The 71,292-nt window shown below is 45.2% G+C and overlaps 3 protein-coding genes across 4 annotated transcripts; all 3 read left to right on the top strand.

Annotated features, from left to right (window-relative positions):
• The first annotated feature begins 14,422 nt into the window (after positions 1-14,422).
• On the top strand, positions 14,423-52,056 carry LOC101844705 (transient receptor potential cation channel subfamily M member 1). Of its 2 annotated transcripts, XM_040730885.1 has the most exons (16): positions 14,423-14,548; positions 16,212-16,425; positions 17,436-17,560; positions 19,023-19,194; positions 22,782-22,956; positions 23,360-23,483; positions 24,232-24,304; positions 25,077-25,177; positions 29,878-30,048; positions 31,239-31,373; positions 32,833-32,883; positions 41,809-42,101; positions 44,388-44,616; positions 49,141-49,263; positions 49,664-49,795; positions 51,730-52,056. In XM_040730885.1, the coding sequence occupies exons 1-16, from the start codon at positions 14,546-14,548 to the stop codon at positions 51,919-51,921; spliced, it is 2,313 nt and encodes a 770-aa protein (XP_040586819.1). In that variant the 5' UTR covers positions 14,423-14,545; the 3' UTR covers positions 51,922-52,056. The 2 variants fall into 2 exon arrangements, with proteins under 2 accessions (XP_040586819.1, XP_040586824.1); XM_040730890.1 differs by lacking the exons at positions 44,388-44,616; positions 49,141-49,263; positions 49,664-49,795; positions 51,730-52,056 and adding exons at positions 36,260-36,528; positions 37,150-37,179 and having other exon boundaries at positions 41,809-41,907.
• A 2,342-nt stretch (positions 52,057-54,398) lies between these two features.
• Positions 54,399-61,943, top strand: LOC121134177 (transient receptor potential cation channel subfamily M member 1-like). The gene is made up of 5 exons (XM_040731974.1): positions 54,399-54,644; positions 56,984-57,176; positions 58,630-58,650; positions 59,851-59,995; positions 61,266-61,943. Exons 1-5 carry the CDS (start codon positions 54,399-54,401, stop codon positions 61,522-61,524), a joined length of 864 nt encoding a protein of 287 aa, XP_040587908.1. The 3' UTR covers positions 61,525-61,943.
• An 88-nt stretch (positions 61,944-62,031) lies between these two features.
• Positions 62,032-62,752, top strand: LOC121133810 (transient receptor potential cation channel subfamily M member 1-like). The gene has a single exon (XM_040730908.1). The coding sequence runs from the start codon at positions 62,056-62,058 to the stop codon at positions 62,326-62,328; it is 273 nt and encodes a 90-aa protein (XP_040586842.1). The 5' UTR covers positions 62,032-62,055; the 3' UTR covers positions 62,329-62,752.
• The last annotated feature ends 8,540 nt before the right edge of the window (positions 62,753-71,292 follow it).

Below are 71,292 nucleotides of genomic sequence, written 5' to 3'. Positions count from 1 at the left end.
CAAAATATAGAATGGCCCCAACAGAGTCTTTATTTCCCTCTGAAACTTTTCAAGGCAGACTTCCATCTTCTGCCTTTCTCTCAACATTCTTACCTTCCAAGCTCCCACAGAACAGCCCACTGAGCTCTACACATTCCACAGATTTTCTAGTCCAAAGTTCAAATACCATCACAAGCCTCCCCAAAACACATAGCCAGGTCTGTCATAGGAATTCCCCATGACCTGGCACAAATCCCTGCCTTAGTTAGGGCTCCTATTGCTCAGATAAACACCATGACCAAAAGCAATGTGGAGAGAAGAGGGGTTATTTCAGCTTACATGTCCCAATCAATTCCATCATGAAGGAAAGGCAGGGCAGGAAGCTGGAGGCAGGAACTGATGCAGAGGCCATGGAGATGTGCTCTTTCCTGGCTTGCTCCCCATAGTCTGCTCAGCCTGCTTTCTCACATAACCCAGGATGATTTCCCAGGGTCAGCACTGTCCGCAGTGAGCTGAGCCATCCCACATCAATCGTTAATCAAGGTAGCACCCCACAGACTTGTCTACAAGGCAAAATCATGGAGGCATCTTATCGATGAACAATCCTTCTTAAGTGTATGTCTAGGCTGTGTCAAGTTGAAAAAGAAACAAACAGCACATTGTCACCATCCTGATGCTGCACCATGTCCTCTATGACCTCTCTCCAACACACGAACTTGCAGTTCCTGGAAAGGCCTGCCTTGGAAGGACCCCAATAAGCACAGTGTGTGCTGGATGGTGCGCGCTGGTCTAGCCTCCACCATAGGGTTTGTGAAAATGCAAGCTCCCAGTCCCTGGTTCTCTGAGAAGACCACAAATCAGCATTAGTGATGTGCTTAATTTTCAGTTGTTGCAAAATATGTAAAATGTAAGTTACTCTCAACTTTCTTTACTTTTCTTTTCTTTTTTAGTTGTCATACAAAACAGTGTGCTTCTTTGGGCATCATACACACATCTTATTGCATCTTACTCAAACCCATAGACATTTTATTAAAAACTTTACTCATTCTATGTAATATTGGGTTTCATAAAGGCAGTTTCTTTCAAGTATATAATGAACTTCGGCATATTCACCTCATACCATCCCTTTTCTCCTACATCCCCATTTGGTTCCCACTATCTCCTTCCTTGTATGTCTACATGCTTGCTAGGGGATGCGCAAATATCCAATGTGCCATCTGTCTTTCTAAGTCTGGCTAATTTCCCTATGACTGCATCGACATTATTGTACAACCAACCCCATTTATTTTCATCTTGCCAAGCTGAAACCCTGTCCCTATTAAATAGCCCATATTTTCCCTCCCTACCCCTTTGGCAGCCACTACTGCAATCTCGTTCTCTATGAGTCTGACAGCTCCAGGAACCTCATGCCTGCGGAGTCATACAGAATTTGTCCTGCGACTGGCTTATTTCACTTAGCAGAATGCCATCAGTGGCAGCCTGTGTCTGAATTTCTTTTTAAATGATGAGTACTGCTCCACTGCATGCCTGAGCCACATTGTAGGCATTCATCTATCCACAGATGGACACTGGATTGCTTCTACCTCTTGGCTTCTTTTCACGACTTCTTTCTCACTCTTTGAGATATAAACAAATAGAATTGCTGGATCCTGCACTAATGCTGTGCTGAATTTTGAAGAATATTTACACTGGTTTTTGTAATGACTATCCTAGTCTCCACTTCACCTGCAAGGAGTGCCATGTAAGTTACTTTACCTTGTCCCCAATGGTTAATCCATGGAGTCCCACCCATCACAGGGTAGGAATCGCATCTGTTGTGGTTCATGTAGTCTCCAGTGATTAGGGATGTGAGTGGCTTTCCTCCTTCAACTTGATTTCCTTGGGAATTGTGTTACACTGGTGGGAAGCTGAATATGGCATGGTCACCAGTAACATGACTAGAAGATGTTGGTGCCGGGTGTTGGTGGTGCACGCCTTTAATCCCAGCACTCGGGAGGCAGAGGCAGGTGGATCTCTTTGAGTTCGAGGCCAGCCTATTCTACAGAGCAAGTTCCAGAACAGCCTCCAAAACAATACAGAGAAACTCTGTCTCGAAAAACCAAAAAAAAAAAAAAAAGAAGAAGAAGAAGAATGAAGATGTTGGTGATGCTGCAGACATGCCAAGGGTGCGACAAGAAGCCCAGACTGTTTTTAAAAAATTAAAAATGCAATATAAACAATGCAGAAATTAGTGAAAAATTATACACTCCCTACCAACAAGTGAATGAATTCCCTTCACCTTTTCCCTGGCTGCATTCAATATTTCCTTTAAAAAATAATGATGTACAGCTGGGAAGAATGCTCAGAGGTTAAGAGCATGGGCTGTTCTTCAGAGGTCCTGAGTTCAATTCTGAGCACCCACATGGTGGCTCACAACCATCTGTAATGAGATCTGGTGCCCTTTTCTGGAGTGCAGGCGAACATGCAGGCAGAACATTGTGTACATAATAAAATAAATCTTAAAAAAATAATGGTGTCTCGCAGCACTACTCACAGTGGTGGAAAGCTGGGGACAGCTCTCTCATTGGTGTTTGCCATGCACTGTTTCTGATTCTTGAGAAGTAATTCAGGCCAGGTGGTGGTGGCACACATTTTAATCCTAGCACTTAGGAGGCAGAGGCAGACGGATCTCTATGAGTTTAAGGCCAGCCTGGTATACAGGGTAAGTTCCAGAACAGGCTCCAAAGTCACACATAAAAACCCTGTCTCGAAAAACAAAAGAAAGAAGGAAAGAAAAAAGAAAGGAAGGACGGAAAAAAGGAAGGAAGAAGAAAAGGAATCCAGTACTTTCGTGGGCTGGGATGGGGATAAACCTGGAAAACATCACACTCAGTGTAAGGAGCCCCGCATGGAAGATCATGTGATTCTACTCATCCAAGATCCCATACATGACCAGAAGATAGATCAGTTGTTGCCAGGAGCCAGAGTGGGGTGGGATAGTAAGTACATGATTGTTTCTAATGTTTTTATTAATTTACTCTGTGTGTGTGTGTGTGTGTGTGTGTGTGTGTGTGTGTGTGTGTGTGTGGTCACAATGTAGGTGTCTTGCACTGTTTGTAGGAGTCCATGCTACAATGGGGATTCTGGTGATTGAACTTAGATCTTCAGGCTTAGCAGCAAGAGCCTTACCTGCTGAGCCATTTTGTCAGCCCACATGACTATTTTACGGAGTCATGAAGATGTTCTGATGTAGACAATGCTGATGGTCATACAATCCCTGAAACAGACTAAAAGCTCTGAGCTGCAAGCTTTAAGGAAAATTAATTAATTATTCACTTTTTTTTTACAATTTCACACATGCATACAATCTATTTTGATCATATTCATCTCATTACCTTGTTGCATTCCTTCCGTCTCCAATTAACTCCCCCTCCCCCCACTAATCCCCCTTCCAGTCTCTATGTGTGTAGCATACAGTGTTTAATTGGGGTCACTTGTCTAGGCATGAGTGGGAGGGGATTCACCAGAGGCAGGCAACTACTGAGGAAGATAACTGGCCCTTCCCTGCCTTGAAGATCACCTTCTTTCCCTGCGACTCCCATTTTCGACTCTCCCTAGGGTGTCCCCAGGGCAATGTCCCTGGCAAGGACATCGGGAGCCTTGGCACTGGGAGGAATGGACTGGGGCAACTCCTGACATTTCATATAGGCTAGTCCTGAATCTCTGAGGGGTTTTGAAAACCAGCCACCAGAAATAAGGTCTTGCCATCATAGGCACCACGACACTTGAGTCTGACCCTAGAGCCCAGCCTAGGGTCCCCAGACGAGGGGGCAGCTTCACCTCCACTTTCTGGAAGAAGCTTGGCAATGTTCAGGGATGGAGAGGCTGTGTCTGACTTGAGACACAAGAGCCAGAAAGGCCTACTGGCTGTAGGCCAGGGCCTCCCCTGAAGCAGAGGGTGGAGCAGGAAGGGATGATTGTGGGTTTTAATCCCTTGAGCACATAAGAGCTCTTTGGCTGGGGAGCCTTTCTGACTTCCTGCAGTGGAGACCTTCCCTGGCAAGCTGGTGCTCCCCCAGGTGCTCCCCCCAGGGCATCCAGGCAAGGGTGGGACCCCACAGTCACCTACAGTGTGCAGGGACATCAGCCAGTCTCCCCGCTTCCTGAAGGCTATAAGAAGTTAGAAGTCTAGACTCTCTTAAGGGCTAATGCCAACTAGCTGTACTTTGTATGCAAGAGTCCAGCCAAGCTCCTGTGTGGGACTAGCAGCCGTGGGTGAGAGTCGTCTGCTCTAAATATACACATGAAACGAGTGGTTTCTCCTGACTAAACTGGTCCACAGCCATTTCACTGTGGAGTTTGCTGTTAATTTTGGCCCAAGAAATGGCCATTGCGTAAACAGACCCATGTAGCAGAGAACCAGTGTTTACGCTTGGAAGCCACTTCTCCCCTTTCTGCCAGAGCAGAGGCACACCCTGCCTTTGCAGCCCGCCCATGTCACCCTTGCCCCTGCCCTAGCCTTCTCAAGAGTGTGTCCTAGCAGCCCTAGGCTTCCTCCCCATCCCCTCTGTGCTAGGCCACCCTCCTTCTCCTTCAAGTATAGACAAGGTCAAGCTGTTAATGTGACCCCATATCACTTGGAACCCCTACCTCTCAGCTCCTCTCACGGGCAAATTTCTGCAGGATCTGACACGACACTGTCTATACCATCTTACTCAAACCTTTTATCACAAAGCTGCATTAAAATCGAGAGAATTCAGACTCTGGTCTTACAAAGGACACCGTGGCCATATTTACAGATCATTCTATCAAAAAATGAATATACGGGTAGTCAACAGGTGCCCATCGCTCATCAGTCCGCTCTCCCTCATACCCCTCTCACTGCTGGCCCATGACGCACATCCTAGTATTTATTAGGGGGAAAGATTTTGAATGAAGCAGAGCTGACATCAGCTATAGTAGACTAGGGCCACAAACAATGGCAGGTTCTCAAGACTCAGAAAAGCCCACCTTTTCACAGACTAGAGGGTAAAAGGAAAGCTGACTCCTCACGGGAGGGCGGGGTCACAGATGCCCTGCATGTGCACAGAAGGGAAGAGTCACACTGAGACTGCTCCATCTCTCTGCTGCCTGGGTGGAACAAACACAGACCTAAACGCTGGGTCACATGTTTCTTCATCCACTTTGTGTCACCATGTGCGTGAGTGGGAAAGCCAGAGCAGGACACCCCGTGCCTTCCCCATGGTCTCCACTATGTTGCTTTGAACAAGGGTCTCTCACTGAACTGGAAGTTGGCGGTTTCAGCCAGGCTGGCCAGCCAGGGAGCTCCCAGGATCCACCTGCCTCCACGCACCTCCCTACAGTACTGGAGGTGCAGCCAGGAGTCATGCCTGTCTTTTTTCGAGTGTGCTGGGATCCTAACTCAGGTTACCCCACGCACACTGAGGCCTCCGCATCTTCCCTCCTTGCCTTTCCTACTCCAGGTGCCTGAAAGCAACAGGAGGGACAGAATCTGGCCATGGTTTTGGTCTCTTATTTATTATTTTATATGTATGGCTGTTTTGCCTGGGTGTGTGTCTGTGCACCATGTAAGTGTCTGATGCCCAAATAGGTCAGAAGAGGGTGGCTTATCTCTTGGAACTAGAGTTACAGGTGGCCAGGAGCTGCCATGTGGGTTCTGGGAGTAGAAGCCCTCGGTCCTCTGGAAGACTAGCTGGTACTCTTAACCACTGAGCAACCAATCCAGACCCTTGCCTTGTTTCCAGAGAGAGTCTTGCTAGTAGTTCAAACTCCTGACAATTTTGCATCAGCCTTTGGAGTGCTGTGTGAGTCACCACACCTGCCTTCTTAAACTGTGAATGGTGACCTCAGTGGAGCAGGGTGACAGGGTAGAGGTCCAGAAACACTGGCTGCAGCAAAAGGTGTCTGAACTGGGATGACCAGAAATCAACTCAGTCAAACACACAATGAATCCAATAGGTCTCTGGCGGTGCTCATGGGTGTGGTAGGATTTGGCCTCACAGCGCCTGGGTCCTAAGCACACTGCCTGGATGTGAGCTCTGCACTGGGCAGGTGTCAGGCCAGGCAAGCGCAGCCATCACCACCTGCAACGCGTAGGCTCAGACCATGGTTTCCGGGCTCTAAGTCCCATTGCTTTTGCTAACTGCTATGCTCTTACAGAAGCATGATTTAATTACAGAAAGCAAAGATGTGTACTATTTTTCTAGCCACCTCTCAGCACATAAGTACCCAAATTAGCATAGCTTGGGATGTGTTAGAACTTCTGATTTTAAAGATTGTTGTTTGATTTGTGGACTTGGGCTTTTTTCTAAAATGCCATTGAACGAGTTTTGGCTTGGGGTTGGGATAACATTTCCAACAGTTTCTGAGATGGTCCTGAACATGTTCTGCACTATGTTTATGTGAAGCAGCATCCTCAACACTGACAATTACAAAACTAAAACATCAATCAATTCTGAAAGGTCTGAAAAAAGATCCAAACCACACAGTATCAAAAATTCAGCCAAGACTGACTTCTTTATGGAAGAGTGAAGAAGCACATCAGAGACTGTGCAGGGTTGCTTTCTTCTTCAGCAAGCAGTAAAGCCACATATTGTAATATCGAAGAGTTGTTATAAAATAATATTAATCAAAGTTATTTTAAATGCATTTATGATTTATTATCAATAAATGTTACATGTATGTGCTTTATATACTAACTTCTGGAGACTGTATAAATTTCTCACATGAAATGGAGCTGGAGAGATGGTGCAGAGGTTAAGAGCACTGACTGCTCTTCCAGAGGACACAGATTCAATTCCCAGCACCCACATGGCAGCTAACAACTCTCTATAACTCCAAGATCTTGACACCCTCACACAGACATCCATGCAGGCAAAACACCAATGCAAATAAAATAAAAATAAATAGTTTAAAGTTTAAAAGTTTTTCTCACATGAAGAGTTTTGAGTGGAAAAAGATTTAAGAAGTCCTGGTTTATGGAGCAGGGCTGAGGACAGGAGACGTGTGTGTGTGTGTGTGTGTGTGTGTGTGTGTGTGTGTGTGTGTGTATGTGTGTGTGTGTGTGTGTGTGTGTTATATGATACATAGTGGGACTTCTGGGGGCTGTGAAGGCAGGGCCTGGGCAAGGCATAATCCTGTCTCTTCAAGCTCTGCTTGGTCCTCAAGTCTGCCCTCTCTTTCCATTGGCTGGACATCTTTGGAGGGTGTGGGCTGGTGACAAGCAGGATGTCTGTCCCCCAGGCTGTCTGAGTGTCCTGAGCAGACTCTGGGTCTAGATCTTCCTGGAGCTGGTGGTGTGTGCCACAGTCTTAGATGTTCACCAAATGGCTCCACTATTCAACTTACCCTTTCCAATGTAAGTATGACCTGTGTTTTCAGATGTATAAATTCACTGTTACTCTTCACACATTTGATTGGTGGTGCAAAGCTGGTTTTCTGGTTCCATCTGCTTCCAAGCATTAGATACGTCTACTGGAAGACATACCTCTCCCAACTTACTTACCTAATGTGTGCATCTACACAGGTGTGGATTCATGGGTATGCATTCAAGCCAAAGGTTACATTCTTTATTGTGATCACTTATTTTCACACTCAGATAAAAAGTCCTCCAGTGTGGTTTCTGACACGTCTGTAGGTTAGAAGCCAACACTTTCTTACTTTCTGGCTCCTGGAGTTACAGGCTCCTACCCTGACTTTGTTTCTAAAGGAACCCTGGTTTTGTGAAGGCTGGAATTTAGAAACTATTATCTCAACACTGGGTGTATCTATGACTGTGTGAATGTTGTTGCTGTTAGGCCCTTTCAAGGGATGGACATGACAATGTAGGTATACACAGACCAAATTGTGTGTGTGATCGGCACGTGACATCACTGGTTCCTGCCTCCTGGGGTCATTGTTATAGAACTCCTCTGAGTGGAATGAACTGAGTGACTGAATTCTAATGAGCACAATATGGGGAGGTAATGTAGACCTCAGACACGAGGTTATAGAGGCCTTGTGCTCATTCCCTCTGATGAGGTCGGCTGCCATGATGTGGGTTAATGGAGAGGCTCACATGGCAAGAGACCGACGAGGGTCAAATCTCTGAGTCAGGAAGTGGATCCCCCACCCAGGCCCATCTCCTGAGGTGAAGAAAAAGGATCCCCCAGGCCCATCTCCATACCCAACTTACATACGCCCACTTCCTAGATCCCACCAGCTAGGGCATAGCTATTTATTATTTGAAGCTCTAAGTCCTGAGGCAGTTTGTACTGTTAAGCAACATATAATATATACATCACATCATATGGATGTATACATGTATGTCCCGTGTCCCCAAGTGTGTATGAAAAGATGACCCATCCATTCTCATGTAACCCTACATAGCACAGACTATTACTCCACAATGATAATCTCAGTTGGGTCCAATTCATTCAACTCTTCCCCATTTCCCATATTTGTACTGCTTCCTCCAATAGTGAGAAGCCAGCTCCAATTATCCAAACTTGTTCATAACTGTTGACTCATTCATTCACAGATCACATAGAGAACTTCATCAGAACTGCTCTCTTAGCATTCCTTTGAAAAAGTAATCTAATTGTAGGAGCTTAGGATTTGTTTGGGTGACATATATCCTAGATTCTCTGGCATACAGTCTAAGCGCTGTGACCTTGCTTTCATAATCAAAGGTGAGCGTGCTGTGTGAGCTTCTCTGGGAATCGAGAAGTAACACTCAAAGGGGGAAAAGCGTGCTTCCTTCCGCAGTGGATGTTGGCTTTGCTGTTGAGCTGGGCTCTAACATTCTGCTCCTTAAGTCTGGACTGGATGAAGCTTCTACTCGTGGCCCTGTGTTTCATCCTTTGAGCAGATGTTTTCCTGTCAAGGCCAATAGCAGTGTTCGAGACCCAGTGATTCTCAACCTACCTAACGCTGTGATCCTTTAACGCAGTTCCTCATGTTGTGCTGACCACCAACCATGAAATTGTTTTTGTTGCTACTTCATAACTGTAATTTTGCTACTGTTATGAGTTATAATGTAAATATTTTTTTGAGAAAGAAGTTTGTCAAGAGGGCTGTGATACACAAGTTGAGAACCATCATCAGGCAGGCACTAAATTATTTGTGCATGGACCTTTAGCTCAGTTATTGAGTGTTTGCCTAGCATATGCAAGGTTTGTGGACTGATTGATCCCCAGTGTGTGCATACACATGCACTTAAACACACACACACACACACACACACACACACACACGGAGGCAATTCCTTTTGTGTTGTGAAAAAATAGTTTACCCAAAAACCTTTGGGGAGGGGAGGCTTATTTGGCTTACACTGTCAGGTCAGTCTATCATTGAGGGAAGCTGGAACAGAAATAAAGTAGTCATGAACAGGCCCCCATGGAGGAATGCTGCTTACTGGCTTGCTCACTGCTTCGTAATCAGTTAGTTTCCTCATATAGCCTAGAACCTAGGGATAGTATTTCCCATAGTAGACTAGGCCCTCTTACATCAATTAGAAATCAAGACAATGCCCCCACAGGCATGCCCACAAGCCAGTCTGATCTGAGCAACTTTCACCTGAGGTTCCCTCATCCCAGGTGATTCTAGGTTGTGTCAAGTTGACAATAAAAGCTAATGAATACACACACCACCATCGCATGGTCATTTGAAGGGTGAGGCAGATGGCGTTGGCTTTTTAAGGCCCTTGGAGAAGATTTTTATTTACACTCATTGCCATTATTTAAAAAGACACTGAGGGATCAATAGGCTTGGGTGTGCTCAGAAATACTTCTTTGAGAGGAACACAGTAGTCCTGTTGACGTCTCTGGGCTGGGAAGGGCTCTGGTGAAGTAATAGGCCGGTATCAGGTCCTTGGCCTGAACTGACTTGAGAGGTATTCTGTGATACTGTGTTGTCACTGCACCTGTCCTGGGAGGCAACTTTAAAGAGACAGGGGGTCACTAGGTCAACATCAATGCTAGGCATGGGGAGGAGAACATCAAGGCACCACTGAGGCCTGTCCCTCTAGACACCAGGGTCTCACCATAGTCTCAGATAACACTATTGTGCTCCCAAATAGAGACTGTGGGGAAGCAGCCATGGGCACGAGGCTCTGTCTGCCATTTCTCCAAGATGTTACTTAAGTTTCTCATGCTGAGCAAGTATCTGGTAAGCCACCTATTACCATCCCAGAGATGTCACCCAAACAGCATAACACACACACCATGCACATTCCACATAACACAGCACACACATACTACATATCTAACACATAACACACACAGACATATAAACCACAAACTGCCCATATATTCCCACCACCACACACAAACACACACAATACATATATAACTATGCACATAGGCACTGATCATGTATCAGCAGGCACACACACTTATACACAATGTTCAAGTCGTGCACACACATACACATCCTACAGATACAACACACACACACACACACACACACACACACACACACACACACTGTTAGCTCTCCTCCAACCTGCCCAGACCTGTCCAGACAGGGAGCTTCCAGCACCTACCCTAGAAGGATCTTCTGACTCTCCACCTGTGGTGTCCTCCTGAGGCAGGTCAAACACTTCCCTGCTCTGAGCCTCAGCCTCCATATGAGTGTGTTCCTGGTGTCTGAGGGCAATATAATTTGAACAAAGGTGGCTGGGCCTCGGCCTTCTCCAAAAAAGAGGCCACCACAGGAAGTTCTCTTAATCCTTTTGGCCTGGATGCAGCCTGATGCTGCCACACCTCTTCTTGTGTTTTCTCAGCCGTTGCCTGTTATTCTTAGAAGGTAAAGGACACTTGTTTCTGCTTCCTTTCCTTGGAAAGTCTCCACAGCACCCAGCACAGAACATTGCACAAAGAATATATTCAACCTGTGGATGCCAGTGAACTAAGTCCAGCAAGGGGGAAACAGAAACACCTGTTTACAGACCACCTCTCTTACAAAACACCAGATCCCTAAACACACGCAACCTCTCCATACCATAGGCAAGGCCAAGCCATAGCTCAGCCTTGGGTGAAACATTAGGTTTGAATCCCCTAGCAAGAAATACACATGCACACATACCCAGACATACACACACACACACACAGAAACATACACACAGACAAACACACACAGGGAATAGGAAACTTCCTATTAAAGGCATGTTAAATTTCTAATTACACTGATTGATTGATTGATTGATTGATTGATTGATTGTGTACTGGTGTGTAATGGTGCCTGGTCAGAGCAGAGGACAACTTGCAGCAGTCTGTTCTCTCCTTACATGTGGGCTCCAGGGATTAACCACAGGTTGTTAGGCATGATGGATCCATCTTGCAAGCCATCTGATTTGTTTTTCATGAACCCTTGGTGATAGCTTATGGAATCTAATTTTCATTCCTTTCTCTTCCAGGGCCAAAAAGCTTGGATAGAGAAAACGTTTTGCAAAAGGGAATGCATCTTTGTAATTCCCAGTACAAAAGACCCAAACAGGTATGTTGGATGCTATTGGGGAGGCATTATCTGAGTCAGGGCTTGTCCAGCATGCCTCAGCAACCCTTCTTCTAATGTCTGTGGAGAAGGGAGAGGAGGCGAGGACACACCAGGATCTGTCCTCATAGGAGCCATTAATAAAGAGTCACAGGGCTGTTGACAGACAAATGCCGTGGCAGAGATTTTTTCTTTGCAGCTCTTCCCTGGGCTTTCTCCCAGCCAGATCTTTGAAAGTCTCAGGATATCTTCTGGGGTGTCTACAGTCCAACTTCTTAATTTATTTATATGAAAGGAACTTCTATCACTGGGAAAGATCGGAAACAACTGTATCTACAGAACTTGGGACCAACTCAACTTTCCAAGACAGACCATAGGCCAAGCTGCGACATAAGCCTCAATATTCTCAAACAAGTCAAAGCATAGTCCTGAACCATGATTAAATAAAATGAGAAGTCGATAGCAGATGAAAAAAATTTGGTACCTCATCAAGTAAGATGCTCCTTGATAACCAGTAGATCAAAGTTGAAATCAGATGGGGAATATAATACTCCTTGGTTAAAGATATAACACAGCAAAGCTGAGGTGATGCACTAACATAGGCTGAGAAGGAGATTTGTGCCCATGGGCGCCTGGATTAGGAAAGAAGAAAACTTCTAAATAGACAACCTGGCCATCTACCAGAAGACACGGGAAAAATAAGAGCTGAGTGAACGGAAAGCAAGAGCAAGGAAGACAGTCAGCCATGCTTCAGGAGGCATGAGAGGCCGGTGTGACCCATGCCAGAGGAAGTCAGAAGCAGTTCTTGGAAAAGAACAAAAACCTGTGACTCAATTAGCCAGATTGATGAGGACTGAAGAGCTAATACTGAAATGGCAGAGATGAGAGTAACAGATAGTCTTAAACAGAAATCAGTATGAAGAAATGGTGTGATTTGTACAACAAATTAGATAATTCAGCAAATTCCCAGAAAAGTACAAACTCTGCAAGCTAGCTCAGGGGAGAAATACCCAATGGAAACACACTTGCATTAAGTAACTGGTGCCATTAGAGCCAGTGATCTAAAGTCTCCCCGTTGGTCATTACGTTATTAGTAACCAGGTCCAGATAGTCTCTCTCCACTAGCTTCTGAAAGCATTCCAGAAGAATCAATCCAAATTCTCCATAAGCTCTGCCCAAAACATGTTGGGGGCACTCTGCCAACTAGTTGCAGGAAGCCAGTAAAACAGATTCCCAAACTGAGACATCAGTGAAAGGAATGAATGAAGTCTAAGCAATTTGGAAAAACATCCCTGCCCACAGATTGAAAAATGTGTTATTAAGAAAATGGCAATGCTCACAAAATGACACAAAAATTCATCTTAATCCCTGATGACAGCTAATCTTGATGTCAGTTTGACTGGATTAAGAAACACCTACACTAGTTGCCCACACTTTGGGGCTTGTCTGTAAGGGTGGTGCCAGAAAGGAATAGCTAAGGGAGGAAGGTCTGCCCTGAATGTGAGAGACACCATTCCCAAGGCCATGGCCCTGGTACAGCAAGAGGGAGAAAGGGGACTTCTAACACAGTTCTCCCCTCTGTGTCCTGGCCACTGACAGACGGAAACTGTGAACTAAGCCTTTCCCCCTTACTGTGGCTTCTTTATTGAAAAATAAATCTCAGGAGTCAGATATTAGGGGATAACCCTGAAAGATCCACAGAGCGATGGAGAAAAGATCACCTCACCCTCTTCTCCACCTTCCCTGATGGAAAAGGCTGCTCCTCTCTTTTGGTCCCTCCTGTGTGTCCCTCCATAGTCCACTCCTACCAGCTGAATGTGGACTCCACCCTCCAGACTGAGGTCTGTCTCCTCTGGTGGTCTCGGAGCAACGACACAAATACATCTCCCACAATACCTTCTTGCCCCCCACCCCCACCCTGTGACAGCAACAGAAGCCAGAATAACATTACCCCATTGGATGTCATAGAAGTTGACAATCAAATTCTAAAATGCATAAGAACTTTTGTAAGAACGCAGAACAGTGAAAACAACTAGAAGGTGTGGGGGGATGGAGTGAGGGGGAAGGCAGAAGGGGAAGGGGAAAGGAGGAGAGAGAAGGGGAAGGGGAATGGAAAAAAGAAAGAGAGGAAGGGGGAGAAGAAAGAAAGGTGGATGGAGTAGGAGAGCGAGGGGAAGAAAGAAACTGCAACTATCAGGTCCCAGCACTGATGAAGGAACCCACAGGGGAGGAGAGCCCTGGGCCCTGCTGTTCTTCCTATGGGCATTCTGAGCTTGGGTGGTTTGGGCATGAACTATGTGGCAGCCAACCATGCCAGTGACAAAGGAAGCCCTGGGCATGCATGGAAAGACCAAGGGACATGCTCGGGGGGGGGGGCTAGGAAGGAATATGGAACAGAGGTTGACTGAGCTTTAGAGAGACACTGAAAATTAAGATCTGCAGAGCCATGGTAGAGACAGCTCAGCACACAGCTGTTCAAGACAGGACAACTCAACCTTCCGTGCTACTTGGGCAGGAATAATAAAATAAAATAAAAACACTTCACTAGAAACCAGAGGAACCCTGCAGTACCATGGGATTCCAGAGTGCCACTTACCTGCCCCCGGGTTATGGTTGTACTTTGTCACCCAATGTTCAGCAGTGTTCAGAGGGCCTGTTAGTGTTCTCAAGACAGCAATAAGAAAGAACAGCCATCCAAGTGTGTATATAAGTAAGTAGTGATGTGTTGCCTTTTGGGAAAAGAATGAACGGTAGCAATCGCTTCTGTCCCTGATGAAGCTGATGACTGAGATGCTCTTGTGACCCTGGTTGGACCCAGCTCATCCCTGCAGGCTAGTTTATACTCCCTAGTGGGAGGCAAAGGGAAACGCTGCCGAACAGACCGCTTTACTCCTCTTTCAGGTGTTGCTGTGGTCAGCTCACCAGCCAGCACATCCCCCCACCGCCGAGCGCGGCTCCCAGCACAACTGGAGAGGAGGGCAAGCAGGTGGACACACAACCTGGGAAATGGTCGGTCAGCAAACACACCCAGAGCCACCCAACGGACTCCTATGGGATTCTCGAGTTCCAGGGTGGGGGCTACTGCAATAAAGCCATGGTAAGAGGGGTGATCGGGCACTGTGCACAGGGACCCAGCCTTCGCCAGAGCCTGGCCCCTGGCCCCTGGCCCCCAGGAGGCAGAGACCTGGGTCTCCCCCAGGCTTGCATCTTCATAGGCACATTACTGCAAGTCCACACGGTGAATCTGTGCAGATGAATTTTACATCACTGCAAAGAGCATACAGCCTCCATGAATCCTCCCCAATCTCTAAACAACAAAGCACGCCCTAGCCCAACCTTGCACACACTCTATTACCCCATCCCTGGTGCCCTCATTTGCTTTCTATTGATATGATAAACAGTGTGACCAGGAGAAGCTTGAGGAGAAAGGTTCTATTTCCTCTCAAGTTTCCAGGTAACATTTCATCATTGAAGAAACTCAAGGCAGGAACCTTGGCAGAAACCGAAGCAGAGACCACGGAGGAGTGCTGCTTACTGGCTTGCTCCTTATGGCTTGCTTAGTCTGCTTTCTTATAGAACCCAGGACAATCTGCCCAGGAGTGGCACCACCCACAGAGAGCTGGACCCTCCCACATCAATTATTAACCAAGAAAATACCCCCACAGTGTTGCCTATTGGCCAGTCTGATAAAAGAATTTTCTCAGTTGAGGTTCCCAGATATCCCTGGTTTGTGTAGAGTTGACAAAACAGAATACAACAAACAAACCAGGACACCCAGTGATAAGAAAGGTCTTTAAAACAGTAATAATAACGGGAGGGAGAGAGTGCCACCCTCCTTCATGCTTGTGGAGCTTCTACAAGCATTCTACTCTGAAGTCAGCTTCCCTGAGCCTTCTCTTCTTAGCCATCAAGAGGAGGGGGAATAGCCCCTCACAGTGTGCTGTAGATAAGAATGCTAACTCCCTTTCTGGTGGGCCCTCCAGAGTGGGGAGGTGCCATGATGCTTTCCTACTCACTCAGCAATAGCATTACCCAGCATCCTGGACCATTGTTCTAGCTGAGCCAACTTGGATTTGGTTCTTTCAAGGTTAAGTTTGCAAACAAAGTATAAGACACTCAATTGTGTTTGAATGTCTGACAAAAGAAGACAAAATTTTTTACTGCAGTTCTATACCAGCTCTCATGTGATGTGCCGCATTTAGTAAAGATCCTGTGCTAAATCACTTAAAATACGTGTTCCAAACCTTTTAAAATTTTAAATTTAGACAGGCACATTAGCCTGGTCAGCGGTCACTACAACACTTTAGATGGGGAAATTTATAAACAGAAATATACTAGGTGCAATTTTAGAGGCTAAGAAGCCTGCAGTCAAGATTCCAGTCTATCTAGTTTTGCCCCTGTTTAATAAATGACACATTCTTGCTGCATGTCCACATATAAGACAAAGGAGTGAACACCCACGGGCCTCTGGAGCATTGTCCCTTACCACTACTGCACTGTGATGGAGTTTTAGCATGTGGCTGTCATGGTGATACAAACATGTGGATCATAGCATTGGCATCTTGTGTTTTCCCTTGCTAAATCTGGCCATCTTTCCCTCAAGTCCCCTTTAATTACTCCCTGCTGAGGGCCCAGGTCACAGAGGGCCTTGAGGTCCTGAGGAGGGAGCTCTTGCTTTGGATGTGTATGGTAGCCCACTGCCCTCTGACAGGAGAAGCAAAACCAAGAGCAGGCACGTTGCACTGTGCCCTCTTTTGCAGTATATCCGCGTCTCCTACGACACCAAGCCAGATGCCTTGCTCCATCTCATGGTGAAGGATTGGCAGCTGGAACTCCCCAAGCTTTTGATATCGGTGCATGGAGGCCTCCAGAGCTTTGAGATGCAGCCCAAGCTGAAGCAGGTGTTTGGGAAAGGCCTGATCAAGGCTGCCATGACCACGGGGGCCTGGATCTTCACCGGGGGTGTGAGCACTGGTAAGAGGACCCCCACCCCCACCTCCACCCTCGCTGAGAATCTAAACATCTGGAACTCAACTGAGGTTGCAGAGGCCCTCTTAGTAAGAATGGCCAGGAGACTAGACATGGAATCCTGATCCCAACTGTAACAAGAGGGAAACCTTTATTCAGCAGGGTTTTACTGTTGTGGTGACTGATTTATTTAAATAGTATAAACACAGTTTAGTTAGGTGACTTTCCGTCGCTTAAAAGACACCTGAGATAATTAGCTTACAAAGGGAAAAGGTTTCCTCTGGCTCACAGTGGTAGAGGTTTCAGCCTAAGGCCAATTGGTCTCATTGCTTTGCACCTGTGGCGGTGCCCTGTGGCAGGAGTATGCAGAGAAGCAAAGCAGAGGTGACTAGGGTTGAGGGCTCTTCTAGAGCACACCCCAGGGACCCACAACCACATGCCGGGGCCTTTCTCTTGTACTTTCCACCACCTCCCAACAGTGCCCAGCTGGACACCAAGCATCTAACACAAGGCTTCGGGGGACATTTGAGGGTCTAAACCTCAGTGGGAATGACAGTGATGGTATTGTGCTATTGCCTGAGCATAGCCATGGACAGGTGTCATTTTCCATGAGTCAATAGACATTGTCTTCATACTTTGTGGGACAGTAAAGTGAAGCATATATGAGTTAAGGAACATGCCTGGCAGTCTGTCTCTTGCTGTTAGCAGAATGGAGCCAAGGAGTACCGATGACATCCCAGTGACTTCCAGCTGTGGGTCATAGAAATCTGCAGAGGAAATCCTTGCCCTGCTGTTGTGGGCTCTGCTCTTATTTCCCTACTCCAGGAAGTTACCACAGGATCAGTGGGTATGACACTCATAGGCTTGAGGGAGATTTTCTCTTTGTGAAGAGGATAGGTCACTCCTGATCCACAGGGATAGGTCATGGAGGCTCAGAGCAGGCACCTCTGAAGTTTGTCAGTGGTGGTGTGATGTGGCATAGAAGGGCCTGAAATGTGACATATGGCTGCTCACAGGTGTCGTCAGCCATGTGGGGGATGCCTTGAAAGACCACTCCTCCAAGTCCAGAGGCCGGCTCTGTGCTATAGGAATTGCTCCATGGGGCATGGTTGAGAACAAGGAAGACCTGGTTGGCAAAGATGTAAGTTTTCTCTGCAGACACTGATAGTTTTTAAAAATTGAAGTCTGTATTTTGAGACCTTTGTAAATCCATACATTGTTATACGAAATACCAGAGAGCACTGAAAGGTGCTCATTCCTCTGGTGGAAGCTTCTTGCAAAATGATGGTACAATCAAGACATTGACATTGATACCATCAAGATACGGAACATAACCATCAACCTAAGGAAGACCTGTTTCCTTAAATGCCTATACTAATTTCCTCCCATCCTTTCTTCCTCTTTAACACTGACAATCACTTATATTTTTGGTTGTGAGCCTAGTCTTTAACGGCTGAGCCATCTCTCCAGCCCCCCTCCCCGACAATCACTAATGTGTTACATATCTCTATTTTTTTTGTTATTTTCAGGTTGTGGTATCACTTAATATGCAACCTTAGAGGGATGGGTTTCTCTAGCCTATGTAATTCTCAGGACACTCAGATCATCATGGGTTCCTTCCCACTGTTGAATGGTGTTCTGTGATGTGGATTCTACTGCAGGTTGTTTAGCCACTCTCTCTTGAAAAACATCTAAGGCTGTTTATAGCTGGTCTATTAGAAATAAAGTTGCAATAAAATTTGTACTCAGAGGGCTGGGGAGACAGCTCAGTGAGTGGGCAAAGTGCTTGCTGAACAGGCATGAGGGCTTGAGTTTGGATTCACAACATTCATGTATAAAGCTGGGTGTGATGGACTGTGACTGTAATCCCAGTGCTGGAAACAAAGTCGGGATCCTGGGGATTCACTGTCAGCCAGTCTAGCAAGTAACTGAGCTTCATGTTTAATGAGAGACCTTGTCTTAAAAAACAAGGTGGAAAGCAATTTGAGGAAGATGCTCAGACTGACCACACGTGCACACATACACACATGTATATACACCACACACATGTATATGTATATACATCATACACATATGCATTTATGTATATACGCCACACATAGAGGCACACACAGAGACACTAATGTGTGCTCAAGATTTTGTGTTACTGTCAGTTTTCATTTCTCTGCAGTAATTATTGGGTTGTCTTTGTCTAAGACAGTGATTCTCAACCTGTGGGCTGCCACCCCTTTCAACCAATTTCTAACAATGAAAATACACCCTACATGTCATATATTTACATTATGATTCATAATAGTAACAGAATTACAGTTGTGAAGTAGCAATGAAAATGATTCAATGGTTGGGGGACACCACAACACGAGGAACTGTATTAAAGGGGTGCCGCATTAGGAAGGTTGAAAACCACAAATAGAGAAAGCAGTTTCTTTCAGTCTTAATACATTAATTGAGAAAACAGCCTTCAGTGTGTACAGTAGAGAGATGAGACTATGTTTACATGTGGTATGTGTACAACATGTGGTATGTGTACATAGTGCTTGAGTGTCCTGTGACTCTTAATATCTAAGCCCTGAAGCTCTGATTAGCATCGTGCATTTTGTTAGGTCACGAGAGTCTACCAGACCATGTCCAACCCTCTGAGCAAGCTCTCCGTGCTCAACAATTCCCACACTCACTTCATCCTGGCTGACAACGGCACTCTGGGCAAGTATGGTGCTGAGGTGAAGCTTCGAAGGCAACTGGAAAAGCATATCTCACTGCAGAAGATCAACACAAGTAAGTCCTGGGAGGCTGTGGACACCAGCTGGGGACTGACCCTACCAGGGCGGATGCCAGCTGAGAAGAAAGTCACCCAAGGGTGTCGAGAGTATTCCCAGGTCCAAGGGACACGACCCTTTGCCCTAGCCACCTGTCGTTGCCATCACATGATGCTCTGCCCAAGTTCACAAGTTGGTCTGAGAAGTACCCATGCACTATTTGTCACGGTGATGGCACTGTCCATCATGTTGCCCGTATTCTTGTTTACAGTAGCTACAGCCATTATTTTCTTTAATGTTTTATTAGAAAAAAATTGTTCTCAAAGACTTAGTATGAGTCATCCTATAAACTGAAAGCATTGTAGAGCCATTAAACAGCTCTGTAGATCTGAGTCTCACAAGGACCAAGATGGTCAGACAAGGAAGTCCCTGGGCCTGACTGCAGGGCTGTCTGTTCCCAAAGGACACTGTCCTTGCTGGTCCAGTTGGCATAGCTTTGAGGAAGGAACACCTATTGCTAGGGAAAATTTGAGTGTAAGCTATAGAGAAAGGACCGGATACCAGACTGATGAAAGCATGAGCTCGTTAGAACGAAGGTAGTTGGCATAACCTCCCGGGGCATGTCCACATGTAAAAACTCTGTCAAACAATTATTAAATGGTCTCACAGAATATTTCATCCTGTTTTTGTTTTTGCCATTTTTATTGAGCTATACATTTCCCCCATTCCCCTTCCTCCTTCCCTCTCCCTTCCCACCTTCCCCCTGCCCCTCATACTTCCAATTTACTCAAGATATCTTGTCTATTTCGCCTTCCTATCATTCTTAACATCACCATCAATATCTTTGTGCACAACAGCCTATGCCTGGGAAATGGTTGTAATGTAAGGAACTGAGATATCACTCAGGTGTGTAGGATTGGCCTGGCCACCATGAAAGGCTATGGATTTCCAAGAACCAGCTTAAACATATTCCTATCAATTCTTTGAGAATTCCATACAATTAATTTTTTATTATATCACTCCCCTACTTCTCCAAGATCTACCCTTATGCCCCCCCCAAATTCATGTCCTCTTTTCAAAAAATAACTCATTGTGTTCTATTATTCTGACTGTGCGCTTATGGGTGTGGGGCCGTCCACTGGAGTGTGGTGAACCTACCAGAGGCCACACTCTGAAAGAAAACTGACTTCCTTCCCACAGAAACCATCCACTTGTCAACCCCTGTCCACCCCCACACAGATGTTGATGGGCCTGATCTTGCTCTGACAGTCACACTACTACAAGTGCAATATGGCCCCAAGAATTTGATCTTGATGGATAACTCGGTTGTATTTGTTTCACACTTTAATTTTTTTGGTTTTGTAAGTTCTACCTGGACCAGTGACTTGTGGGCTTCCCTTTGTCATCCTTTGCCTAGGCCTCTGAGTGGGGCAAGGACAGCAAAGGGGGGCTCAGTTGTCACCTCTCCTGCAGAGAGCTCCAGGAGGAGCCTGAGACAAGGACAAGTTCTCTGTTTCTGGAGATGAAGTCACCACTTTCCTGAAGCTGTAACCTCCCAGGCCTACTTAGAATCTCAAAGACAGAAGAAATGCCATCCATTTTTCATTATTTCTTGTTCATGGTTTAGCCCATGTCATACCTTCAACGCTTGTTTGCCAAAACAAACTTAACTGTAATTAGTTCATCAGGAGATAACAAAGTTGTTCTAAATACCTGAGTATCCCCTGGAGAAAGCATAGTGGAAGGAAACCAGACGCTCTGAGTTCACTCCCTGAGATTCTCATAGACTGGGCTGACAGAATTTTTATCTGGAGCTCTTGGGAACCATGAGGTCAAGGACATTTTTCCCCAATTGCCCCTTGTAATGTTGATCACAGCTCCAGAAGCCTAGCAAAACCTGATCAGCAAACAGAAAAGCCCAGAACTTAAGCTGGGTGGTGGTGGCACACACCTTTAATCCCAGCACTCGGGAGATAGAGGCAGGCATATCTCTGTGAGTTCAAAGCCAGCCTGTTTTACAAAGCTACACAGAGAAAGCCTGTCTTGAAAAACCAAAAAATAAAGATAAAAAACTTTTAAAGCCCACAACTTCATGGCCACAGATGGAAAACATTCAGGAGACAAAATTCAGTCTTTAATTAATGTGTACAGACTTTTTCCTGGTCATTATTCCTAAATAACACAGTATAATAACTACTTCCATGCCATTACATCATGTCAGGTATTGTAAGCCCCTAGAGGTGGTTTGAAGCACATGGGAATGTAGATGCTGATAATGTACTATGTTACATAAGAGACTTGAGAGTCTTGAATTTGGTGTTCAGGGGGTAGCATGACGGTCTGGAACTAATTCCCAATAAATGCCAAGGAGAAACTATGTGATATGTATTGGCCAGGCAGGGCTGACATTTTGAGGTAAGCAAATTTGTCATGAAGAGTCCTCTCCCACTGTCCTCTCAGTGTGATCTCAGCCTCCCAGAATTCTCCTATCACTCCCTGTTTTCTAGAGCCCACCCTACCAGATCTATTCCTACTGGGTTTTTGAAGAGCCCAATTATTTACTTTTTGTTTTGTTTTGTTTTTGTTTTTTTCAGACATTGTTTCTCTATCCTGCAACTTGCTCTGTAGATCAGGCTGGCCTCGAACTCACAGAGATCTGCCTGCCTCTGCCTCCCGAGTGCTGGGACTAAAGGCATGTGTCACCACTGCCTGGCTTATCTACTTATTTTAAAGCAGAGGCAGTCCCTGGAAATAACTCATTAGAAATGGGCTAATAGTGAGCCATGATTTTGCCACTAAAATGATATCCCGGGGGCAGAGGTGTTTCAGACTTCAGAGTTGAAATTGTGGCATATTTGCATGACCTTTACCACTGATCATCTCCAATCCAAAAAAAAAGAAAAAGAAAAAAGAAATGAAAAGATACCTACGAAGCCCTTGGTTTCAGACCTCAGCTATTTAGACTAGAGATGTTTAACTTGTCCTGCCTTATTCCAGGCTCTGGAGGCAGTAAGAAGAGCACACTGCTGCACACGTGCACCTCTTCAACGTCCCAAAGGCAAATGTGTTCTTATACTTCAGACCCACTCCTCCTCATGGGTTAAGTGAGGCACTGTTTCTCTTACACTTGCTCATCTGTGAGATGGAGCTGTGGCCAGGCCCGGCATTTGCACGCCCACACGGGAGATGCCCTGCATTGAGCTAACTCCCCTCTGGCTCGGCCAGCCCTCCTTACACTGGATCATTCTTAGGAGGCAGCCTCCGGCATGGGAATGTCACACACAGGCAAGGCAGGAAAGGAGCATTCTCAGTATTGACTCTTAAAGCTCACTCCCTGGTGTCCCTGTGTCCGGTTCCTTACAGGACTTGGTCACATGGGAGTGTCTGGCAGCTCAAGAGTTTTGAGGGTCTGGAGTTTACAGTGAGGCCATGATACGAAGTTCGAATGCAAGAACGAACACAGTCGCCCTTCCCCTGACTTAATCCTCCTGTTGTCAACATTGGCGCCACAGGGAAAGGCCTGGAGCAGGAAGCTTGTACCTTTTGCTGTCTCAGCAAGTTGGCGATGTCACGCTGGCTTGAAGAGCAAGTGTGGTTGTGTTGCAGGGCTGGGCCAGGGTGTGCCCGTCGTGGGCCTCGTGGTGGAAGGTGGTCCTAATGTGGTTTCTGTCGTCCTGGAATACCTCAGAGAAGACCCTCCTGTCCCCGTGGTGGTGTGCGACGGCAGTGGACGGGCCTCCGACATTTTGTCCTTTGCACACAAATACTGTGAAGAAGGAGGGTAGGATTGGCATGGGATGAGGGTGGGCACTTTATGGCCTCCCGTTAGGCTGAGGAAAACATCTGACTTGATCCTCTCAGACATACCAGAAGTATCTAACTCATAAGGAGTTTTCTTGATCTCCTCTCTAGTTCCCAAGGTCAGCATAAGGGAGTTCCTGTTTCTGACCAAATCCCCTGTGAATCCTCTCTCTTACAACTTCATTTTCCCTTATAAGTCTCAAAAAAAAGCTAAACTGAGGCCAATTTCAATCCGCTTTTAGGGTGACTTTTTGTCTCCTGTATACAAATCTGTGCCATTAGCAGCCACAAATCAAAGACACTTGGGTGGGCGAAGCTGTCGGGTTACTCTGGAGTTGCCCTAATTCCCTTGCTTCCTTCTCTCCCTTTACCCCTTTGAACAGGGTCATAAATGAATCCCTGAGGGACCAGCTCCTAGTCACCATTCAGAAAACATTTAATTACAGCAAGTCACAATCACATCAGCTGTTTGCAATTATCATGGAGTGCATGAAGAAGAAAGAACTCGTGAGTGTCTTGAATTTATTTCCAAACACATTCCATGGAGAGAGCTGTTTCCTTGTCTAGCTCTGCCATCCATGCTAGATGGACTTCTGCATACTTCAGTTGACCTTCCCAGAAGGCAACTTAGAAACTCATTCCAAACTAGCTGCCTGTGTGCACCTGCGGGAGGGAAAAAGTCCACAGAAGGTCCCAGGTGTTGCCAGACCTTAGCAAACATGAGGTGACGTCATACCATGTTTCTCAACTCAAGAGATGCAAAACATAAATCAGACTTAAAGTCCCTGGGAAGAGAGACATGCGACAGCCCTTTGGATGTGGTTACAAAGTCAAACCCACTTCCCTTTGCAAATGCAGGGATCATTTCTCATTCCTTCCTTCAACTGTATTTATAAGGCTCTCCTTATGGCAACGGATTCAAAGTTCTTGGTATGCAAATTCTCTGCTAACATATTCCTTCTGATTAGATGTGCATTCCAGCTCAGGTGGCTGTAAAGTTCCCCAATAAGCACCCTCTTCCCCAGATGGGATAAACAATAAACTCCAAATCCAGGCAAGGATTCTGTCAGCAAGAGCAACATGGCGCCTCCTGGAGACTGAAAACTCTTGTGAACATCTAACCTGCTTTCTGCTTCACTGCACCAGTCTTTGTGTTCAGTTTTTGTTGTTTTGGGTTTTTTTAAAGCAGTCACTTCTTCCTCTTGTTTTCAATGTTGTCCCGATTCTGTCTTTTCCCCCATTCATCTGTTTCCAGGTCACTGTGTTTCGGATGGGTTCTGAGGGTCAGCAAGATGTGGAGATGGCAATTTTAACCGCCCTGCTGAAAGGTGAGCTTCTGGGAAGTGGCGATTCTGATTTTTTTGTCTTTTCAGAGCTGCCTGGCAAGGGCTTTGCCAACAGCGGGCACACCTTCACTTTCCCTCTCGTTAAGAACCCCGAGAGGGCCAGGTTGTCTGGGGGGTGACATCAGCATGAAATGCTGGAATGACCAGACTCTGAGAGGACATTCTGTGGCACCCATGATGTTACCGACTTGTCAGAGGTGTTTCTATCCATAGATGTCTCAGTGGGTCTGGTTCCTGAACACTGCAGACCACCTCTAACGACAGTCTGTGATGAGGAGCTTATGATATGGTGGGGTCTCCCTGTGAGAAGCAGATTTCCTCTCTGCCTCTCAGAAAGTCTGGTGCTATAGGGACAAGAGGAGGTTCACCACAGACTCGACGCTACACTGGGTGGCCTCTGTGCTGCTCCAAGGCTTACAGTCCTTGGCCCAACCTGGCAGATGTCAGGCAGTTTCAGATTTCTCTCCTTTTCAGATCAGAAAAGAATGAATTAGTTAGCTCCTCCTCCATCCCTTCCAGGAAACCATGCCTGGTTGGCTTGAGATGAGATTGCCTCTGGCTTCTTCTAAGGAAATCTTTAAAAAGAAATAAAGCAGAGTTGTTAGCTTTGGTGGTCATTTGGGGACAAGAAAGAAAGAAGTAATAGATGCCTAGTTCCCAGTTCCCACTGGGAAGCCCAAGTTCCTTTCCCAGAACCTGCCCAACTCAGGCAGTCCAGACGCATATGAGGAACTCTCACTCCTTCCTTTCCCAGGAACCAACGCGTCGGCTCCAGATCAGCTGAGCTTGGCACTGGCTTGGAACCGAGTGGACATAGCACGAAGCCAGATCTTCGTCTTTGGCCCACACTGGCCGGTGAAACTTTTTATGCTATTTTTGGTTTGGTTTTCTGGAGACAGGGACTCATATAGTCTAGGCTGACCAAGAAGGTGCTATGTAGGCAAGACTGGTCTTGAACCCCTGATTCTCCTGCCTTTACCTCCTGAGTGCTGTGGTTAAAGGCAGTCACAACTGTGCCTGTTGGAATGGCTTTCTGTTTAGAATACTTATTGTGACGTGGCATGGTACCGTGTTAGTGTGTCCTTGATCATCACATGGATCTCAGACAATGATCTCGGGGTTCTGATCTGGGTAATCCATGTGATTACTGGGAGATGTTGCTGCTTAATTTCAGAGAAACCAAAGAAACAAAAGCTCGGAGCATTGATTCTGCCCTGAGCGGGTCTTCCTAAGGAAACTAACCACCAAACCTTTCATCATTGCTTGTAAAAGATGGTTTCTACTCTTTGAAAGAAGAAAATGGATCATTAACATTTCCTTCTAGGGCACTGAAGTTTCAGACTGTTTCTTGAAACTTTGGGAGGGCTTAGAGAACTCCGTGTGATGTGTACTTGATATGATTGTTGTATGTAGTGTCTTTTTTCTAGTATCTGTAGTATGGTTCAATGTATTGTATGCAATAAGTCTATGCATAGCACATGTGTGGCATATATGGCTTATATGTTGGTTGTGAGATCATGTAGTTTAAAATGTGTGGTGTCTGGGTTTATAACGTGTGTGTGTGTGTGAGAGAGAGACAGAGAGAGAGGGAGAGGGAGAGACAGAGAGAGACAGAGAGAGAGGGAGAGGGAGAGACAGAGAGAGACAGAGAGAGAGAGAGAGAGAGAGAGAGGAAGAGAGAGAGAGAAGGAGAGAGAGATAATGGACATGTGTAACTTTTGTGCCTGTCTTATCTATAGAACAGTGTCTTACGTATTGCTATATGATGTGCTGTGGTATGATGTGTGGAGGCAGGTGTGTGTGTGTGTGTGTGATTGGCATGTGTGTGTTTTATTGAGGGATATTTTGTATATGTGTGGCTGTGAAAATGTATATGGAAGGGAGACATGGTATATGTGTGGTTGGAAGATTATGTATGTTATGTAGGGCAAGCTGTGTGTATGTGCACACACATGCAACCATAATGAGCACATACATTTAGCATGTATGGTAAGTGACTCAGGTGTCCTTAAGTCACTCTTTCAATCAAAGTAACTTCTTTGCTCTAAAGATTAGAGAATAAACCAGCGACAGGCTATAGAGCCACACAAGGATCTCAAAGGAATGTCAGAGACACTATTTCCAGCAATAATTACTCAGGCCATATTTGAAGTTTGAAGCATACTTTCCTCTTTGTGGATGTGGTCCATGCCATCCCACATCCTTTTAAAGGTGTGGTACCTACAATGTACCCTGTGTTGTATGTGATCTCCCAAGAACAGCACAGATGACTATTACCTGCCTTGTGTCGGCTCTATTCATCCACCAGCCCAGAAACAGAATCATTTCACCCCTATTAACCCATCTGCAGAAATCGTCCTCCCAGGGTTCTGTCATGCACACCACCTGCTACACAGATCCCCCATCCCACAGCTCTGGGGAAGTGGTAGCCATTCTAGGGCCAGGCAGGATGCACCCAGGGCCAGGGATGGGGCAAGTGGAGTAGCTATTCTGTTCCTTGTCATCTTTTGCCTTGCTAGATTGAGTCTGGCATGACACAGCCTTATCACGGGTTGTAGGACTCCAATTATGTCATCCACCTGATTTTTGTCATGTCTGAAGCAAATGCCACCAATACCCTGGTCTCTCTCTAGGCTACCACTTTTCTCTTGTTCTCTGGGATTTCTCCCTACTATTCAATTTTAACCTATTGTGGAGTGTGGAGTGTCAACAACTAAAGTGTATGATAACTACAGCCACCCATCAGGTGCTCTCTTCGGGATAGCCCCTGAAGTTTCTCTTCAGAAACCCCTCTTCTGCTAGCCCAGGCTACAAGCTGATTCCTCTGAGGTTATCCACAGTCCTCTTGGAATCCCAGATGTTAGCCAGGAAGCAGAGTAGGCGAGTTCTTCTGAGCAATTTGAACTCCCTTTCTATAGCAGTGACACCCCTTGTGCCTTCTCCACCCCCCAACAACAGCAGGGCCAGAATCTGCATCAGGGAAAGGCTGCTGCTTCACACTTGCTCAACGTGTTTTCAAAACTGCATATTTACTTACCTATTTAGGAAATGTTGGTTGATGGCTGCTTCTTGAGTATGGGACTCTTGTTTCATGTTCTGGAGACACAATTGTGAGTAGAGTAGACTCACAAAAGTCTCTAACACTGGGGGAATGGAAAGAAGGAGGAGGATGGCATGAAACAAAATTGCAGATAATTATTGGATTCCAAATTATAGGAGGAGCTAAGAGAGAAGATAAGCATGCGTGAGAGAGAATACAGGGTGCTAATTTGTAATGGAGTGCCAGGAAAGACATTGCTGAAGCAGATGGAGTGGACCCTGAGTCTGGGTGGTGAACAGATAAATGCTGGTTTCCATGCAGGAGGAAGGGCACCTGGAAGAGACTGAGGCAAGAAAGAGAAGGGTAAAACAACAAGAAATGGGAGCATTATGGCTGGAATACTAAGTGAGCAGGGGTGATTCAGGAGAAGGATGAAACCTGGCCAGGTTGTGTGCTTCTGAGTCCTGCAGATAAAATCCAGGACTGAATGCTGGGGCATAGAAGCTGGGGGCACACAGAAAGTTGTTGTGTTTGTTTGGTTGCTTGGTTGTTTTAAGCAACAGCACTTGTTATCCTTCACTGTTTCTGAGGGTCAGGAACTTAGGGCTAGCTTAGCTGGGGCTTCTGGCTCAGAGACTCCCATTAATGGAAGCGTGGAGTTTATCCTTGGGTGACTGATTATCTTCTTCCACTTAACATAGTGTTCTCAAGGCCCCTCCACTCTTCCACTCTAGATGTGTCGTGTGTCAGAATGTTCTCTCTTTTTCTTTTATTTGTTCCCTTCTTCCCTCCCTCTCCCTCCATCCTTCCTCCATCCTTTCCTCCCTCCCTCCCTTCCTTCCTTCCTCTTCTTTCCTTCTGCCTTTGAGGTCTTCATCTGTCACCACATTGCATGTGACTCTATCGCCTCTATTGGGGGATGTTCTTCTGTATATATGTTTCTCTTATTGGTTGATTAATAAAACACTATTTGACCAATAGAGGAAGATAGGCAGGACTAGAAGACAAGGAGAATTCTGGGAAAAGTAGGCAAAGAAGTGCAGGAAAGAGTCACCATGTGGAGACCAGGAGGACAGGACATGCCAGGCATTCTCTGGTAAGATAAAGGCCATGTAGAGATACATAGATTAGTAGTTATGGGTTAATAATTAAGACAGAGCTAGCCAATAAGAAGCCCTAGTCATTGGCCAACAGTTTTATAATTAATATAGCATCTGTGTGTTTCTTTGGGGCTGAGAAGGGTGGTGGGACTTGGTGGGAAAAGAGAACCACTAGCAGCAAGCCTCTACCCATAACCACACTGCATGTGCTCCCGAAGCCTCCACCATCACCACACTGCAGTGCTCCTGAAGCCTCCACCACCACACTGCACGTGCTCCTGAAGCCTTCACCACCACACTGCATGTGCTCCTGAAGCCTCCACTCATCACCACACTGCACGTGCTCCTGAAGCCTCCATCACCACACTGCACGTGCTCCTGAAGCCTCCACCATCACCACACTGCACTTGCTCCTGAAGGCTCCACCACCACCACACTGCACGTGCTCCTGAAGGCTCCACCACCACACTGCACGTGCTCCTGAAGCCTCCATCACCACACTGCACGTGCTCCTGAAGCCTCCACCACCACACTGCACGTGCTCCTGAAGCCTCCACTCATCACCACACTGCAGTGCTCCTGAAGCCTCCACCATCACCACACTGCACGTGCTCCTGAAGCCTCCACCATCACCACACTGCACGTGCTCCTGAAGCCTCCACCATCACCACACTGCATGTGCTCCTGAAGCCTCCACCACCACCACACTGCACGTGCCTAATGATGGGAGGATGTGAACTGTGAATGAGTCAGAGGAAACAGATAATAATGCAAGTTGCTGTCCAGGGAGAAATGTAGTTGGAGATTATTGTGACTAAAGCACCTCTGGAAGATGCCTTGGAGCTGCTCGATGTGGGACTGTCAGCACACCTCTGGTACCTTTTAACTTGCCTCTCAGCACCCTTTCCTCAAAATAAACCCATCAATCAACATGTCACACACTTCAAATATTCACAGCCATTACATCAGACCAATTAAGTCTTTGTGCCCCTGATGAACAGTGGTTCACAGTATTAGAATCTTCTTCATCAGACAGCCAGGCCACGGTAACAGAGTTTGCCTCTGTATACATGTGTGCATGCCTGTGTGTGCTGGTGCATGTGTGTCATGGTTGTTGGCATATGTGTGTACTACTTATGTACATGTTCATAGGTTTACCTATGGGTGTGTACACCTTCACGGTGCGCACATTATTTATATGAATGTGCATGTGGACACTACCATGTGTACATGTGTGCATGCTATTCATACCTGTGGATATATGTGAGCCTGTGCTATGTGTTCATGTGTGAGCATATAGGTATGTGTATATAATCCATGTGTGTACATATAGAGTTTAGGGTGTCACTATGCTTGACTTAGAATAAGGGGCAGTCTTGGTTCCCTTTCCCAACACTGCTTGCTGTGTATTGCAGCCACTGGGGAGCCTGGCCCCACCGGTGGACACCAAAGTCACAGAGAAGGAGAAGAAGCCGCTGACAGCCACCACCAAGGGGAGAGGGAAGGGAAAAGGCAAGAAGAAAGGCAAAGTGAAAGAGGAGGTGGAGGAGGAAACGGACCCCCGGAAGATTGAGCTGCTAAACTGGGTGAGTGCAAAGTCCTTGCTCGTGGGTCTTGAGATTGCGGGCCAGAGTTGGCACTGCCCTAGTTCTCCAGGGAAGTGAAACTCTGGTTACCTTCACTTCATCCCCACCGGGATGGAGGATTGATGGGCTGATGCCAATATTTCAGTGGCAATAGTGCGTTCATTACTGTGTCATAAGTAGGAGTGATTGTCATTACAGCATCTGCTTGTCACTGCAAAGGCCCTGCTTGCCTGTGTTTTAGCAACAGGGAGACCTGAAAATATTGTGCATGGATGGCTCCAGCCTCCCAAGCTGGGTAGCTGTTGCTACCCATCCATCACCCTCTCCACAGCACCACTAGCTCCATCTTCAAAAGGGTTTTGTTATGTGAATTGTAAACATGTGGTTAGTTTCCCTGATTTTTCTGTACCAAGTGTCTGCATGCCTGCCAAGCACAGAGAGTGATGACCAGGGCTTCCTTTCGGAGTGGTACATTTGTTCCATAAGTAGGAGTGTGTGGCCACTCACCAATACTGCACCCCAGTGGCCTATGACATGCCCACACGATCCTACCACCACCAAAAGATGCTCCCCAGCCAAGGAAACAGCTGAGACAAACTGCAAAGGGCAACACTGGGATGGTTGTCTTCAACTCAGTAAAAATTTTTAGATTTATTTGTGTTTATTATTTATATGTATGAGTGCTTTGCCTGCATGTATGTATGTATGTGCACCACACACTTGCCTAATACCTACAGAAGTTGGAGGAAGGCATTGGATCTCCTGGGGCTGGAGTTAACAGGTAGGTTGTAAACTGTCGTGTAAGTACTGGGAATTGAACCTGGGTTCTCTTTCGAGTGCAGTAAGTGCTCTTAGCTTTTGAGTCAACTCTCCAGCCATCTTCAACTCATTTTTAAAAAAATCCATTACAGACTTTGACAGAGCATGTGGGGACCAGGATGAATAGAAAGGAGAGAAGGTTAAGGCACATTTATTCAAAGGAAACAACCCTGGGAACCACACCCTGGTTGCAGCCCTTAGAACAGCTCTTGACTGGCATATGTGAGGTCATGGACTCAAGTCCCAGCACCAAATCAACAAACAAAATGACAGAGAATACATCTCAGAACTTTCCATGATGTGTCCTGATGTTTCCTGCCTGGAGTCTCCAGGGAGGAAATTCATGGTCTCCCTTCTGGATTTCATTGCAGGTGAATGCCTTGGAACAAGCCATGCTGGATGCTCTTGTTTTAGATCGGGTTGACTTTGTGAAGCTCTTGATTGAAAACGGGGTGAACATGCAACACTTCCTCACCATCCCAAGGCTGGAGGAGCTTTACAACACTGTAAGCATCCCAGGGAGAAGGCTGGAGGCGAGTTAGTACTCAGAACACTCTCATCACTGACACATATTATGCTACAACAACAAAGCACTCGGTTGAGTATAGACTCACTGGGGCAGCTTCAGCTGAAGGCCAGTGTGTAGTGGGGGGCAGCTAATTCTCACTTGGTCCTGGCCAGTCTGTGTTAATATTCTTAGCAACTGTGCCGTGCCAGTCAGTCACTCCAGCTAGAGTAGACAGATGATTCTTGATGTACAGCAGTCTCATATCTTCATAAAGCCACCTCTGTAGTGAAAGTGTCCTAAGTTGAAAATGTACTTGAAGCCGGGCGGTGATGGCACACACCTTTAATCCCAGCACTTGGGAGGCAGAGGTGGGCAGATCTATGTGAGTTTGAGGCCAGCCTGGTCTATAGGGTGAGTGCCAGGACAGGCTCCAAAGCTACACAGAGAAACCCTGTCCCTCAAAAAAAAAAAAAAAAGAAAGAAAGAAAGAAAGAAAGAAAGAAAGAAAGGAAAATTGTAAAGGGAAGCCTTCCCGCCAAGATGTAACACCATGGGATAGGAAGCCCGGAAACTTCTCCGTTAAGAGAAATACTTAGATTAACAATTATGGGATAAATACTTTAGTCAGAGCTAGCCAGTAAGAAGCAAGCAAGGCCAACCGCTTCATAACTAATATAGCCTCCTGTGTGTTCATTTGGGACTGATGCGGCTCTGGAACCAGGCTGGTGGGAAGGCTTCTCTCAAGGAAAAGGCTTCCCTTTACAGAAAATGTACTTGAACTTGATGGTCCCAACCCTCTGACCATCATGACACAGAGCACAGGCATTCCCTGGGGGTTATGAGGCTCACCTGGAGCTGTAGCTCACGTGGAGAATGAGGTAAGGACCTAACTCAGTAGCCTGGGGGAAGGATTCCAATTCAGTTTCTCGTAAAGACTCATGTGCAAAAGAGAAAAGTCTAAAATGACCTGATGAACCCTTGCAAATCTGCATTTGCATCCTATGCTTGTGGCGCGAGAGGACTTCATGTCCTAAGGTAGCAGCAGACTGAACAGTCCCCAGGGTTATTAGTCAACTGTTGCTCTCGACCCTCACGCTTCCCTGGCTATAGGGAACATTTTAACAGCTAGGGCCTGTGTCAGAAAGGGAAGTGAACGGATGAAATCTGCTACGCCTGCACTAGTACAATTCTAATTTTGAAAATGTGTGTCTTCTTCTATCATTCGGCAACTTTCAGTGGCAGAAATGCTGTAAAACGTGCAGATATTTAATACTGCAAGAACACTAAAATTGTTCATAGCATTTCACACACATTTTAATGTGGTAACCACAGCAAGTTGTCTTATAAAATAAATGAGTCAGCAGTAGATTACAAACCCCACAATGCAGTGGGGCAGAATTTTGCTCAAGACTTGAAGAGCTAACCATACTTACTGTGACTGACTGCTTCCTTTCCAGAGACTGGGCCCACCAAACACCCTTCATCTGCTGGTAAGGGATGTAAAGAAGGTAAGTCCATCTGCCCTTTACCTGCAAGCATCCACCGCTAAAGCAGTTCATAAAAACAATTTTCTGTTTCTGACACGTGTTGCCTTCTTATTTGAGACATAGGGAACAATGACTTCCTCTGTTCATAAAAAGTTCATTTTTATTTTTAAAAAGATTTTTATTTATTTATTAATTATGTATACAGCACTCTGCCTCCATGTACACCTGTAGGCCAGAAGAGGGCACCAGATCTCATTATAGATGGTTATGAGCCACCATGTGGTTGCTGGGAATTGAACTCAGGACCTCTGGAAGAGCAGCCAGTGCTCCTAACCTCTGAGCCATCTCTCCAGCCCACAAGTTTATTTATAACTGATATATTATTTATGATTTATTAAAGCTTGCCTGAGGATTCAGAAAGCAAAGCCAGCCTTTAGCTATAGAGATCAGGCAGTGGTGATACACACTGTTAATCCCAGGGCTCAGGATTAAGAGGTAGATGGGTCTCTGTTAGTTCAAGGCCACACTTAACAACATGAAATATATCTAGGCCTAAAGAGAAACAGCTCACACAAAGATGATCTCAGCACTTGGGATCACACTCCTTTAATCCCAGGACTCATGAGAGGCATTTAAGACAGGAACAGGGTCTCAGGGCTGGCCTTCATTCTCCAGTCACATTGAGGATAGGAAGGCATTGATTGGAGTGTCTAGCCATGTTGAGGAGAACATAGCAGTCTGAGTGATCTGAGGAGCAGTGAAGTCAGGAGCAGTCTGAGGGTCTCCCTTTTGGTCTGAACTGAGGTAGAGGTAAGAGCTAGTGGTCGGCTGCTTTTCTTTCATGATCTTCTGCTTGAAGCTTGAACCCCAATACCTATTTCTGGATCTTTTATTTTCCATACTACATATAGCTTTAAAAAGGGAAGAATAAGGGTGAGGGAGATGGCTGTAAAGTGCTTGGAGTGGGAATTTGGATTCCTAGAATCCAGTAAATGCTAGGTGAGGTCCCGTGAGGTGACTCAGCAGGTGAGGGGCTTGCTGACAAGTTTGAGTACCTGACTTTGATCTCTGGAACTCACACGGTAGAAGGAGAGGAGTAGCTTCTACAGGTTTCCCTCTGACCTCCACAGTTGCACTGTGACACACACACACACACACACACACACACACTATATATATATATATAACACTCTATATATATATAATTGTTTTTTAAAAAATCCCACCTCCACCCCTCAAGCCCATCACCCTAGCCTGCCAGAAGTAGAACAGAGAATCCCTGAAGTAAGCTGGCATGGTCCAGGTTCATTAGAGCCTCTACTTCAATATATAAGATAGGGAGAAGTTGAGGAAGACACCAGACATCAACCTCAGGTCTCCACACACATGTGCACACATGCATGCATGTGTACCTGCACACACAAACACAAGTACACACACGCATGCATACCAAACGAACACGTACATGCAGAAAGCAAAACTGGAACTTAAGTTAGCGGCAGGTAGATTAAGCTTTGTCACAGCTCGAGAGCCCACTGATGCTGCGGGATGAAAAAGCACCAAGGTGACCCCAGAAGTGCCAACAGGAGGCTCCTCGGGAGGTCTGAGTGCCCTGTGTATGGCATCAAAGGGTCTTAGCCCTTTGCAATTCCCTCATTTCTAAGGGGAATGGCTCTCCTCATTCTCCAGGGCTCCCCACTATGGACAGCCTGTGTTCTGTGGGGTCTTACTCACTGGGTCCTACTCTGTTATCTCTTGTGTCTGGTCATCACAAGTTAGAGATGAGATCAGGTTCTCACAGGAGCACTCTGTCTCTAGAATGCGACAGTGGGGCTTTTGGTCAGAGTCGTGGATGGCCTGGCTGTTTTTCTTGTCAGTGTTCAGTTCTCAGAATATGAGCGTATGATTTCTACAGAGCAGAATGAAATCGGTGGATCTGGGGAGTGAGGACCTCAGAGAGGGCCCCTCGGGCGCAGAGCCTTGTTCCGCACACAGGTGTTCTGCCTCCTCCCTCAAGACCCAGGTGGAAGAAAGATGAGGCAGCGCAGCCTTTCACAATGAGAGCTATCAAGCCCAACCGTTTCCCAGCTGAGTGACTTCCATCATCGCCCCTTCTCCTGTAGTCCCACCACCCGCCACTTGATTCCCTCTTCATAATCACCACCCCAAACAGCTCCGTGGCTGCACTATGAAGTTCAAACTTGTTCCAATACACATACATTCCCACCTGGTCCATGCCCGTGACCCCCACTCCCCGCACCACATCCCACCATGCTCTAAACCAACCCGCTTGAACATGGGGAGCCCCGAGAGACTGCATTCTGTCCGGGCCACACCTCCTCACATCCACTTGCTCTTTCTCTTTTTACCCCATCGTCCCTGCTCCATGGTTCCCAAGTCATCATCTCCTGGCAGCCCTTATTCCCCCTAAACGACCCATCTAGGCATCTCCAGACACTCCCCGTGAGTTCCACGCGATGCTGCACTGGGCTCTTCACAGCTCCATCCATCTCCCCAGCACAAGGCTCCTTTGTCGCCAATGAGAAATCTGTGGGCTGGGCTGTAGGTGGACAGCAGAGCGCATGCCTGCCGTATAGGAAGCCCTGAGCTCAGTCCTCAGCACTGAAACAGTCCCAGGAGTAAGAAATATGCAGCACCGCCAACGATCGTAATAGGATCAATAGGTCCCAGTGTACCAAAATCATTTCAGCTGTTACAAAACTAACGGGCTCAATGGTATATCAGTCCATCTAGGATGTGGACAAGTCGCACCATGCAGTGGGCACCCCTCTTTGGCACCCCTCTTCAGGCCACTGCTTCTCGACACCCGGACTCTGTCCCAGCAAACCCTCTCCCACGTGGATAAGAGTCAGTCCCTCTGGTAGCTCCCTGTCATAGCAGAAAGCTTCTGGTTGTGTTTTTACTGAAGACCCAGCATACCCCAGCGTCACTGGGCACTATTTAAACTTTCACCAGAGAGGCTCAAGCCCTGAAAACTATGCTGCCCTCCTACAGGTTCCCACGAGACCGGCTGCTCCCCTTCCCTGAGGCTAGCTTCTCCTCCCCAAGGGGCTATCAAGGGTATGTGTCTTACAAATAAATCTGTTTATACTCCACTGGCACGGCACCCTCCTTCCACCTCCACAAACCAGCTACAAAGAACTCTGCCTTTGGCGATGGGCGTGCCAAAGACTCTGCAGTGCCTGAGTATCTAACTCCTTCTTCTCAGTGGAAGAGCTGGTGCCATTTTTGGGCATGTGGTTTAACCTGCCATGCCTGAGTGTCATGTGGTAACAGACTTAACATGGTTGTTATAGTAACAGCCAAGTTGCTACTGGGGTGATGACGTCCGCCTAACTTGTGGGATGATGTTCTCACTGCAACCTTCTTTTTACAGAGCAACCTCCCACCTGATTACCACATCAGCCTCATCGACATAGGGCTGGTGCTGGAGTACCTCATGGGCGGCGCCTACCGCTGCAACTACACTCGTAAAAGTTTCCGGACTCTCTACAACAACTTGTTTGGCCCTAAGAGGGTAGAGATCGGCAGACACGAACTGTCTTGTGTCTCCCAGAGTGGCATGTGGTTCCTTGATGTGCTTCCCAGCTCTTCACGCCATCTGTCCCAGAGTACACCCATGCTGCCTCCGCCCTGACCCCCAATGTGAGGCCACTCACACCACCTCTAATAGTGGGTCTGTCAGTGACATCTGTCAAGCATGGCTGCCCTCCCTCTTTCTCTGCCTTCCTCTTGGGTCCCACGTCTCTACTCTCACAAGCAGTCCTCCCGCCCATCACTGGAGCTGCTGGCATCTTCTAAGGCAAGGGGCGTGAAAAAGCCTCTGCTGCCCCCTCCCAAACCCAGGGCTCCCTGCTGGTCAAACAATTATAGCTAAACTCACAGTACATCCAAGGAATCCAAGACAGCTGTGGCAAGCCATCCCCACCCTTCCACAATAGATCCTATTCCTCTACCTAAATTGAGCTTCTTGTGCTCCAGCTTGTCAAAAGCCCAGTCACGTAAACATCAGATCTGTGGGGAGTGTTCCTCACTCCTACTCCACAATCTGTGCTGGGAGATCTGTTTAGTTCTACTTACAGGGCGGGCTGTGTGTCTGTATGTCTTTCCCACCTGACTTCTGCTGACAGAAGCAGCTTCCATATGAAGGCATTCCCTCACCTGGACATTGTCGTTAATTAGTGGTGATACAGAGGATTGACTTAATAACACGGTACTCAGTTATCTGAGTAAATTTTTCTCTTTTCCTGTTTCTTCCTTGTGCAGCCGAAAGCACTCAAACTTCTGGGAATGGAAGTAAGTAGAGCTGGTCTGTAGATGTTTATGATACTTTGGTCACTCTGTGGAAGCATTTAGATTTAGATTAACACAAAATTGAGTGATGTATTCCATGAATAAGTACTCTATACAACTCACCAAAATCTTAGATGAGTTCGATAAATTGTAAAAAAAAAAAAAAAAAAAAGGTCATACACCTTAAAAAAAAAGCTCAAGTGCTGGTGAGGAAAGACTGTGTGTGTGTGTGTGTGTGACTGTGTGTGTGTGTGTGTGTGACTGTGTGTTTGTGTGTGTGTGTGTGTGTACACGTATGCACAGGGCAGAGGTTGTCCTCACACGTCTTCCTCAGTTGCTCTCCCCTGTATTCATTAAGGCAGGATCCCTCCCTGAATTCGGAGTTTGCTAATTACACCGACTTTATGTAACCAGCTTGGCCTGGAGAAATCTCCTGTCTCTGCCTCCCAAGAGCTAGGATTACAGACAGATATGACACCTGTTCAGCTTTCACATGAGTTCTAGGGATCCAAAGTCAGTCCTCGCTTTCAGAGCCAAGCATTCTGTCCCCTGAGCCATCTCCCCAGCCCAAGTTCATCATATTTTTTAAAATTAACTTTCTTTTTTGATGAGAATTTCATATGTGCATATAATTTTTTAATCCATCAAATCCACCCTCATGCACACTCCTCTAACTCCTCCCATATCCTCATCCCATCTTTCCCTCCCAACTTCATGGGCTGATTTTTAAAGCCACAGAGTCCACTCAGAGCCACCTGTATGTACATGCGTGTAGGACCATCTATCTACTGGAGCATGGGTAGCCTCTCAGAAGCCTCAGCCCTGATGAAAACAGATTCTATTTGCCCCAGTAGACATCAATTGCCAGTATCTTCTCAGGTAGGGGTGGGACTTTATAAGCTCCTACCCTATCCATGCTGGGATTTTGGTTTGCTTGCTCTTATGCAGGTCTTGGGCACACAATCACAGTCACCATGAGCTCATATGGGCAACGGCCCTGTTTCACTGCAGATGTAACCACCTCTGGCTCTTACATTTTTTCTCCCCCCTTTTCTGCGATGATTTCTAAGCCCTGGAGAAAGGCAATATGATGTAAATGTTCTCTTTAGAGATGAGCATCCACAGTCTCTACTATAAAAAGCAGCTTTTCTGATAAGGATTGAAACATGTACTGATCTATGAGCATTAAAAATATATGTAGCAGCTTGATGATATGTCCATTTAGCAGATATATTAGGTTATCCCTGAAGGCCTATGACTTATCCAGTAATGAGTTTTGGGTTCAGTACCAGGGATAAGAATAAGAGTTCCATCTTGTGAAGCTAGCTTCAAATCCAATCAGAAAGTTGTTGGTTACTACCATAACGTTCATGTTACTATTGTACCAGTGGGCATGTCTTGCCTGACTAGTCGTTACTGTAGCTCACAGGATTCCCAGTGGGGTAAGGTGTGATTAGCTTTCTTTCCTGGTAGTGTGTACGGAACTTTCCAGTTCTATGAGAGTTAGTCAGTAGGGATGAAGCTTCCAGGTCAGTATCAGCTTGATTTCTCCTCAACTCAAGCACATGGTGTCTTCAGCAATGGGGTCTTACTATCAAGTTCTGGAAGGTAACCAGGAGCAATAATAGCAGCCTGTAAATGTCTGGTGAGGGTATTTATGGGATAACAGACAGTTTTAAAGATAGAGGATATCCAATTAATTCTATAGATTCATAAAGCCAGTTTCCAAAGAAATACTGAAGAACAGAAACCCTTAGAGAAGGGTGTTATTTCTAGCACTTAAAAACCATAAAATGCAAAAAAAAAAAAAAAGAAAGAAGGAAAGAAAGAAAGAAAGAAACCAGTAAAACTTTTTAAGGTCCTAAATAAGAAATTAAGATTTCCTAAGAATGCATGTGTAATTTAATACTAGTAAGTCTTTAATATATTGCCTTATTGTTAAGATAAACATGGAAAAGATAAGACAAGATCATTAATCAGGAGAAGTTAATGAGAAAATTAAAAATTATATAACATCTGTAATGTTTTTTTAATAGCCTGGTGATGGTGGCATATACCTTTAATAGTAGCACTTGGGAGGCAGAAATAGGCAGATCTATGTGAGTTCGAGGCCAGCCTGAACTACAGAATGAGTGCCAGGACAGGCTCCAAAGCTACACTGAGAAATCCTGTCTCAAAAAACATAAAAACAAATACAAAAATATATAAATAAATTTATTTTTTAGAATAAAGTTATTTTCATAGAATATATTCTGATCATGGTTGCCCCTAAACTCCTCACACATCCTCCCCACCTCCCAACCCTTCCAACTGCACACCTTTCTTCTCTATTAAAAAAAACAGACAGGTAATAAAAAAGACAAACAAGGATACAACAAAATAAATTAACAAAGGAAAAAGAAACTAAGGGAACATGAGGAATGCAGACACACACACACACACACACACACACACACTCATACAACCCCAAAACCGGAAGCCATAAAATATAAGCAAATGACCAGTAAGGTTTTTAAAAAAAAGCTCAAACAGCAATATGAGACAAAAAAAATTCCTAAGATATCACTGAGTTTATTTTGTGCCTGTTTACTGCTGGGTATGGGCTGGCCCTGCTCTTATGTGTGGCTTGTATACCCATTGAGACTCCTTTTCTAACAGTTGTCAATTGGAGACCGCTTCTTGGTTGGACATAGGCACTCATGCCTACTTCCCCATCTCAGTGCTGGGACCCTATTTGGTTTGGACCTGTGCAGGCCCTACGCATGCTGCCAGGGTCCTTGTGAGTTCCTTTTGCATCAGTTCTGTTGTGTGTGGAAGACACTGTTTCTTTGGTGTCTCCCAGTGCCTCTGGATCTTACAACATTTCTGCCTCCCCTTCTTCATAGTTCCCTGAGCCCAGGGGCGAGGGATTTGGTGAAAACATCCCATTTAGAAAGAGAGTTCCAAAGAGAGTTCTCCAGATGTGTGTCTCTGTATTAATTCCAACCTACTGCAGGAGGAAACCTCTCTGAGAGAAACTGATCTGTGTTTATAGGGAAATGTCACTAGGAGTCATTTTATTGCTACGTTTCTTTAGCAAATGACGACTACCAGCGAATAATACTGCTTGGCAGAAGGAAGATCAATTCAAGTACCCTCAGTGTGGGACAAGGGACAAGAGAATTGACAACACCGGTAACAAGAAGCTTTGAAAATGAAACGCCAAGGGAAAAAACCCACAAACACACCCAACAGCACACTGGATATAAAAACATTCAAACAAGCGGGGGAAATGTGTAACACAGAATAAGTTGGCTATTGTAGAGTGCATTTATAAGTAAGTTACCATGTTCAACAGCATCTTGTTTAGAACAAATTTGGTAAAGAAGGCTTCGATTCAGAACTGACAGTTAAGGCCCAACTCTAGCTCTGCCCAGCAAGCCGTGAGTCTCCTGTTACTTCCTCTCTCTTGTCCTTCAGTCTGGTAGGACTGACCCATTCTGCAAAGATCTGCTATACGCGCCTCTGCAACACCCCGTTTCTTGTCCTGCTTCTAGTTTATTTTTCATTTCCTCGATGACAGGCACTGAGAATACAAAATCACCCAGACTTCCTGTCTTACAGAGCCGACCTTGCTCAGTTCCATTTTCCTAAAAGTTGCTTCATCTAGACTTTCTAGTTCACTTTCACAAGCCTTCACACAACCTTCTAGCCTCTTCTGCCTGTCCAACAGCTTCAGTGATGTCGGGTTCTTACTCTGTTCTCTCCTTCCATCATGTAGGTCCTGAGAATTGAATTCTGCTCCTTAGGCTTAGCAGCAGGAGTCTGCCTGGCCACTTTCCTATCTCTTGAGTTTTTAAAAATGTGCATATCCCTCCATGCCCTCTTTCTCCCCTCCCCCTCCTTCTTCTGAGACAGTCTTTCATTGAAGCTGGACCTCACTGATTGGCCACACTGACTCGGCCATCAAACTCCCGGGATCCTCTGGTCTCTGCCTCCCTGTGCTGGAGTCACAAGCCCTTGTTGCCTCAGCTGGCCTTCTATATGGCATAGGGATCCAAACTCTGGCTCCTCATGCTTGCATAGCAAGTCCTTTATTTTTATTTTGAGGCACAATCTCACTCAGTTGCCCAGACTTGCCTTTGACTCACTCTGTAGCCCAGGAAGGTCTTGACCTTGCTGACCCCTGCCTCAGCCTCTGGGCTGGTTGGTGTTACAGACCTGTGCCACCAGCTCCCACTTACACTGTTTCTGTCAGATCTTAGCTCAGCTATATCTTGCAAACAAGTATTGGCGTTCTGCTGTGTTGGAAGATGTCCCTGAAGAGACAGTGACTTCTTTCCTGTTTTGCTATCTGTATTTAGTTTATGGAGAGGTTTTTTTTAGGGGATGTTTGTTTTGTCTCCTTGCTTAAAACCCTCTGTTGGGGGGAGCTGCTAACCCAGTGGGATAAGTTACTCAAATAGCAGCATTCCCTTTCAATTCATTTGGTTTAAAGTGACTTGCTTTTCATAATAAGCATGGGCGCCTTCCCCAAGGAATCAGCATGCAGAGTGGAGGTCAGAGCCTGGCTCGCCAGATCTCTTCAGCCGCTTCTGACATGGAAGTCTTCCTAAGAGTCATTTTGTTTAAAACGTGTCTGTCTCCTCTCAGGATGATGAACCTCCAGCCAAAGGGAAGAAGAAAAAGAAGAAGAAGAAAGAGGAAGAGATTGACATTGATGTGGACGACCCGGCCGTGAGTCGATTCCAGTACCCGTTCCACGAGCTCATGGTGTGGGCCGTGCTCATGAAGCGCCAAAAGATGGCGGTCTTCCTGTGGCAGCGCGGGGAGGAGAGCATGGCAAAGGCCTTGGTGGCCTGTAAGCTCTACAAGGCCATGGCCCACGAGTCCTCCGAGAGCGAGCTGGTAGATGACATCTCTCAGGATCTGGACAACAATTCCAAGTGAGGATCTTGAGGGAACCTGAGGCCGAGGCTGCCCTGGTGCTCTCCGGTTGAAGCCACCAGCCCTGCACTTCTCCTTTAAAGACCATTGTGGCTGAGGCTTACTCGTAAACCGCCTTGCCCATTCTGTCTGTCAGTATTTTCACTGCTGTCCCTCTGGGCTCTTTCTGGGTTGTCATTGGTTTGGTCTGCTGTTTTCTCATGCAAATTATTGAAGCACTCCTCTAAGCAAAGGGAGTGAAATAGATTCCCATAAAGAGACACTCACCGGTGCTATATAAACTTCAGCACATCTGTGCACTGGGCTCTGAGAGTCAGAAGGCCTTCTGGATTTTTCTTCCCCTGGAGTTGGGCAGATGGCTAAAGGAGGCTGGTGCTGGCTTTTTTCTCTTTGTGTACATTAGGCATTTGTGTCCCCAGTAGCTTGGGCTTTCTGTGTAGCAAGTTTCTCCCGAGGGCAGGTCTGGCTAAGGGGGACAGAATACTGCGAGGTTTCAACATGAACCCCTTTCGCTTTTCCTACTGGGAGAGGGGGTGCGCCTATGCTCACCATCAGAACCTGGTTGGGTGGGGCCCTGGACTTGATTACATTTGGACTCTGCCACAGCAAGCATTCAGCAATAGGTGGGCTATAGCTTTTGCTGTGTTTCCTAAGCCTGCCATGGTTTTTCGGACATGTCTGATACAGTGAGCAATGATTCTGTGTCTGCCCGCCTGTCCCTGTGATGGAGTGAAGAAGAGACCCTGATCTCCAGCTTGTTCAGAATTTCATCTGTTGTTAAGAGTGACCAGCCCTTTTCAGATTTGTCACGTGACAGACTGGGAATCTGAAGCCTAGGGACGACTTTATAGGCATATAAACTTGAGGTCAGTCCAGCCAGGCAGCCGTGCCAGCATCTGGCGGCTTTGTTTGGAAACCTTCTGCTTTTGTTCTGGATGCAGTGAGTTCCAAAACGATTAGCTGGCTTCTAAGTGTTAGAACCCAAGACTTTCGTTGTTTTTCTCTTAGATTTATTTTATGAGTATGAGTGTTTTGCGCACGCAAGCGTGTGTGTGTGTGTGTGTGTGTGTGTGTGTGTGTGTGTGTGTGTGTGATGCCACTTGAATGCCTGGTGTCCAGTTCCCTGGATCTGGAGTGACAGGTAGTTGTGAGGCACCATGTGGGTGGTGGGAGCTGAACCCGGGTCCTAGAGGAAACTAATGCTCTTAGCCACTAAGCCATCTCTATCTCCAGAACCCAGGGGTTTTTAGAACAGAGATATTCTCACTACCTTGGGTGAGGCAGTCACTCCAGATGCAGTCTTGCCTTCTACAGCGTCCTCCCTCGGTGATGTGTCACCCTGCAGCCTAGGACCAGGACCAAGCAGAAAGTACTGTACACTGCAGGATCTTCCAGGGACAGGAATGGCCACTCTCCCACCTCCATCATCTTCATCTTCATAACTGCAGCAAAATATCCTATAAATGGAGAAACAAAACCAGAGGAGAATGATCACTATGTAGAGAATATTTTAAGCACATACCATGACAAGAAAGACAAAGGAACAGGAAATGGCTATAGCTGTCTTAAAATATTGGAATCAGGGTCATGAGAAAAAAAGGACAAACCATGTTCAAACTTCATCTGTGTCACTTTGTCCACGCCTTGACTCTTGTACTTGCCCTGCCATTAGCAACCTCTGCTCTGCTCTGGGCCCTGTGAGCACTACACTTGTCTCACTGCACTGAGCATGTTGAATTATCTTGTGATCAATGCCTTATTGAAGCCTTACACAACACATGAAAAGCACATTTTAGCTGGGCGGTGGTGGCACACACCCTTAATTCCAGCATTTGGGAGGCAGAGGTGGGCCGATCTCTGTGAGTTCGAGGCCAGCCTGGTCTGCAAAGCTACACAGAGAAACCCTGTCTCGAACCACCCCCCAAAAAGAAAAGCACATGTTTTAAATGTTTGACTTATACGAAACACAAGGGCATGGCCAGCACCCTCATTTAAAATCAGAATCTAGCCAACACCCACAAGTCGTCCTGGTGCACCGCCAGCCCCACTTGCAAGCCCACGAGTCCTGTCTCTTCTGTGTGCCCCTTTGTCCTTTGACTTTGTCTCCTCGGGGTCTGAGGGACACAGTTAAGCTCTGATTGCAGGAAGATCGTCTCTGATCAGTCACAGGGCTTGCTACTTGTTGCCGCCTCCCGTGTTGTGTGTCTTGTGGCTCCCCGAGCCCCCGTGGACACATGTGTTTAAGTACAAACGTTTCACGGCCACTGACGTCCTTGTCCCTCCAGAGATTTTGGGCAGCTTGCCGTGGAGCTGTTAGACCAGTCTTACAAGCATGACGAGCAGGTGGCCATGAAACTTCTGACGTACGAGCTCAGAAACTGGAGCAACTCAACCTGCCTCAAGCTGGCTGTGGCAGCCAAGCACCGGGACTTCATCGCTCACACGTGCAGCCAGATGCTGCTCACTGACATGTGGATGGGAAGGCTTCGAATGAGGAAGAACCCTGGCCTGAAGGTGGGCATGATGCAGTCATCAGGCTGGGGTCACTGAGATGGGGCAGCAGGCTGAGCTCAGTACCTGTAGCTTGATTCCATCTACAGCGGCCCCTGATGCACAGACGGTCCCTTTCTCTGCTTCAGTTATCCCCATCGTCCACAGCCTGAAAACGTTAAATGGAAAATTCAAGAAATAATCGATTCAGAAGGTTCTTTTGTTTGCTTGTTTGTTTGTTTGGGGGATCAAGGGCCTGATGTAGACTAGATGAAGACTCTGCCACTGAGCTTTGCCCTAATCCTCTTGTTTAGGTTGTAAGTTGTGTATTGTCCTGTAGCATGATGAAGTGCCACATGATCTCATTCTACCCGCCCCCCAAAACCCCATAAATCATCTGCTTGTGCAGCATATTCACAATGTATGCTGCACCTACCCACTAGTCACCTAGTAGATATCTTGGTTACCATATCTGCTGTCACAACATCCCAGTGCTTTTATTCAAGTAACCCAGAAGTTCCTTATTAACAGCCCCAAAGAAGAGAGTGGTGATGCTCAGGAGACTGACAGCAGGGTGTAAAATGTATGGTCCACTGACTTTGCCACTAGGTGGCAATGCTGCAGGCGTATAGATAGCACCCAGAGTTCATGGAGGCCAGCACCACGGAGGTCTGCATCAGCACCAAGGAGGTCTGCCTCGGGCATCTGCTGGTGCTTAAGAGAGATAAGGGGGAGCACTGAGCAGTCCACACAGGAGACACTACAGTAGTTCTGGATTTACAGGTGAGGAACTTGAAGCTTGGTGATTAAGGTGTCCAGAGTCTGAGGTGGCCGGTATGGGACAGGACCAGAGCTGAGGTGGCCAGACGCTCCAGCTCCAGTATAGCCAGCATGCTTTAGTTCAGAGCTCTTTGTCACAATCTGTGTTTTTAGCTGGGGCCCACCATGACTGAGCATGCTCTCAGACAGGTCACAATTACTACTGAAGCACAGACCTGGGGGCTGGAGATGGCTCAATGGTTAAAATCACTCAATGCTCTTGCAGAGGATCAAGATTCAATTCCCAGCACCCCCACAGTGGTTAACACCTGTCCATAACTCCAGTTCCAGGAGAGCCAGTGTTCTCTCTGGCCTCCTCAGTCATTGCATGCACACGATACACAGACATACATGCAGACAAAATGCCCATATGCATAAAAATAAACTAATCTTAAAAAATCAAAACACAGATCTTCCCTTTGCTTCTATAGTACTTTAACTAACAACATCTCTCCCTTACACATGGCTTATGAGAGAACATGGAACAATGAAAATGTCTGAAGAGTTTGAGTCAGTTAACCAACTCCCATTTTGTTTGACTGGAAATCCAACTATCTATTGATTATATTATATTGATTTTTATGGGCTCTCTATGAAGATAGAGGCAAAATAGTGCAGGTTCACTAGACCTTATCTGAAATGTCTCGGGCCAGAAGTGTTTTCAATTTCTTTTTAGGTCTGCGATATAATAAGCTATTTGGTGCTTAAGTGGAAGTGCAAACTTAATTGTTTTACATTCCCTCTATGTCTTCAGCCTGTGCATTAACTTTACTGAGTGTTTCCAGGGTGCCTGCATTTTGACTATGGCGTATTGCATTAAGTCAGGTGGGGAATTTCCCGCTTATGGCACTGTGTTGGGTTCAGATTATGGAGTACTTAAGATTTCAGGTTGGTACTAGCCCTATATGGCATAGTGACTAGCGGAAGAGGTCCCACCTCTTACAAATACAGATGTTCTGCCTAGCTATCCAGTTCTACACCACGCACAGATTTGTTACATCAATATTGCAGATAGTCTTGGATATCAACAAATACAGTTTGTTTTCAGAATGCCAAGATCAAAGAGATCTCAAAGGCAATAAAGAAAACAGGTCAGGTGTGATGAGGCGAGTGTTGGATTGGTATCACACTTCATCAGGAACATGGAAACCTAGAAGGCAGCAGAAAAACAAGCAAGGCCTTCGTCTTCATAGTTTTGGTTGGAAAAACATTTAGAATCTGGATTTTTTTTTACCTGATACAGCTTTTTTAAATATATGAGGAAAGCCAGGGTTGTAGCTCATTTGTTTAGCTTGCATGAGGCCCTGGGCTCAATCCTGGCATGGCAACAGAATAAAAAGTAAAATGCTCAAGGAAAGCAAATTAATCAAAAACAGGCAAAGAAGCAAGCCAGGACTGGTGGTGTGTGCCTGTGATCCTGGCTACATGGGAGGCTGAGAAGAAAAGATTGCAAGTTTAAGCTAGCCTGATCTGCAGAGTGAGTTTGGGCCAACCTGAACAATTTAAGGAGAGTCTGCCTCAAATAAAATGTAAAAACAGGACAAGAATACAGCTTAGTGGTAGAGCCCTTGCCTGGGGTGTATGTGGTCCTGGGTTTAATCCCAAGAACTGCAAAAATAAATACAAAATAAACCAGACAAACACTGAAACTGTGCTTTAAACATATTTATTCCAAAAAATTAACAGAATAAATAAGCCCCTGTGTTTTACAAGCCCCCATTTGGAATCCACACAACTGAATGTGAGGCAATTAGACTGCATAATTACAGAGGTTTGTGAAAGAAAGATGTACTCAGGAAGAAGGGCACACGAGGGATGTTTCAGCCAGTCAAGCGCTTAACCTTGCAAGCATGAATACCTAAGCTGATTTCCTAGGACCCACATTAAAAATGAAAATCAGACATGTACCTGGAGCTTGCTGGCCATGCAGGATACTTTAATTGGTGATTTCCAGGCTTGTGAGAAACCCTGTATCAAAAAGCAAAACAAACTAAGTAGGTCCTCTGGCTCCCACATATGCTCATACACCATACACATGTGCACCTGCACGTGCACACACACACACACACACACACACACACAGAGACAGAGAGACAGACACACACACAGAGAGAGAGAGACAGAGACAGACAGACACACACACACACACAGATACACAGAGACAGAGACAGACACACACACACACACACACACACACACACGCACACATGGGGGGGGCAGTTGGGACTAATAGGTTGAACGAATGACTAAGAAGTCCCCAAGTGTTGGGGTTGCAGGATCAGGGAAGCAAACACTGTTGATAATCCTTAACAAGAAAACAGATGGGAAATCTACATTTCAGGAAAAAATTAAAGCTACACACAAAAGCTTCAGGTTTGATCAGAATTAAAACCTGGAACATTTTTAGCAATCAGCGTTGCCTAGTGAAGCATTGATAGGACAGCTGTGGCTCCATCTGTGGGCCAGGCTTCAGGTCATCCTCTGGGCCCAGCTCAGCCCTTCCTCTGTGAGCCTTCCAAGTCTAAGAACACATTTCTCCTCACACTGAAGTATTTTACATCAAACAGAGGTGTTATTGTAGTTCATTAGATTTTAATTTACCTATGTACCTGCTTTGTTTGTGTGGTTTGTTTTAATGGTGTTGGGATCTAGTGCAGGGAGGAATCCATGCAGACAAGAATTCCAGCTGAGTGTCCACCTGGACTTACCTGTGTGGGGATTTAATGTTTAAACGTTGTTTTTAAAGTCTGGATTATGCACAGCATTGCTTGTCATTTCTCTTGGGAAAACATTATCAGTGGATATTCTCAAACTTTTCACGATCTGCGATTCTACCAAAGTATCCAGCACATAAAAGCACAGATCATCAGGGTGGGAGTAAAGACAACCCAGGCTCCTAGGTGACTGATAGTGCGGCCAGTCCAATCTTACAGCTTCAACAGTACAGTCATCCCTCCCCTCCCAGGATTTCATGTTCTTGAAATAACCAAACACACACCAAAACCCATTTAAGGGCTTTCAAAATGACTGGGTGGGCAAAGGTGCCTGCTGCCATGCTGGCCAACCTGGGTTCAATCCCTGAGACCCACATGGTTGAAGGAAAGAACCAACTCTTGCAAGTTGTGCTCTGATAGCTACAAACTCACTGTGACACATGACATGAACACCCTAGCCATGTCATTTTTTTAAAAAAAATTAATACTTACAAGTATATCTAAACTGAATGCACATCAACTGTCCTTTTGGTCTTTACTCCCTAAACTATAGAGTAGAACCGCTTTTAACCCAGCCGTGTAGACAAAGGCAAAGCATGTGGGAGGACGCGTGTGTCAAATACTGTGTCACTTGATGACCACAAGTGCCACAGGTTTGGGTATCTAAGGTTGTTGAATCAGTAAAGCACACCTCTGGGTCAACCGTGAGAGCGTATCCAGGGAGGATTAACTAAGGGCAAAATGTGTACAGCACCGGTCCACAGGCTACAAACGGATGAAATAAAGGGGGAAATAAAGGGAGAAAGTCCCAAGTTCAGGCTCAGGCCCACCCCTCTCTGCCAGGATGGGAGCTGCTTCACCCTCCCCTCCCCACTATGATGATTTAAAACAAGTCTTTCCCCCCATAACTTGTTTTCTTAGGTATTTCATCCCAACACAAAGAAAGTAGGACAGGGACAAGATTTTCCTTGGATCACCAGAGCTTAAAAATGGATTTGTTCCTCATCACCCCTAGGTCATCATGGGGATCCTTCTTCCACCCACCATCCTGTTTTTGGAATTCCGAACATATGATGACTTCTCATATCAAACATCTAAGGAGAATGAGGACGGCAAAGAAAAAGAAGAGGAGAATGTGGTCAGTGGCGTCCAAGAGGGTCACGTGGCTCTCATTTTCAGTGTTCAGATCTGTTCTGCCATGGACTTAGAAAACTTGCTAACAGGGCACTTGGAGAATTTTCCCTTGTTAAGGCCGCTTTGTGCTGGAAATAGGCTATTTCCTACCTGTAGTGTTCCTGACATGTCCTGGGGATGGATGGCATATTCCCACCTTCAGACTGCCTGCTACCAGCTAGGGGTAGCCTGTTTGCACCTGCAGACTGCCTGCTATGTGCTGGGCATGGCCTGCTCACAGCTGCAGACTGCCTGCCATGAGCTGGGCATGGCCTATTCCCACCTGCAGACTGCTTGCCATGCATGAGCTAGGGATGGCCTGCTCACACCTCAGACTGCCTGCCATGTGCTGTGCTATTTTCCAGGATGCAAATGCAGATGCTGGCTCGAGGAAGGGGGATGAGGAGAATGAGCACAGAAAGCAGAGGAGCATTCCCATTGGAACAAAGATCTGTGAATTCTATAACGCGCCCATTGTCAAGTTCTGGTTTTACACAGTAAGACTCTCCCCGATGATTGTCCTTGGTCATGTGGGGAACACTGAACTGCACCAGAATCAAGAAAACTTTGAAGGTTTTTTTTTTTTTTTGGTTTTTCGAGACAGGGTTTCTCTGTAGCTTTGGAGGCTGTCCTGGAACTCACTTTGTAGACCAGGCTGGCCTCGAACTCACAGAGATCCGCCTGCCTCTGCCTCCCGAGTGCTGGGATTAAAGGCGTGCGCCACCAACGCTCGGCAAGAAAACTTTGAAGGTTTTAAAAAGTGTCCAAAGGCTCATTAAGATAAAAATGAGTCATAAATCAAAACTAGGACTAATTGAGAGCTTTAATTTGGATCCCAATGCATTGTCATACATATTTTATATACACAGGAGTACTGGCCATCCTAGCCCCACATGACCACATCATAAAGCAAAATATTTCCTTAAGGGAAAGGATTATTAAAATGCTTTTGATAATTGAAGAAAGATAATTTTTGTTTGGCTTTAAAATAAGCAAAAAATGGGAGCAGGAGAGATGGCTCAGCAATTAAGAGCTCTGTATACCCTTCCAGAGGTCCTGGGTTCAATTCCCAGCATCACATGGTGGTTCACAACCATTTGTAACTCCAGTTCCAGGGAATCCAACACCCTCTTTGGTTTCCTCAGGCACATGGTACCCAGACATACACATAGATATTTTAAAAATAAATGTAAAAATGTTTTAAAATAAAAATGGTTAGTGAATTTAAGAGTCAACTCACAGATCCCATTTTTTCCCACTAAAATGACATGGTTATTAAAAGGATATAGCTGTTACTTAGCCCCCAGCCACCAACTGATCAACTTATAAAGAGAAAGGGGTTTCTTCCATTCATAGTTTTGGTGTTTCAGTCCATAGTCAGTCAGCCCTGGTGCTTTTGGACCTGGGCTAAGGTAACACATCACAGCTGGGAGTCTGTGACGAAGCAGAGCCCCACTTCTCACAGACAGGAGGCAAAAAGGAAGCAGAAGGAAGAGACTAGAGTCCCAGCATTACCTTCCAAGGCCCACACCCACTGACATCCTACAGTTCTTAAAGGCTGCACCACAGGCTGGAAACACGTGGGCCAATGGGAGCATTTCCAATAGAAACAATAGCAAGGTTGAACCCAGGCCATAAACACACTTAGAAGGGCAACAAAGACTTCCTTCTCTAAAGTCCTCACCAATCAGATGTGCTGGGCACTAGCGGGTCATTCTCCAGCCTAGGGGCTCTACTCCTCTGAGAATGTGGAGGCAAGAGCAGGACAGGACACAAGAACAGATTGGAGCACCCTGTAGAAGGAACAGGCCTACCTATGTGTCACCCTAGGGTTGTTCCCAGGAGTACCATAGCTTGGGCACAATGCCAACTGCAGAGAACCTCCTTCCAGCCATTCTCTTTCCCCACATGCCTCACCCCTCCCCCACCCTAATTCTACCCCTTTCCTTGTCAAGAAGATAATTTGTTATGGCCACCGAAAATCACAAACCTGTTGCGGGAAAGTGAATGGGCTCTTAGGCCAATACCATGAGCCTCAGAAGATGTCTCACCCACACGTTCTCTCTTCTAAATTCTAAGTGGACCATCTACGATGGGAGCTTTAAGAATGAGCTGTGTGAGGCAGGAAGGCTAAGTCACCTTTACCATTTTTCCCAGAATGTAGAAGACACCAGCAAATTACCGAAAGGTCCCTTGTATATTAACGCTTCTTGCAACCTCCGTAACAAAGGTATGGCAGAATATGGACTGCCGGGGCCTGTTTTGCACTGAAGTTGTAGAACACCCCCGACCTACCTCAGCTTTTGCACTGGCGATGTGCAGGGAGGAAGGGTGCCCGCGAAGCAGGCCAGGCTATGGGAAGAAAAGAATCATTGTAGACGAAGCATTGAATGTTGTCTCTGACACACCACTGCTGGCTTTTCTTCTTCAGATCTCCTACTTGGGCTACCTGCTGCTGTTTAACTATGTTATCCTGGTGCGGATGGATGGATGGCCCTCCCCTCAAGAGTGGGTTGTCATATCCTACATCGTGAGCCTGGCATTAGAGAAAATCCGAGAGGTGATTATCGAAAAGGCTGATCCTGCCCCATTAACTGCGGAGTTCAACTTCAGATTTTACTAATGCAGGGTTTTGTGCAGATGATGGCTGCCTAGGACCCTCCCTCTGAGGTATCACCATCCGGAGTCACTATCTTCGCTTGTTTCAGATGCACACACCTCCTCCCTCTGACTGACTTTGAACTCACAGTTCACAACACAAAGCGCCATAAATGGCACTTGATAATAAAAAATAGGCTTGAGCATATAGCAAATGCAGTCAGCTACTTGAGAGAGGAAGTACAAGTAGGCACAAATTTCAGCTGTCTTCTGGGAGCTGAGATTAAAAAACTGGGGGGACATACGAGACGGAAACATTTTAAAGCGCGCGCGCGTGCGTGCGTGTGTGTGTGTGTGTGTGTGTGTGTGTGTGTTTATGTGAGTATTTGTGCGCGTCTGTGCACCTATTCATGTGGGTACACTTGCCCCTGCTGGTGCAGGTTGGCTTCATTCCTTCATTTTCTCTACCTTCATGTTTGAAGTAGGGTCTCTTAATGATCCTGAAATTCTGTTTTGGCTAAACTGGCTCTGGCTGGTGAGAAAGTCGGGATTCGTCTGTCTCTGCGACCCTCTCACTGCCCCTGGCCACAGTGTTGGGCTCACAGGTACACACCACCATGTGCATATTTTATGTGAGTTCCAGACGTCTAAACTCAGGGCGCTAATGCTTGTCGGAGGGGCACTTCACTCGGGGTTTGCATCACACGGTGCACCTGCACAGCTGGTCTCTTACCCCAGAGGACCATGGGAGAGGAGTTCTTGGTGAGAGGCAACAAGGGAAGGAGGGCAGAGGAGATGAAAGGGGTGTGGCTTCAGAAAAAGGCTGCTCTCTATGTAATCTCATAGGTGACCCACCCTGGAAGGAGGGGGAGGAGCTTCGTACCCACATCAGTGTTTGGCACCCAGCACAGCGGTGACTCCAATTACCCAAGGGCAGGCCTCCCAGAAAGAGGCTGGTGTGGGCCTCACGGCAGAACCTGCAGCAAATGGGTGGCCAGCCCACCTGGTGAGAGGCTCCGGGGAACCTGGGGCAGAGCCCAAAGCATCTGCTGCAAACAGAGGGCCCCAGATTTTAAAATATGTGCTGAAAAAGAACAGGCACGCTCTCACACACGGCACACATCACCGAGGTCTTTATTTAAAATGGAAAGCCAAGAGGCAGTTTCACAGGCAGCCAAGGAAATGCTACCTAGGATGGGCTGTCACCCACAAACCTGAAACCACTAAATTTGCTCATAAACAGCAAGTTTTTCATCCAGACAGAACATGAACTTACAGTGGAGAAGGATTGCTGACCTTTACCCAATGGACACAGAACCAATACCGCTATTTTGTAATTACTATTGACCTCATTCAGTAGAGTAAGTTTAGCATCCTCAGTCAAGTGACAACTGAGCAATCAAGAGTGCTGTGAATTCACTCTACAGCCCACCCTCTTCTATGACTCCTATTGCTTCTCTAGCTGGGCTCCGTTAGATTTCTGTTGCTGTTACATCCAGGACTTCCCAAGAGGCCTGTCTTACCTTTATGTACTGTGTATCATGGGGGGAAACACATGTAGGGGTCAGAGGACAATTTGGGGGAGCCAGTCTTGTTCCTTTACCTTTATGTGGGTCCCAGGTGTCAAACTTGTATGGCAGACTGGTATGGCAGGTGCCTTAACCCATTGAGCCATGTTGCTGACCCTCTGTCGAGATCTGGATCCTGCTGATAATTATAGGGGACTGGGGATCAGCCAGTACACACAGCTTGCTGAGACACTGAGTCCTTCTGTATTCGTCGATAGACTGTCAATACCTCCACTGTCCCTCAGATCCTGGGATCTACCCATGACTTTCAGAGCTGAAGGGGGTACCCTGGCACGGGGACCTTGCCCTGTGGTGCCTCCACAGTGCCTGTCAGGACTGTAAGTGCATGGCTGTGCATACTGCTGGCTGAATAGTTTGCACTTTACTCGGGGGACGTGTCCTTTTAGTTAGTGGTGATGCAAAAGGATAATATCCCAAGCAGGAGGAAAAATATGGTTCAACTTTCCCTGCTTGTCTTGTCTAACTTGAAAAGGAATTTTGGCAAGTCTGTTCCCCAGCCCTATCCAGCCGTCTCCACCAGGTGGGTCGTCCCTCTGTGGTAACAGAGAACTTGTTCCTGCTCTAGACTTTTCCTCTTTTACAGTTCTGGAATGTGAGCCAACAGGCATGAGTCCAGATAATTAAAAAGGGAATCAAAAGGCAGCTGCTCTAATTACACCCAGAAGGAGACAATTTGGAAGGCATTTCCTGAGTCCATGAAACCCCTGAACCCAAGAAAACAGAGGATTCCATGGAATTTCTCCCTCTAGATAGACCCTCTGCCCCAAAACTTCATGTGCAGAGATCTTGAGCCACAAAGGGCCCAGATGCCCTGGAATGCCCCAGCCTTCTTATCTTTTCTAGATACTAATGAAGATGAGGTTTCTGGGACCCTCTCAGCTTACAGCTCTTTGGGGTTTACTTCCAGATCCTCATGTCGGAACCAGGCAAACTCAGCCAGAAAATCAAAGTGTGGCTGCAGGAGTACTGGAACATCACGGACCTTGTGGCCATTTCTATGTTCATGGTCGGAGCAATCCTTCGCCTCCAGAACCAGCCATATATGGGCTACGGCCGGGTCATCTACTGCGTGGACATCATTCTTTGGTACATCCGAGTGTTAGACATCTTTGGTGTCAACAAATACCTTGGTCCCTACGTGATGATGATTGGAAAGATGGTTAGTAACAACTCCCCATGAGTAACCAGATAGTTTGGCTGGCATTAGAACACTGAACCAGGCTTGGGTGTGGCTTCCTTTGATTTCATTTGGTTTTTCCTTTGCAGCTGGATTTACATGTACAGTTGTCCTATGTGTTGACATCTTAGTAAATTCCAACAGGAAACCATGAGTTGAAGATTCCTAAAAACACACCCTTATTTATCCCTCACTGAGTACCAGGGGCTCAATACATGCCATATCCCTTCTTCCATATCACATTTAACTGTAGTGTGATCAACTGCAAATTTGTTCTGATTCTGTACTGATTATATTTTGATAGTAAGAGAAAAGAAACATCCTCCACTTTTCTAATAATTTGCTTTGCTGTCCCAGGACATAAGACCAGCCTTGGATGTAGTAAGGGTTCAGTAGCAGAGGGCTGGAGAGATGGCTCAGAGGTTAAGAGCACTGCTGCTCTGCCAGCAGACCTGGTGGCTCACAAACATCTGTAACTACAGTACCAGGGGATCCAATACCCTCTTCTGGCTTCTGAATGCATTGTATGCACATATTGTACACACATACATACAAGCAAAATGCCCACATGCATAAAATATAACATTTAAAATTTTTTAAAAATAATGCAGCCACAATAGTTGTATCTCAATATACTAGTTCTACATCTTGGGGGCGGGAATCATCATAGAATTTCTTCACATTAGGGTATGGATTTCATGTGTTATGAAGTTCCATCCATTTCAGAATGCTTTTGTAGTCAAATTCAGATTGGTAACTTCCTAGCCTTTGGCAGAAGCCAGTGATAATGGGGCCCAAGGCTGGCCCCTACCTGCAATCCAACAGACTTTGGTTCATGTGCTCTGACCTAGGGTGGTTGATGTATGTTCTTTGTGTGATTAGTTTGAGACACATCCATGGGGACACTTATTTCAGAGAGGCCACAGAATATGAGACTAACCACGACCTAGCAAGTTGTCCTTACATTACTAAAATGGTTTTGTGTTAGGACTAGTCTCAGGACAAAGGTGAACTAAGTTGTGCAATAATTGAGCAATAAGATAATAGAACAATAATTATCAGCTAAAATGCTTCAATAGAGTCAGTGCATTTGAGTTACAGGACATATGGTTTAGCTAATTCCAGTAAGGCCCCTCATACTCAGGGGTATTCAAAATTAGAAATTATAGGAGCTAGAGAGACAGACAGCTCAATGAATAAGGCACTGACTATTTTTCCAGAGTACCCAAGTTCATTCAGTTCCCAGAGCCATATGTTGATCACAACTGTATGTAACTCCAGTCCCAAGTGATCTGACATCTTCTGTAGTCACTGCATACATGTGGTCGAGACAAACTTGTAGGCAAAGCACACATACACATAAAAAAGGATTTTGTTTAAATTGGGGGTTGCAGTAGTTCAGCTCCTGCCTAGAAGCCCTGGTTCAATCATTAGCACCCCATAAACGGGGGGGGGGGAGATACAGGAGTTATATCTGTCTAGCATATGGAGTGCTGACCACTCAGCATCCATGTAATGAATAGAGATTAGTTTACCTTCATAATTCTTCCAAGAAGAATCCTCTCTTACTGCTGTTCCTAGAAACTCCCATGTTTTCTGATGAGGCCTCTGTTTCTATATTCACTTTTCATTTGTAAGGCAGGGTCTTATTACATAGCCTTGACTGGACTAGCAATCAATTATGTAGATCATGCTGGCCTCAAATTCACAGGACAACCCATGCCTCTACCTCCCAAATGCTGGTATTGAAGATGTGTACCACCATGGCCAGCCCTTTCCCTATGTAATTGCCAGAAGAACATCAGTGTGTAGGTGTGTCAATTAGCTTTTTGTCATCACAGTAAAATCCAACCTAAAAAAGAAAATGCCTGTTACAGATCACAGTCATGGTTGGCTGAGCCTGTTGCTTTGAGTGTGTGTCAGGGAAGCACCTCTTGGTAACAGTACATGTTGGAGCAACCATGCCTACAGCAGAAGCAAGGAGGAAAGAGAAAGGAAGGAGTTGGGGTATTCTAGATGCAAACTAGAAAAATGTGATTCAAAAGCCTTCAGTAAGGGACATTCTAGCACTGAACTAGAGCAATGGGCAGCAATAAAAGTATCAAGTAAGATCCCGGGCAGATGAAGGCAGTCGGGTTCTAGAATAAGACACATGCTTTACATGGAGGTATAAAAAGCTACCAGCCTGTGAATGAGAGGGCAGGATGCATTTTTTATCATAATTAAAATGACATCTTTGGAGAGCACAATGGCATGAGCCAACATGAACTTGAACTTGGCCCACTAGTCAATACTGTAAGACACGTGTTCTTCCTACTCAGATGATTGACATGCTGTACTTTGTGGTCATCATGCTGGTTGTGTTGATGAGTTTTGGAGTAGCTCGCCAAGCCATCTTGCACCCAGAGGAGAAGCCTTCTTGGAAACTGGCCAGAAACATCTTCTACATGCCCTACTGGATGATCTACGGAGAGGTGTTTGCAGACCAGATAGACCGTAAGACTAGAATTCATAGTAAGATTCTCTTCCCTGCTTCCAGGGCAGATGATCAGTTCCAAGTTAATGGAAGAGCACTCATTAATTTGGAAGTAAAGTATTTTTCATTCTGCCACAGGCACTGAATTGTTTTATGAAAAAAAATACAGACTGAAGTGTAGATGTTGAGGTGTCAGCTGTTTATCTCTAAAACTCTAAAATTCTGAGTCTCACTTCCCTTGTGCTGTTGGACATTACAACACACAATGTAGCCCCAGTACACTAATTTGTCTTCAACTCTACATAGCATTGTGCCTTGCTCTTATTTGACCCTTCCCAGTATCCTCCCTGTCCCTTATTCCCCTCTTTTATTGTCCCCTTCCTCCCATCAAATAGCCCCATTTCTGCTTTGGTATTACATAGGTGTGTGTATTTAACATGTATGCATATATATTTAATCTGGACTCTACATAAGAGAGAAAACATATTCTATCTTCCTCATTGCCCTTCTTGCTCCCCTCCTCTTATGTCATGAAGATGGGGTGAAGGATGGTCTATAGATTGCCATTCTCTAGACTCAATACAGCTCTTACAATCAACATCTCACAACTGCAGTTACTTGCATGGGGATCACACCAGACCAGGACCACCAACAAGTCCAGGAAATGGGAGGCATTCACAGTGCCCTACCCTTTACCTCTGAACTATTGGCTATCAATAGACTCTTGGAAGCGGGGTGGGAAAAATCATCGTCTGTAGTTATGTTCTCTGCTGAGCCCACAAGACTCCAAAGATAAACTCCAAACGAGTGGGCACACTGGTGGTGCTGATTAATTTATGTGGGTCATAAAATGAATGAAAAAATAGGAGAGAGAGATTTGGGAGGAGGGAAGATTGACAGGGGAAATAGGAAGGTAGGAATAAAAGTTGGTACACTTTGTAGACAAGTGAGAAATTAGTTTTAAACCAAATTTAATGAAACACATATATTTAAAGCAAGCAAACAGAAGCTTCTGGACCACAGACACAGCTGTGGTATTTTTATTGTTCAGGCTTTTAATCACACTGGTTAATGAGAGACGACAACAAACTGTGCTTTTTAAGTAACAGCGTTAAGTGCAGGATTCCAGCTCCTCATCCGACCGCCCCACCATACCTTTGCATCTATTTGTGCCGCTGAGGTGTTCCAGGCATGACACAGAGAATGCTTGATCGTCACACTGGGAAGTTCAAAGGATCATCTGCAGCAGCAGCTTGTCTTTGCAGTGCTTACAGACGCATGGCTAGATGAATATTGATGAGATCTGTTTCTCAGAATTGATAATAGATCCATTTATTCTAAGTAGGCTTGAGTCTTTGCATGTCTTAGCAGAGAGATTCTTGTGTTGGTAAATTGTTTTATGTTCCTCTCACTCATCTTCTTGTCTTCTTTCCTCCCCTCCTGGGACAACTGAAAAACAAACCACACTCCTCATATCCAATGACTGTCTAGTGTACGCCATGGAAATTAACCGTAAGTTCACATGGAATTGGTGGGGTATTTTGTGAAGGGTTTTATTATGTTATCTTTTTCCTCAGCTGATTACTAATACTCTTATCCTATTTTTAAATACCTCTTCAATTTTCTGAAGCCAGTACTCTTTTAGACTGCAAACAAAAAGTAAGCAGACCATAAATTCCACGTTGGGATCATCCTATTTTCCCTGCTTTGGGAAATAGGTCTCTTTAATGAACAGAAGGGAAAGGATTCATTTTCAAACATAATTCCATAGTTGATCTGAGAGGGTGGCAGGGACCTCTACCCCACACCTGAAATCGAAAGTGTTTCCAGAGTTAATGTACAATAAAAGCAAGAAAATCACAAGAAGACAGCATAAACTAATAGTAAACTATTAAAAGACAGAATAAGATTCTGGTAGACAACATAGGAAGATACAATAATGGTAAATCAGAAATGGTTTAATTATCATTAAGAACTGATTTTATATACATATGTTTGGTATAGCTCAGTTGTAGAACACCTGCCTAGCATGTACAAGGCCCTGTGTTCATTTTCCCCAGTACTACCAAACAAACGAACATATTTTCTAAATGGGGTGAAGGGGTGCGGTGACAAGAAAATGGAAATGTTTGCAAATGGAACAAGCTGGATATAGCTATCTCAGAGTAAAAATATAAATTTTATTATCTTCATTATGTAATTTGATATTTTTGCTTAGAAAATTATTGCTTATGAAATACAAAAGTCCAATTAAGTCAAGTGTGTATGTGGGGGGGGTGCATAACTGTAATCCCAGCACTGGAGGCCAGATGATCTCAAGTTTATAAGCCAACCTGGGCTACATAGTAAGACTGTCTCAAACAACATTGGGCTGGGGAGATGGCTCAATGGGTAAAGTGCTTGCTGTGAAAGCATGAGGACCCGGGTTCTAGTCCCTAGAACCCGTGTGAAAAAAACAAGTTGCAGCCACTCATACTGGACTGGAAGATCTATGGGGCTTACTGGCTCTAGTGTAACCAAAATAGCACTCTGTGGGTCCAGAGAGAGAAACTTTACCTCAAAAAAATAAGATGAAGAACACCTGGCCTCTACATACAGATGTGTATGCACAGCACATACACCCCCAAAAATATCATTTAAAACACATGTAATAGACATTTATCCTTTGTTACATATACAAAACAAGCCACCCCAAACAAACTTTTCTTTCAGCTCCTTGTGGTGAAAATCTCTATGATGAGGAAGGCAAGCGGCTCCCTCCCTGTATCCCTGGTGCCTGGCTCACCCCTGCCCTCATGGCCTGTTATCTCCTGGTGGCCAACATCCTTCTGGTCAACCTACTGATTGCTGTTTTCAAGTAAGTATCATGACAAAGTGTGACAGCGGCCTTGTGGCTGTTGTTCATTGCTCTGCAGATCTCTAACTCAGGGTCAGAAAGGTGTGCTGATACCTGCCTATGCGTTCAGAGAAATTTACTAAAGCTTTTACAAATGGATAGGGTTTTAGCAGTCTTTTTGCTCAGCTTTAATCAGTCTTGATGTAGTCATATATCAATCGTCAGCACTTAAATATATTTAAATTTAATCTAGGCTAGTATTTTAACACTGGAGCACACATTTTAATCTAATGAAAATATTTGCTTAGGCAGAAGTCTCCTGAATGAGAGAAGATTTGAGAAAGTTGTGCTTTTCATTCACTACCAGAGACACACAAAATACTAACTTCATAAGCCATTGTGATTATTTTTATATATAAAACATCAAGTCGTATCAGTCAGAACAGTAGAGTGGCTTATGTTACTAAATCAAGTTTTAAATAAAACTGCTCACTTGACAAGCATTGAATATGTTGACAATACTTTTAAAAGTGTTGAAAACCCATATTTTAGATTCTAAGTTGGATTTGGGAAATAGAGGCAAGGTGATCAAGGAGTTCAAAGTCATCCTCAACCATTCAGCAAGTTCAAAACCAGCTTGGGCTACACAAGGCTCTGTCTCAAAAAAAAAAAAAAAGGAAAAACAAAAATCTGCTAAATTGAGAAATGTGAAGAAAAATTCTCCCTAGAATTGTAAAACCATACCGTGTAACAAGACAATGCTCCAGTTGAGACTTGAGAAAAGAGAAAACTATGATATCTAGGCAACAATGGGCTTTCTTAAAGTCACAGAGCTAACAGACAGTGCACTGACTGACTCCTGCTGGAAGATAACTACGACAAAAATTGCACTTGCCCACATCCAAAATAGTTTACCCTCAGCCAGATAAGCTCAATCCACAATCAGCTGCTCATTCACAAAGTACAAAAGTAGATCATCTAGTCATTTGAATTGGAAGTTTTAACTCTTCAAAGGACCTTTAAAATATGAAATAACACACTGAGCATATTTATCAGCAGAATTTGGTATGCATTTTTAAGAAAATGGTGTAAACCAAAATTCAACAAACTTGATATGTCCTTGAGCATAGATAATCCACACTGATGGATGAGGCAAAAATAAAAAAATCAAGGAATCTGCCTCAGTAGATTGTACTAAGTCCATCTCATGATGTATTTTCATTTAAATCCAAGTAACAGAAAACCCCGAAATTACAACAGAAAGTAACTGTAAAACTGTCTTCTTTTAAAGCAATACCTTCTTTGAAGTCAAGTCAATATCCAACCAAGTGTGGAAGTTCCAGAGATACCAACTGATCATGACATTCCATGACAGGCCGGTCTTGCCCCCACCCATGATCATTTTCAGCCACATCTATATCATCATTATGCGCCTCAGTGGTCGCTGCAGGAAGAAAAGAGAAGGGGACCAGGAGGAACGAGATCGTGGGCTGAGTACGTTGGGGATTCTTCATTTCTATTTGTGGGATAATTTCAAAAGAAGGTACTAAATAGACACTCCCATTGCAGCCTCACTAAAATACTGAGGTGTTTGAAAAACACCACAGATAGTTCAAGTGCTGAGTGTTTTAGAATGTTCCTTGTTTTCTGTGTATTCTAGCTTTGTTCACTTATATTGTAATCAATATTGGTAAAAAGTCAACTCATGGAGACCAGAGACTGAACATTCACAAAAGTCTTTTTTCAATGTACACTCCCATATGCTTCAAGACCCCTTTAAATGTATTCCATCTAAGGAGCTAATTGCTAAGAAAAGAAGCTACATAAGCCTGGCTGCTTGTGCAATAATGTGCAAAACGTTTTCTGGGAAACCCTTTTGCTTTCCAGACAGATGCAATTCACTTTTGTTTTTCATTAAAAAGTGATCCATTTTGCGCCCATAGCTTTTGGAATGCTGCGTGAGACAGACTTTCTTTTTATTTGGGGGGGGGCGTGGTAGCATGTGGAGTTAACAACTACTTGAAGTAATCAGGCAACTGCCTGTTCGTGGTGTAGAATCGAAGCTTAATCAAAGTCCGACTATGAAATTCTCAATGACACAGCTACAGCTAAAGCGATTCTTCTCAAGCGGTCCTCATGTGCCCTATACTTCTCCCCACACAGAGCTGTTCCTCAGTGAGGAGGAGCTGAAGAAACTGCATGAGTTTGAGGAGCAGTGCGTGCAGGAGCACTTCCGGGAAAAGGAGGATGAGCAGCAGTCATCTAGTGATGAGCGCATCCGGGTCACATGCGAGAGGTGTGCCAAGCTCTGCACTCCACTCTACGCGGGGTGTTCATTTCAAATCACTTGTTGAGTTTTTGGTTAAGGTTACATGTAGTTGCTCAAAGTTCTCCTGTGTTTTAAAAAGATCACCTTTCCCCCACCTTTGCAGTAGTGATGCAAACTGTATATAGGAACGGGGAAATAACATTCATTTCAAATAATCTGGCAGGGGGAAAAAAAAACACGTAGTTCCTCAAGTGGAGTGTTTACCTCAAACCCTGTTTCAGCTACAGGAAGCCATCATAAAATCCCTGCCTCTGGTGCGCGGTTCCCTTTGCCAAGCCAGTGGCCGAGGAGCCTGCGTATATGCATAGTTTCTGGCTATTTCGGTGAAGACCAGAGGGAAAGCGCCCACCTCTGGTATGGCATGAAGAGTGATATCTGGGAGGGCTAGAGTAAGCAGTGGGTGTCTGATTCCCTTAATCCTCCAAACTAGGCAGGATCTGTCCTGTAGACAGAGAATGGTTAACCACGGATGGGCTGATGCATGGGTGGGTGGGTGGATGGATGCATAAATAAACACATGAATCAATGAATGGCTTGATGAAGGAGGGTCGAGGAAGAACACAAAGCGAGGGGTGTGCTAGTCTGATGCATCTCTGCTCCCTAAACTGGAAATAGGTATCTGGCAAAGAAAGAGTAGGCAGGGACAACAAACGAGGTCTATGTTTTTTGAAATCAGAATTGTTGGGACCCTTATCGGTTAGGAAGAGCAATGTAAGCTTGTTCAGATCTTGCTAGTATGTTCTTGAGAATTTCACTAATTGTGGTTAGAAACAGATGTGGGAAACATGCCTAAGCAGGGTTTGGGCCATCCTATATTCTTGAGCACTTAGAGGTAGTTTTCTGATACAGATGCCAGTGTATACAGACTACACAAGCATGATGGGATTTAAAAAGCTTCTTCAGCCAGCCTCGACCAACGAGGCCCAACAAATGCTACAGAACTCATACACATTGTCAGGTCTCCCTGGAGCGTGCAAGGCTGTTGATTCTGCCCCAGCCCACACAACTAGATATGCCTCTGACATCTGGTCCCCAGCTCCTCCTGGACCATTCAACTGAGCCCAATCAGCTAGATTCAAATGTTACCCACACCAATTCTTGGCCTTGATGAAGTACATTTTCAATAAGACTTTGAAACACTCAATTGATGGTTTTACAGTAGTTGCTAAGCTTCTAAAACATACATTATTCATAACGTAGTGAAAATTTTCCATTTAGGAGTTAGACATTGACTTGGATGTCATTTCAGTCAGTCATTCATAATGGAAATTGTGTTTGGCTTTGTTCTGCCTCTCCCCCTTCTCTCTTCCCCTAGCATTGTTTGGATTTTTATCATTCTTGGACCAGTGATTCATGAATGTAGTTATCAGTGCACTACCAAATTGCGTTTTTCTCTTGGGGCTCTGTGCACACGTAATAGGAATGAAAGTGTGCAGGGCAATACAAACACAGTCTTTCCTGTTTTCTTGGCTGAGGCCACCACAAGAGAAGAGAACAAATCCCTGCCCCTCAACTTCCTTCTGCTGCTCTTTGCCAAGGCTGACTCACAGGTGAATGCTCTAGGCAAAAGAAGGATCTTTCTTTTCAGTAACCAAACCACGGAGGAGCAAGCGCCATGGAGGCAGGGAAGGGACACTCCTTGTCTGTACCTAATTTGGGGTACTTGTGGTTACTTTCAAAACAGATGTTTGTGTGTTTGGAAATTTCTGCTAATTCTTCCATCCCTTTAATCTCTTCAGTCAGTTCATTTCTGCACTGTATTTTCCATTTGAAGACTGGCTGTTCTTTCTCTCAGCCTGCTTCAGCCATCAGTGGTGGGTTCAGGTCTGGTCTGGTGAAGCAGACACAAACCGGAGAGTCTCCCTGATGTACTCACACAGGGCTTTGCACACTAGTCATGCCCCTCCACAAAAGGTCCACTAAGCATTGTCAATGTGGGAATTCGACCCATGCTTCCTCCTAATGCTTGGAAATGAACTTTATGTTCTGACACTTATTTTTGTTATCAAATGTCAATATTTTGTAAAACCCAATGTCAAGTCCTCAGTAAGAGATTTACAGTATGAGTCACTGTAAGATAACACAGCCTGGAGTTACAGCAAATGGTTCAACCCAAAGCTCCATCAATATGCCCACTGACTTTCATAGTTCTCTTAAATATGAACATCTCCTGGGCTCCCAGTTCCATAATGGCCATATCATTCAGTTGCTTCAACAAGACAGAAGTTGAATGTCACCATGATTCATGTTTTCCTTACCTTACTCTTCTTTGACTTCCTCAGAGTACCTTGTCCTTTCTGACACAGGGATTCTGCCCGTGCCAGTCCCTCTACCTGATCTACCCACACCCACCTTCCCTACTCATCCTTTGGATCTCTGCTCAAATGTCAATGCCATGTGAAAAAGATCCCCAACCACCAAATACATGTATCTGGGTAAAGACCATTGAACCCTAAATTGCAGTCAGCATGTCTGATGATAATTCCATGAGGTATGATCAGAATTTTATTAATGAATGAATGATTAAAAGTCTCTAATCTATTCTCAACCAGTTCACTTGTGGAATTTGAAGCAAGTGGTGAGACTCTATGCTCCCTCCTGGCTCAAATGTCTATGGTTTTGACTAGCCAAACCTGTAATGGCAGACTCTGATCCCCTAGAAACTTCTATACTAGAACTTTCTTTTTTCTCACAGACTTGTGCATGAATCTCTTTACACATTTTATGTCTTCTGATACTTCAAAATATACAGGACATAATGCAGCTCATAAAGTATACATTTAGATGCCGTTGATCCTGCACCAAAGAAGCTATTGACCTTGGACGTCCCAGCCCTTTAGTAGCAGGGTCTGATTCTTCCTAGCCCCTGTTCAGAGGTTGTCTGTCAGATCTGTGTATCTGAGTTGAGGTTTTGGCTTTCCTGAAGACTTGATGATTCCTATTAGGAATGGGAAAGGCAAAGGATCCTATGATGCACAGCTCCCAGAACAGCTGGGCATAGTGGCACATGCTTGTAATCCCAGCACTTGGGAACTAAGGTAGAAGGATCACTTGTTTGAAGTCATTTGTAATGAATTATAGAGCAGCCTTAAATGTATATCAAAATAAAAGGAGCAGGAAGAGAGAGAGGAAGATGGATGAGAAGGGGGATGTAGAGGAGAGAGGAGGGAAGGTTGGGGAGGAGGAATGCTCAGTGTCAGTCACACCAAAACAAGAGTTAGTGCTAGCAGGCATTGTCTCTTTCCTCAGATCACAACAGCAGACAACCAAGAATTGGGGGCAGGACACTGTAATAATAGGCACCAACAGGACCAAGTCAGAGCTTGTCAACTTGAACATTTCAACCTCATCATACACATTAGTTAAGCTTCCTGTTGCTGTGATAAAATAGCTACAAAAGCAACTTGAAGAAAGAAGGGCTTTATTCAGGTTCATAGTCTGAGGTTTATCGTGGTGGGAAGGCATGGCGGCAGGAACATGAAGCTGCCAGTCTCCCCGCATCCTCAGTGAGGAATCTGAGAAATGAATGCTGGTGCTTAGCTTGCCGCTTCCTTTTTTTCCATTATTCAGTCTGAGACCTCAGCCAGTGTATGGTGCCACCCACAATTAGGGTAAGTCTTCCTGGTTCAGCTAACCCTCTCTGGAAACACCCTTATACACACACAGGGGTGTGTCTCCTAGTTGAGTCAATCCCAGTTGAATTGAAAATGAAGTGATCGATTCCTGTTTCATGACTAGCTGGCAATGTGCATGGTTGACAAGTCAGCATGTCCCAAGTCCTCTGCAAGTGTAGTGTTGAGCACAGGGTTCCCTTGATGTCTGTATCTCTACAATGGGCCAAACTGGGTTGGAAAGAGTCTTTTCTGAAAAAAAGAATCAGGAATTATGTTATCTACCATGTTTACCCTGTCCATGTGACTTCAAGGAAGTCTAGCACAAAATTTAATGTTTGAGTACCATAAATATATTAGTCTCTGTCTTAGAATATATGGTATATTTCTTCTTTCCTTTCAAAATTATATTCTGCTCTCAGTTGTATTATTTTGTTTTATGGGGTTTTTTTGTCTTGCTAATGTAGCCCAACCTGGCTTCAAATTCAATATCCTCCTGCCTCAGTCTTCCAGGGCAGCACTTACATAGTTTTATTATGTCTAATATTGCAAAACATACAGACTAGATTTCACAAGTTACAAATTTTGAGTGTGATTGGCCCTGTCCCTAGAGAGTCATAAGCCTGGGCTGGCCCATAGATTCTGGGCAGGTGGACTTTTTGTCAGTATCATGGATCTGGGTTAAGTCTTTGGTCTCCTGTAGGCTTGACAGGATGCCAAGAATCCATGGCGTTGAGATGCTATCTGGCATCCTTTTCTCATGTAAAAAGAAAGTGCTGGTAATAGAGACCTCAACAAGGAGGAGCTGAGAGATCAGTCTTAGAAAGACACAGAGAACGCAGAAGACAAAGCACACTATAGTAAGAAAGACATTTGGGACCCATCAGTTGCGAATGCTTTCATCTTACAGATCAATGGGAATCAAGGCTGCTTGAACAGAGAAAAGAATGGATTAAATGGTGGAGCTTTATGGGCTCATTGAAGAACATTCTTATTCCTCATCTGACTTTGAGAGCCAGTTCTAGTTACAGTTTCTATTGCTGTGATAAAACACCATGACCAAAAGCAAATTGGGAGGAAGAGTCCATTTGGCTTCCACACCCTGGGTCACAGTCCATTAACGAAAGCCAAGGCAGGAACTCACGGCAGGAATCTGGAAGCAGGAACTGAGCCAGAGGCCATAGAGGAACACTACTTAACTGGCTTGTCCAGCAAGTTTCTTGTATCATCTAAGACTACTTGCCCAGGGGCAGCACTGCCCCCAGTGAACTGGGCCCACCAACATTAATCATTAATCAAGAAAATGCACTAGCGTTGTTCTTCAAATCTCATGAATCATATGAGGCATTTTCTCAGTTGAGAGTCCCTCTTCCTAAATGATTATACTTTTGTCAAGTTGACATAAAACTAACCAACACAGACCCAATTCAGAGAGAGACACAAATATTAGGCAAACATAAAAATATCAACTTCATTAGCAATGTAGTTATACTGGATGATATGGCTCAGTTCTTGCCAAATATACTCCTAGGATTAGGCATGCCAGCTCAGTCACTGGCAGAAATAATCACCACAGCCCCTACTCATGGTCATCGGTCTCACCAAGCTTCTGTAGGGCCATGACAAATAGAAAACCACTTTCCTTGCAGGCAGCTGACTTTCGAAGAGAGAAGGAAAAGTATGTGGGTGTCCTGGATTCCAACCCCTCAACCCAAAAATCATTCCTCCTCCAGAAGAAATAAAGGCCATGAGAGTGGCGGGAGACATTAATGTGGAGACAGAGAACATAGAAGAAAAAGATATCAAGAATCAAGGCCGCCTACATGAGTGCTACAGTGGTCATGAATCCAGTAGGGGTGTTTTAGTTTCACATGTTTACTTTTAGGCAAACTACACACAGAAGGGTGATAGCCATACGATTGTTTGACAGAGTAATGAGCAGCAATATCAAGACAGCATGTCAGCTTGACCCCTGTGACTTTCATCAGAGACACCCTGTCTTAGTTGGGGTTACTATTGCTGTGACAAAACATGTGACCAAAAAGCAAGCTGAGGAAGAAAGGGATTATTTTGCTTACATGTCTGCATTGCTGTTCATCATAGAAGGAAGTCAGGACAGGAACTCAAACATGGCAGGACCTGGAGGCAAGGAGCTGATACAGAGGCCATGGAGGAGTGCTATGGATCAGCTTACTTAGCCTGTTTGATTTTTTTTAATAGAACCCAGGACCATTAGCCCAGGGATGGCACCACCCACCGTCAATCAGTAATTAACAAAATGCCCTGCAACTGGATCTTATGGAGGCATTTTCTCAATTGAGGTTCCCTCCTTTCAGATGACTCTAGCTCCTGCCGAGCTGACATAAAACTCACCCTATAGCCACAAAGTAAGGATGCACGAGACTTGGAGGTTGAAGAGGCTCTGCTGTCCACTACCAACCAGCTGTAACAATACTAGAGTCATCAGTGGCAGCATAAACACATTTGATTGCCTCCAGGCACTATTTATCTTTGCCAGGCTCTATGGCCCTGGTGATGATAGACAAGGGTGAGGAACTAGGATTGTGGAAGAGGGAAACCAGGACGCCAATGGGCCTCTGCAGCTCACCACAGGGTCTGGCCCAAACAGAAAGTACCAGAAGAAGCTAGTGATTTTGATGCCTAGAATTCTGGAAACTAGAAATTCTGTTCTCAGGAACAGTGGTGACAGTGTATAATGAGGGGTGTATAATGAGGGACACAGAGCTAGCATCCCAGAAAGCTTAATATTCTTCTAGCAACTTCTGGGTGTATTGTTGACTACAAAGAGTGAGAAAGACAGAAGACTTGAAGCTTGAGTTTTATTCTGTCATTATTAGTCCTCATTCAGTCTTTCATGTATAAAATCTCTGCAGGTCAGGGCAAGGTGCTACCTTGGATGTTCTCCCTATAATTACTAACCTTAAAGACAGCCCTATGTAAGGAAGCAACTGGAAATTAAAATAGCCTGATGTAAAATTTAGGGTGGATTAGACAACTTTATGATCTATGGATCTGGAATAAAATTATAGAGTAGAAGCAGCCTTAGAACTCAAGTGTAGAATACCACAGGATCTTGAAACATGGGTTTATACAAGAATGAACTGGACCTAACTCCACTAACATCAAGTTTTGATGTGAATATTTAACTCTGTCATTATGGAAATGTTCTGTGTAAATTATGAGGTGCCTTGCAGGTAAAAGGTGACTGACTGTTCCACCTGAAAAGGTGGCTGCACAAAAAGTATGTTTTAATAACTGGCTCAGGTTAGAGCTCCACATATCTAGGTCCCTTCCTTCACAAAAGACACACAGGGTCTCACCATGTGAAGATGAAAGTGAGACACACAATAACAGATAAGAATCCATGCAAAATCCAACAGAACTGGAACTTGCACAGGTAATCCCACAGAAATTACTACAAAATGGCGCATATTGTCCAGAAGTTCCGTATTGTTAAATGCATCATTGTTTGAAACTGATATGGAAGCACTAGCTTCAACTGCTTTAACAAAAAAAGTTTTTGCTCAAGTTTAAGTTTTATGGATATTATACTAAAACCAAAACACCCATTTAGTAACCAGTGTAGTGACCCGTGGAGAAGTAGAGGAGGCTAGCAATGACACCTAATTCCCACACAGTCATGTTCTTTGACAGCTGCATAGCATCTGCAGTGCATGGGGAACCTTCCCATATACAGTTTCAAATAGGTCTTCCAACACGGCTGTGTTACACTCTTGGTGACAGATGCATAATAAAGAGAAGTTGGAGGAATAACTCCATCCCCAGCTCTTAACAGGGTTCCCAAAGTGGGTGAGAGATTAATCAGAAACAACCTTAGGTTTAAAACAAAGCAAAAAAAAAAAAACAAAAACAAAAACAAAAACAAAACCCTAAGCTAAACACACAAAAAGAGCGAGTATGTAATGTCAGCTTGGGCATGATGGTGGCATTTAGGGTGCACTCTCCTAACAGAGAGGGAGGAGTGATGAGCAAAGAGGTCAAGACCAGGCTGGAGAGACCCACAGAAACAGCTGACCTGAACAAGGTGGAGCTCATGGACTCCAGACTGACAGCTAGGAAATCAGCATAGGACTGTTCCAGACCCCCTGGATGTCAGTTTGGAGGTCTGGCTAAACTATGGGGCCTCTAGTAGTGGATCAGTATTTATCCCTAGTACATGAACGGACTTTGGGAGCCCATTCCACATTGAGGGATACTCTCTCAGCCTAGACACACAGGGGAGGGCCTAGGTCCTGCTCCAAATGATGTGATAGATTTTGAAGATCCCCCATGAAAGGCCTCACCCTCCCTGGGGAGCAGAAAGGGATGGGGTAGGGGATTGGTGGGGGGCAGGGGAGGCAGGTGGGGAGGGAGAGGGAACTGGATTGACATGTAAAAGAAACTTGTTTCTAATTTAAATTTAAAAGGGGGGAACTCTATTCAAAGACAAGGGCATGATGCATGTGGGGACCCAGGAAGTTTATAGATTTCATTTGTGTAAAAGGCCTTTCATGTAAAAGAAGGTGGAGGCTAGTCCTCAGGAATTTTCTGTTGCACTGCTAGTTAAAAAGTACCATGTTTGACAGTTAGAAAAATGGCCCAAAACCCTTTGTGGGGGTATTCATAAGTGCCCTGTGTTGTAAGTGAATGCTGTTGTGATGTGTGAATCAGAACCCAGAGCTTCTTTCTGTGACCCACAACCTGCTGAAGTGGTCACAGAAACCAGGCGCTCACTCTGGAGGGACATAGCAAGAAGATGGATAAGGAATCAGGGTTAGGGGCATTCTAAAGTATACTGCATCACAAAAGGCCTGCCCTTGAGCTTGGAGTACCAGTCATCCTAGAAAGACGGTTGTGAGTGACTTGGTCAAGTTCTTGGAAATATCTGAATGGAATACTGGCACATTTCACAAAATATTTGAAAAACTGTAAAAGCCATTTAGTAAGTAACACAATCTAGTCAGTCTAATTAATGTCTGAAGTCAGGTAACATTTGCTTTTCTATGTAGCATTGGAGGTCCCAGGTATCACACACAGTTGTCGCTCGTTTGGTTCTTAGGTACACACTAGAAGTACTGCCATTCTAAGAATAGTTCCTTTTTTAAGGCTGGTATCAAAGGCTTAGGTATTTGGAGTCTTAAAGTTCTTAGAGGTCTTTTGTTTTGTTTGTCCATTTTGATGATGCTTGTGAAGAAGACTTGAGCAAATTTGGGGACGAAGAACAGGATAAGCCAGGAAGGAAGGATGGGGGCATTCTGAAGAGGTCTGACCTTAGGGATGGGACAGAAATCACTAGAGGAGGTCAGATCTGCTGAGCACGTAACATTTTACTTGAAACACCATGAAGTGTTTGTTGT

Source organism: Mesocricetus auratus, unplaced genomic scaffold (assembly GCF_017639785.1).
Source record: "Mesocricetus auratus isolate SY011 unplaced genomic scaffold, BCM_Maur_2.0 Super-Scaffold_4256, whole genome shotgun sequence".
NCBI lineage: Eukaryota > Metazoa > Chordata > Mammalia > Rodentia > Cricetidae > Mesocricetus > Mesocricetus auratus.
This window is presented reverse-complemented; position numbering and strand designations above follow the sequence as displayed.

What these genes read in the sequence shown, in the direction of transcription:
- LOC101844705 (XM_040730885.1), top strand. An exon ending in CACCGGGGGTGTGAGCACTG is followed by an intron (nt 16,426 to 17,435) that starts GTAAGAGGACCC and finishes GGCTGCTCACAG; the next exon opens with GTGTCGTCAGCCATGTGGGG. An exon ending in TTTAACCGCCCTGCTGAAAG is followed by an intron (nt 24,305 to 25,076) that starts GTGAGCTTCTGG and finishes TTCCTTTCCCAG; the next exon opens with GAACCAACGCGTCGGCTCCA.
- LOC121134177 (XM_040731974.1), top strand. Translation starts at nt 54,399, where the DNA reads ATGTCGGAACCAGGCAAACTCAGCCAGAAAATCAAAGTGTGGCTGCAG. An exon ending in CCGTAAGACTAGAATTCATA is followed by an intron (nt 57,177 to 58,629) that starts GTAAGATTCTCT and finishes ATGACTGTCTAG; the next exon opens with TGTACGCCATGGAAATTAAC. An exon ending in GTACGCCATGGAAATTAACC is followed by an intron (nt 58,651 to 59,850) that starts GTAAGTTCACAT and finishes CTTTTCTTTCAG; the next exon opens with CTCCTTGTGGTGAAAATCTC.
- LOC121133810 (XM_040730908.1), top strand. Translation starts at nt 62,056, where the DNA reads ATGAAATTCTCAATGACACAGCTACAGCTAAAGCGATTCTTCTCAAGC.